The 54,661-nt window shown below is 43.3% G+C and overlaps 1 protein-coding gene across 1 annotated transcript; it reads right to left on the reverse strand.

The window, feature by feature from the left end:
- Positions 1 to 982: 982 nt before the first annotated feature.
- SUSD5 (sushi domain containing 5) lies at positions 983 to 52,248 on the reverse strand. The gene is made up of 5 exons (XM_059162203.1): positions 51,783 to 52,248; positions 41,057 to 41,234; positions 37,015 to 37,133; positions 22,139 to 22,327; positions 983 to 4,872 (listed from the first exon to the last, which is right to left on the reverse strand). Exons 1-5 carry the CDS (start codon positions 52,087 to 52,089, stop codon positions 3,569 to 3,571), a joined length of 2,097 nt encoding a protein of 698 aa, XP_059018186.1. The 5' UTR covers positions 52,090 to 52,248; the 3' UTR covers positions 983 to 3,568.
- Between the last annotated feature and the right edge of the window lie 2,413 nt (positions 52,249 to 54,661).

Raw genomic sequence — 54,661 nt, forward strand, 5'->3', positions numbered from 1 at the left:
AACTCCCATCAGGCCGATGGCCATCCTCTGGAGGAGGCATTTCTTGAGCGTTTTAGCAGCCAACCTTCTGGGTGGCTGGAGTATGGGTTCCCGGGCAGAGTGAAGGGGATCTGGGTGGGGCACCACAGTGTCCATGACATTGACAAACTTGGAAGGCACGTATGGTCTCCTGGAGGTCGCATAATTAAAAGGGGACAAAAGGCAGACAGGACTGGTGCCTATGTTCTCTGAGCTGCATCTCTCCACTGATCTCTCCAGATCTCCTTCTCAGCCTGCCCTGCACCCCAGCTGTCGACATTCCCTGGGCTCCCTCACCTTCTGACTTTGGGTTGCCACTGGGACGAGGTGGCGAGAGATTGCAGGGTAAACCCTGCTTCCTTCAGGCCACCGTTGGACAGTGGCTGTGCTTTCCTTGAGGCCAGAGGTTTTGTCCTGAAGAGTTGTTCCTGTCATCATGCTCTCCTCCAGTCCCCTAAGAGCCCTCCAGCACTCCTGGATGTTTCTGTTAACCCTGCCCATGCTTTTATGACTGGTCTCCCCGTCTGACTCTCTTGAATCATCCCTTTAAGTGTCCAATCAGGAGAAGGAGGGTAAGCCACTCTGGGCTCTCTGCCCTGGACACCCCTGCACACCCAACCTACACACCCTGTTAAATGTGGAGTTTGAGTCTGTAGGCCTGGGGTGGGGCCTGGGATTCTGCATTTCTAGGAAGCTCCCAGGAACCACACTGAGCGTCTGTCCAGGCCTTCCTGTTGTAGTGAAGGGCTTGGTTTCCTGGTTAAGTGAGGAAGAGGAAGGGGGGGGCAGGAGGAGGGGCAAGAGCTGTGAGGAGGTCCTTGAAAGCCTGCTGCAAGAGGGTGGAGACTCCAAGAGGGTGGTCTTAGAGCAAATAATGGAGACATGGATTTCAAGATTACTAGAGAACATTTTTCTTTTTAAACCATCATGATGTAAGCCAAATATAAAATAAATTTAGCAACCGTTTGTGGGAAATAATTATTTATTTTAAAGATCTCAGAAGCTTTGTGTTAATGGACCATCCAAACCTCGATTTTCATGAACATTCAATGGTTACCAGTTTCAAGACAGGCATGCTGACCTGTAACTTAAATTTACTAATGTTTTTATCATCCTTTTCCATATGCATTTTTAGATCCTAGAACATTAATCTAGATGATAGAGAATCCATAAAAACTTAGAAACGGACGTGTTGGGTTTGTTTTCATGTAGTTCTTGTCTACAGAATAATACACTTCCATGTACTAATGTATCTGTAATAGATTTATTAATACATTGGTATTACCATTACCTATTTTTGTGTTGGTATTAAGTCAGTGTTCTTGGGTTATTACATAATAATAGTCAAATAACACAATCCCAATGCTGAGATGGAGGTTATTTTATCTAGTTAAAAATAGAAAAGTTATCTTGTCATAGATTAGAAAAGAATCTAATTTATAAATATCTACAGTCTCTGGCGTCTACTGGGCCGTGTTTTGCTTTGGCTGCATGCAGAAAGTGTTTCTGTCCTGTTCTAGACTTCACCTGACACAGAGGTAGTCTGTCCCGTAGTTTCAGGCCTTCCTTCCACCCTAGTAGTAGGGGACTAGGGTCTTTGAGTTTGCAGCACTGCCTTTATAGCTACTTAGCCTATCATTTTTCCAAAGCTTGCACCAGAAAGAGGTGGCAGGGTGGAAAGCATGTTATGCGAATTCCTTTTCCCTTAGGTCAAACACCACCACCAACTTTTCAATTGTAAAGATCAGGATTTCTCTCATGCCCCATACAACCACATAGACACTTAGTGCCTCCAAATCAAGGTACAGGCTTCATCACTTTTCACCACTGAAGACTCTTTCTAAGAAAGTGATTCATGTTGTAAAAAGATAATGTGTTTCGTTTCTGTGCCAATGCACCTGAGCCCACTGGAGACAGCAGCGTCCAAGACTGCTGCAGGTGCATGCAGTGATGCCTGGCTTCTGGGCGAGGCCAGCCAGGGCGGTTACTCATCGTCTGTGCCTCTAGAGCCTCCACTGGCTCAAAGCTCACAACTGATAGGGCAAAGCAACGGTTCCCAAACTTGAGTGTGCTTTAGGATCACCTGGAGGGCTCCGCACAGCATACCCCCGCCCCCACGTCTTCTGCTGGGGGCTGAGTTGAGACCGCAGGTCTGAGGCTTGTGCTCTGAGAACCCCTGTCATAAACGTGCTGAGTCATCCCAAGATGATGTGGATACTATGACGTGGGTTGTTCAACAGCCAGGAGGAGTCCATCCTGGGCTCATGATGATCCCATGATGCTCCCGATTGCCACAACAGAGCGCAGAGAGTCCACACAGAGCATTTCCTGTTCCTTTTTAATTCCTCTGCTTTCCCATCAGATAGGTACCCATACTTGATATCGCAGTCCTCGGCCCTCTTAAAACAGTATTTTCCTCCCATCTTATTTCGGTACAGTATTTTCCTCCCTCTTACTTGGGTTCAGAGAAATGGTTAATCCTGAGAGAGGAAGCCAAGAACTGAGTTTGGTTAGTTCTACAAAAAATTCTGACAGTCTTAGGCACAGTCTGGTCAGACAGTTAGACCACTGCTTCCAAGAAGAAATGGTGCTTACTTGTACAAAACTAACCATTTATTAATTTTTCCTCTTATTTTAAAAAAGATTTGTCTATTCATTTGGGAGAGAGAGAAAGAGAGCATGTGCTTATTTACTCATGTGAGAGGGAGAGAGAGAAAATGCTCAGGCAGACCCCATGCTGAGCACAGAACCCGACACGGGGTTCTATCCCAGGACCTAGGGGTCATGACCTGAGCCGAAATCAAGAGCTGGTGCCTAACCGATGAAGACACTCAGGGGCCCCAAAACTAATCACGTGCTTTAAAAAAAAAAGGTCTGCCCTGTAAGATGGAGGGAACGAAGTGGATGTGTCTTGCCACTCCCTTCACTTCCCTCTCCCTGCAACAAAGCATCAGTCCTAAATTCTCTCAGATTTTTTTTTTTCCTCCCTCCAATTTCAACAATTAAAAAGAAACCAAAAGCTTCTAGACTCTGTCCTGGTTCTTGGCTCATTTGCCCTCACAAAGTCACAACATTAAAAGGCAATAATCCATTATTTTTTCTATGCCCCACGTCCAGTGATTAAAAATCTCTACCCTAAATAACACTGCTCTCAAGTGCTCAGTTTATCACACTTTTTCTAAAAATTTTGGTCATGGAGTGATTCATCTTTTTTTCTTAAAACAAGGGAAAGAAGACAAGAGCATGATGAAGTAAGAGGTGAGTTTTGAACTCACACTGGAATTGGGGCCTGAGCACAGGTCTGGGATCAGCACAGTACATTCCAGGAGATTTGGTTAAGTAGATACTGATGCGTGTGATGATGCCACCAAAGCCTACTTGTCCTACCAGGTGCCTCCAGAGACACTTCTCAGCCTTCAGAACAAGGACCTCAGAAAAAAAAGAGATGGGTCCTAACCCACCTGTTTCATGCTCTAGTGAAGTATCAGTGAGACGTGGCACAGTTTCCTTTCCTCCTAAGTGGCTTTGGGAGAGCCTGCTCTGAAGGTGGCTAGACCTTCTCCATCTCAATCTGCTGGTGGTAGTGCCGAGCCTGCCGCTGGCCAACATTCAGCTTGTACACAGAGCTCTTGTGTTGGCACTTATGGTGGCCCCACACGGCCCCCACGCCTGCCAGGAGCAGCAGCAGACATAGGACAGTGACAATGGTGGCAATGACAGGGCCCCTGCTGAGGCTGGGACACCCATCCCCTACACATGATTCCACAGTTGGAAGAAGCTCCTCGCTTGCACCTGGGCCGGGGCTTTCCTGTCCCAAGAAGTCCTCAGACAGTAGGTATGGGAAACTATCCTGGACCTCAGGAGCAATGGTTTCTCCTGGAGTCTGGCTGGCTGCCATGACAGTTGAGGGACTGTGATTTGGCAACTGTTGGACAGCAGTTGTCACTGTCCCCAGGGTAGAGCTGGGGAGTTCATAGGGTAGTGTGGCCATGGGAGACGTCTCTGTGGCAAAGCTCCAAGGAACAGTTGACTGGTACCTGGTCAAGTCACCATCTCCCATGCTGGGATTCTCAGTTTCAGACACATTTCGGCGTCTGAGAGCCAAAGCTTCTACATCTAGTGTTTGAGATGGACGAACTGAACTATGGGTCATGTCCTCACTTGGTGTGATGGAGGTACTCCTGGGGTTCTTAACTTCGACAGGAATGGGCTGATTAAGAGTAACTGGAACTCTTTCTTCCAGCCCTACTGACCCATCTCCCTTGTCCCCATCTTCCTCATCCTCCTCCTCTTCTGCCTCTATCTTCCTCCAAGCCCCATCCGTCACAGGGTAACCATCTAACCAGGACTCATCACTGCTGCTCACCATTGGGTCCCCGGTCTTGCTGTCAGTCCTGCCCAGAAATGGTCCTGAGGGACCATGAGTGCTGCTATAGATCACCTTGGCTTCAGGTTCACCCGGAGCTGCTGTTAGGCTACTATGGTTGTCTCTAGCCAGAAGCTGCTTTTTGGAGCCATCATTCATCTCCTTCTGCAGCCCAGGCTTGTGAAAATTCTCAGCAGGAAACCAGAACAAGTACTTCTGGTTTAGTTGGGGTCCTGGAGAGTCTGTGGGGACACTGCTTCCCACGATGGACAAGCCTGTAGTTGGCACAAAGGCTGTATCCTGGGCTATGCTTTCTCTCCCCACAGAAATGGAGACCAGACGGTCCTGTTTTGAAACCTCCTCAGGGGCCTCTCCTGGACTTCTGTCTTCTTCTGCCTCTGTCCGGGAATCCTCCATGAGCTCTCTAAAGGACATGGATCTGTCATCTGGGAAATTATCCTCATAGTCAATATGTGCCTCAGCCACATCTGGAAGGGGAGAAGGAAAAATTTCATTAGGTCCAAGGTTACAGAGCCAGGAGAGTAGAACACAAGAAAAGGAAATAAAAAGGATAAGGACTGTTCTAGTCCATCTGTTCTAGATGAAATAAAGCTGTCATTCACAGATGCTATGACTGTGTATCACAAACAAACCCAAAGACTCTAAACTATAAACTGTTGCAATTGATACATGGGTTTATCAAGGACATGGGGTTTATTGTCAATGTAAAATACCAACTGTATTTCTGTATACCAGCAATATACAGCAACAAAAATTTTTTAAAAACACCATTTGCCATAGCATTAGAAAAACCAAACACCTAGGAAAAAAGCTAACAAAAGATGTGCAAGACTTGAATGTAGAGTGGTATGGAATATTGCCAAGCAAAACTAAAGACCTCACTAAATGAAGGGATATAAAATGGTTAAGCTGTCAACTCCATCCAAATTGATCTCTCCAGACTTAATACAACCATAATAAAAATCTCAGGCATTGACAAGCTGATGCTAAAACTTATGATAATGCAAAGACCCAAGATCTCTTGAAATCTACAAAATTTCAAGATTTACTCTAAAACTGGAATACTTTTTAAGACCATGGTATTGGGGTGCTTGGGTGGCTCAGTTGGTTAAGCAACTGCCTTTGGCTCAGGTCATGATCCCGGAGTCCCGGAATCCAGTCCCGCATTGGGCTCCGGGCTCCATGGGGAGTCTGCTTCTCCCTCTGACCTTCTCCCCTCTCATGCTTCCTCTTACTGGCTCTCTCTCAAATAAATAAGTAAAAATCTTAAATAAATAAATAAATAAATAAGACCATGGTATTGGCCCAAGGATAGATAATTGGATTATGTTAACTTTAGGAACTTGTAAACTCATGAAAAGAGTTAAAATGCAAGCCACAGACTTGAAGATATTTGTGACACATACGATTTTCAAGGGATTCCTATCCAGAATTCATAAAGAACTCCTCCTACAAGTCAATACTAAGTAGGCAGATAAGCCATATCTGGCAAGATACTTGAATTGGCGCATAACAAAAAAGACACCTAAGTAGTCATTAAAAATGTGTACAGATGCCCAACCTTATTAGTAATAGAGATATGCTAACTACAGGCATAAAAGTATGCCATTCCATAGCACCACAACAGCTAAAAGTAAGCAGACTTACAATATCTAGTGTTAAGTGATGATATCTAGTGTTTGGGCATCAAAGGACATGCACATGAATGTTCCTAATAACCCAAACCTGGAAACAATTCAAATGTCTATAAACTGCAAAACTGATATAAATCATAGCATATTTGTAAAAGGAAAATCTGTACATCAATGAAAATGAACCGACCATTACTTCTGACAAGGACTTAGATGAATCTCACAGTCAAAATGTGGAGGAAAAGAAGCCAGGCACAAAAGAACACACTTTGTGTGATTCAATTTACATAAAGTACAAAATAGTGCAAAAATAGTCAAAGCTAATCTATGACATTAAAAGTCAGGTTGGTGGATGGAGAGAAGGGGTAAAGACTAAGTCTGGGGACACGCAGGGCTTTGGGGATACTGGCAACATTCTACTTGACCGGTGTAGTGTTTCTTTTCTGATAATTAATTCATCTGTTCCCTTATGATTCTGTTGGTATGTTAGGTAAAAACATATCTTTTAAAACACGATTTTCTCTTTGTAAGACTTCATGAGATTATGCTATGAAATATTTTAAATCCAGCCAAGTAAGAATGAACAAAAGGCCCCATAGATAGGGGACCAGAATGTTAGGACAGCAGGTCAGGAAGGCTCAAGGAGCTGTGTCCTCGGAAGAGAGCAGCCCACTGGGCTTTTCCTACTCTCAGTGATCTTTGAAAGTCAAGTCCTAATGGAAGTCATAGTTATTAAAACAGAAAGGCTCCCTATGACACTGCAGTATAGTAAGAAGTATATGTTTAGTCTTTGTCCCTGTCCTGGCAGGTTCCTGGCAGCTCCTAAAACCCTTGGAATTTCCTAAGCAACAGGGGTGAGATCACATCTTTTGTTATTCATAAGGAGCTCCTTTCAACCTTACCTGACTTTATGCTAATGAAGTCACCCCTAGATGACGTCTGGATGGTGGCTGGTTGCCAGAGGAACCAACCAATCAGAGCGTGGGAAATTGAGGCCCCAGCCTCTGACCTCTGAGGAGGGGTAAGTGGGTGGAGTCCATCACCAATGGCCCTTATTGAATCAATCAGTTGTGCCTAAATAATGAAACCTCCACAAAACCCCTAAACTACTGGGTGCAAAGAGCTTCTAGGTTGGTGAATGTATCCACATCCTGGGAGGGTAGCTCAACACAATTTCATGGGGACAGAAGCTCCTGTACTTGGGATCCTTCCAGACCTTGCCCTTTATATCTCTACCTCTAGTTATTCGTCTGTATTCTTTATAATATCCTCTATAATAATTGGTAAAGGTGAGTAAAGGACTTTCCTAAGTTCCGTGAGCCTTTCTAGCAAAGCAATACACCTGAGAGGATAGGCATGAGAATCCCCAATTTATAACTTTTTGGTCAGAAATACAGGAGGCTCAGGATGGAGGATTGGTGTCTGGAGTGGGATCAGTCTTGTGGGACAGAGCCCCTAACCTGTGGGGCTCACTAACTCTGAGCAGTTAATGTTAGCATTGAATTACATTGTAGGACACCCAGCTGGTGTCCAGAGACTTGGAGAATTGGTTGTTGGTGTGAGAAGTGTTCTATGGGAAGAAATAGATCTTAGTAGTCTTCACTCTTCACTCTGGAACTTGGAAAGCACAAATGCAAAGAGCTTCAAAACCAAGGTCTAGATAAAGTGCTGAGGTGTCATGTGGTACATTCCTGGGCTCTGAAAGTGGTTTAGTGGGCATATGGCTTATTTCTTACAAGACTCCGTATTTTGCTTTCTGAATGCAAGTTATAAATAAATTTTAAAAGTCCTTTCTGATCTCCTAAAATTTAAGCCCATGCACTTTGTGTCTTCAGTAAAAAATGCAAAAACAGTGGATAGCAAACAAACATCTCTGATAAATGTAAAATGCATGTCATGTTTTATGCTTAGAAAAAGATAGCCGAGGGGCTCCTGGCTGGCTCAGTTGTTAGGCCACACAACTCTTGATTTCAGGGTTGTGAGTTTGAGCCCGACTTTGGGTGTAGAGATTAAAATCAGGAAGGAAAGAAGGGAGGAAGGAAGGAATGGCCTAGTAATTACTTCAGGGGGCCCTTCTAGCCCATGATGTCCTGTTCACAGTCCCCAGACAAAAGCAGAGCCATGCTTAGGAGCATCACAGAATTCCAGCACAGGTCCCCAGGGTTTGGGTGGGTGGCCCCCTACACACTCATTGCTATGTCATCATGTCTCATTCTCCACGGCACTGCCGTTCCAAGTACTGCCGTCACCTATTCCAACATTCAGCAAACGTCCCCGAGTGCCCACTCTCCATCTGACACTGCGAGGGCTCTGGGTCACTGAGAAACAGGACAAGCAGTCCCAGCCCTTGTGGAACATACAGAATGGAATTCCATGGTCCTAAGACCTACCAGCTTGAGTCACAATGTGTTTGTATGCACAAATTCTCACCCATCCTGCTGAATAAAGACTAGTTTTGGTACTTAAGTGCCGTCTTTTCTTAAAAACACAACAAAATGAAATAAAGGCCACTACAGCACAACTTTTCTCTAAAATAAGCACCAAGTCATACTGAATCCAGCTGGTCATTTAAGAAGGCCATTACTTACTCTCTGACCTTAATGTGGTTATACTGTTGGCTTGAATATGTGTGTGCTGATGGCCTGCAGTAGGGTGATCACAAGAATGGCCACAATTCTCCACTCTTTCCTGCATCGAGTCCTTTTGCAATGTGACTGTGCAACTCTTCCCTTCAAGAAGCGGTGTCTCTTTTTCCTGCTCTCAAATTGGGACTGGCTTGTCACTTGCTTTGGCCCACAGAATAAAGTCAAAGTCTCATATGCTCGCTCTTTCTTTCTCTGCATCCGCCAGCTGCCATGTGAGTGAGCCTAGGACAGCCTACTGAAGGGTAAGAGGCCATGTGGAGGAGAGGCAAACTGTTCCAACTAAAGACCTCATAAACCGATCAGCTTCATCAACCTGGGGGAGGACCACATGCACGTGAGTGAGCCTGGTCAAAGGCAGAAGAATAAGAACAAGCCAGGTAAGCCCAGCCCAGACAGCTTACACAGAAAATTGTACCCAAATAAATGAGTGTTGTTTATGCCATTGTATTTTGGGGGGTGGTTTATATGCAGAGAAAACTGACATGCTAGCCCTGAGCTGGCTCGAGGACAGGGACCAAGTCACTGTATCCCTACAGCTGAACTATAGGTGTTCTTATAGGTATTTTTGAATGAGTGAAAGATTAACTGGCACTGGGAGAAACAGGAAGGAACACCTTCTCAGCTCCCAAGACTCTCCTGATCCCTGCCTCAAAATGGCTCAGAGCTAAGTTCTAGTGCCAGGAACACAGGGCTCAGAACACAAGAGGACTTTGGGCTCATTTCCAGTCTCTGAGGAGTTAATGACATATAACATAGACTCTTAGAACACCCCTGAAAGATGCCACCCTTGAAGTGCTACTTGAATACAGACATACACATGGGAGAGCAACACATACACATACTCACCTTTCACACGCAGGTGAGCATGACTCAATGCACAGCCTGGCCCACGAGAACACCTGTTCCCCTCCCAACCCTTCTGTGCTGCCCCTGCACCCACCATTGTGAAAGGATGCCCCAGGAGAACTCCCTCCCCACTGCTAGCAGATTCATTGTTGTGAAGCAGGGAAGCGAGCTCACTCCACCACAATTTACCCTAATGCAAAGAAACTTGGCATTTCACACATCTTACAGGTCATCTTTGCCTCAAATCTGCTGTATCCATCTTGTTTTTATTTTAAAAAACCAGACTGTCTTTTATGGCATTGCAGAAAAAAATTAATATGTTTGCAAAACAATATACATACATCAGTTGTCTCCCAAGTGGGGGATGAATACCCCTGTGTCCTCAGCTAGAACACATCCCCCTTTCACGATGGGGAAAGGCAGGAAGCAGCTCTCTCCAAGACCATTTTTCCTCAAGAAGCTTTCCCCCACTTGAAATCACAGGCTATTACCTCATGCACGATCTGCAATGGAGGGCCTCTTACCACACATTATTTTACTAGGGAGTATTTCTTGATTGCCTCATTGTAGCCCAAGACACCAAACCATTGAGAGCCCACAAAAAGTTCTGTTTCATTCCATGGAACTTTGGTCACTTGTGGTTAAATTCGGACTCTGCGTTTATTTTCTTTCAGGTCGTCTGCTGGAGCTCATTGACCGGTGGGTTTAAGAGCTAAAGAAACCCATGTTTGCAGAGTTCTGCCAGCGTGAAAGCTGGCAGGGGGCCCACGTGAAGGCGAGTGGTGGGTGGACGTATTCTCTCATGGTCCTCACAGCCATTGCCTTACAATCCCAGCAGATGCGAGCCCTGAGGTGGCCTGTGGTGAACAGAAACAAGCAATAGCCAAAAAGTGTGGCTGAGGGATACTCAGAATCTTCCAGTCCTTCAAGCTAATTGTTGCCTTGACTCATCTCTGAAACCTCCACCCGGGCTTCTTCCCTTGTCTTCTGCCCAAACCCTGATTCCATTTCCTCAGCTGCAGTTCCACACACTTGTTCTTCTGACGGCCCCTCCCTCTGCTCTGCTTTCTCTTTCTTGTCTCACTGCTCACATTCCAGACCACTTGACTATATCACCAGGGGCAGAAGCAAAGATGACCTTACCATTAAGATGGATTATATGCCAGGCTTGAAAATATCCAAATGGTGCAGCTGAAACAGTATCACGTATTTTCTTTACCCTAAACCTTTCAGAATGAGAAAACTCCACATTTTTTAAAGTACGTGTGTGTGTGCACAGACACACAACTAGGCTTGTTGAATATGAATTTTTTAAAATGTGGAAACTATATTAAACATCAAGAGAAAGTTTTTACAAACAACCACCATGCATGGAGAAGGACATAATATTTTACAACGAAACTGGTTATCAGAGGAGAAACAGAAGTTTCTGGAGCAGATGAGAGAAGGGCAGTATGATGCCACTCCTAACCTACCCTTACCCTTCAAAAACTGGACCGAGCATTCAACCCAGAGAGAAGCCAAGCAGGTGAAGAAAACCAGACCAGTAACCAGCAGGGCTGACTATTCTTTTTTTTTTTTTTTTTTTTAAGATTTTATTTATTTATTTGACAGACAGAGATCACAAGTAGGCAGAGAGGCAGGCAGAGAGAAAGGAAGGGACACAGGCTCCCTGGGGAACAGAGAGCCTGATGCGGGGCTCAATCCCAGGACCCTGGGATCATGACCTGAGCCAAAGGCAGAGGCTTTAACCCACTGAGCCACCCAGTCACCCCAGGACTTTGCCTTGTGAAGGTAAAGTAAATCTCGGCATAGGACATTTAACCTTTCTCAAGAGAGAGCAGATCCCAGATGTTTTAAAGCAAACAGATAAACAAGCAAAAGTAAAACTACCTACCCCTTCCACTGAGTTGTCCCCTTCTAGCTACCATTCCCTCTTCTGGATGAAAGGAAGATGCATGTAAAAGGCAAAGCACCTAACTTAGAAGAAAAAATGTATGGAACAGAATGAATTCCTCACAACAGCTTTATACTAATCAGAACTTAAAAAGAAAGTGAGTGCAAGAGCACAAGTTCAAAGGGGCGGTGGTAAGAGAATGTCATGCCTGGGTGGCTCAGTGGGTTAAGCCGCTGCCTTCGGCTCAGGTCATGATCTCAGGGTCCTGGGATCGAGTCCCACATCGGGCTCTCTGCTCAGCAGGGAGCCTGCTTCCCTCTCTCTCTCTCTCTGCCTGCCTCTCTGTCTACTGTGATCTCTGTCTGTCAAATAAATAAATAAAATCTTTAAAAAAAAATTAAAAAAAGAAAGAGAATGTCATGGAAAGGGTGATTTTAAACTTCAGGAATCAAATTGAGGACCGACATAACATCATGGTAGAACTAAAAAATAAACAGAAACTGCAAGGAGTAGAATAGAATTTTACAAAACCAAGAAAAAAACCTGAAGACTCATATTTAAGAGTCAATGCAAACTTGAGGCAGAATAAATTCATAAAAAATTACATGCAGGCACATCAAATTAAAACAGCTTAAAACCAAAGAGAAAAGAAAGTAACCAGTGAAAGCAGGCATATAACCTTCAAAAAAGGCCACAAATAGACTTAAAGCAACATTTAAAAAAAAAAGAAAAAGAAGAAAGCCAGAAGACACTGTGATACTTTAACATGTTAGAAGAGGGGCACAGTTTGGTGTTGCAGTTGGCTGAGCAACTGACTCTTGGTTTCGGCTCAGCTCATGATCTCAGGGTCATCATCTCAGGGTCTTGAGATCGAGTCCTGCATGGGGCTCTGCGCTCAGCACAGAGTCTGCTTGGCATTCTCTCTCCCTCTTCCTCTGTCCCTCCTGCTCATGCCTGTGCTCTCTCTCTCAAACAAATAAAGCTTTAAAACAAAAAAGTGTTAAAAGAAAAGAACTGCCAACTTAGAATTCTTGCTCTGTGAAAATTTCTTTGCTGAAAGTCCCAAGATGTAGGAAAGAAAGAACAATGAAGCAGGTAAATATGGGGTGTGAGTTCAAGCCCTGTGTTAGGCTCTACACTGGGTGTGGAGCCTAATTTTTTAAAAAAGTAAAGAAGGAGATAAAAAGATCAGAAATTAATAAAATAAAAACCAAACATACAATAATCAATGTAGCCAAAATTTGTTCTTGGAAAAGAACTACTGATTGATAGATCAAAACATTAATAAGTCCCTAGCAAGATGATTTCAGAAACACTTAGAGAGAACACAAATGAAAACATCAGGAATAGAAAGAAGCATCACCACAGATCTTTCAGATGTTGTCAAAAAAGATAGTAACAAGATTATGGTAAATTTATGCCCCCCAAATTCTTTTTTTTAAGTTTATTTATTTATTTATTTATTTTTTAGTAATCTCTACACCGAACATGGTGTTTGAACTCATGACCCCGAGATTAAGAGTCTGCATGTTCCTCTGACCGAACCAGTCAGGTGCCCCCCACCCCCACCAAATATTCTGATGAAATAGACAACATCCTAGAAGAAGCTCTTCAAAAGTGCCACAAGAAGAGATAGAAAAATCTTATATGCCATTAATTATTAATGAAATAGAATTTCACTACACACAGAAAACTAGGCACAGGTGGCTTTGCCAATGAATTCTATCAAATATATAGGACTATAATTCCAATGTTTCATAAACTCTTCCAGAGAACAGAAAAAGAAGAAATACTTTCCAACTTATTTTATACAGCTGGTGTAATCTTGGTAACAAAACCTGGCGAGTACATGCTAAGAAAGTAGTTTTGCAGACCATTCTCACTAAAATAGATGCAAAAGCCATAAATAAAATATTGACAAATTGAAACCAGTACTATATTAGTATTGATAGACTGAATAATTAAGCATTATATTAAAAAGATAATCTATTACACCAAGCTAGGTTTATCCCAGGAACTCATGATTGGTTTATTTGAAAAAAGGAGTTTCAGGGGCACCTGGGTGCTCAGTTGCTTAAGCGTCTGACTCTTGATTTTGGCTCAGGTCATGATCTTAGGGTTGTGAGACTGAGTCCCATGTTGGGCTCCCCACTGGGCGCAGAGCTTGCTTAAGGTTCTCTCTCTCTCTCCCTCAGCTTCCTTTCATCCCTCTCCTGCCCCAACTTGCTGTCAACAAGGTAAAAACCCTTAGGAATTGGGAATATAAAGAATTTTCCTTAACCTGATTTTTAAAATATATAAAAACTGATTTGGAAAAGATTATGATCACAGCCTGCATCACAGATGAACCTTGAGGATATTGTGCTAAATGAAATAAGCCTGTCACAAAAAGAAAAATATTGTCCGATTCCACTTACATGAGGTATCTAGAGTAGTAAAATACCCAGAAACAGAAGGGAGAAGGGTTGTTGTCATGGGCTGAGGGCAGATGGTTGTGATTTAATGGGTACAGAGTTTCAGTTTTGTGAGAGGAAAATGCTCTGGAGATCTGTTTCACAACAACATGGATATACTTAATGCTACTGAACTGTATACTTAAAAGTGGCCAAGGTGGTAAACTTTGTGTTCTGTATTTTTCATCACAATTTTTTAAAGGACTGGATTAATAATTAGACTATGTTAAAATTCTTTTCATCAAAGATACTATGGAGAAAGTGAAAATGCAACTTACCTAGCAGAAGATATGAAAATTTCTGGTATCTAGACTCCTATAAAGATCTCTGACAAATCAATATGAAATAAATGGACAATCCAGTACAAAAATGAGTGAGAGGGGCACCTGGGTGGCTCAGTCATTAAGCGTCTGCCTTCCGCTCACATCATGATCCCAGGGTCCTGGGATTGAGCCCCACATTGGGCTCCCTGCTTGTTGGAAAGCCTGCTTCTCCCTTTCCCATTCCCTCTGCTTGTGTTCCCTTTCTTGCTGTCTCTCTGTGTCAAATAAATAAATAAATCTTTTAAAAAAAGAGGAAAGAAAAATGAGTGAGAGAAATGAACAGACACTTCATAAATGAGATATTCAATAGCCAATAAACATACTGATAAGGTGCTCAATGCATTAATAATAGGGGAAATTAAAATTAAGTGTTATTATACCTATATATTGGAATGCTTAAAGTCAAGAAGACTGACAATACCAACTATTGGTGAGGATATAGGGCTCCTGGGGCCCTCATACTCTGTTGCTGGGAGCATAACTTGGTAAAACCATTTTGACAACTAGTTAGGCATTATCCACGAAAGTTGAACATATCCATACCCTTTGACTCTGCAATTTAACTCCTGTATGGTTAAGAGGAACACATGCCACACAGACACCAAAAGACCTGCACAAGAATGTCCTTATAATAGCCCCAAACTTGAAACAACAAAAATATTCATCAACAGTAGAATGGAATATTCCACAGCAAGGAAGAAGAATGAACTTCAGTTTCACGGAACAGCATGGGTGTATCTCACACACATGATGTTGGACAGAGGAAGTCATACCCAAGAGTATAGCCTTTATGATTCTACTGAAATAAAATTTAAACAGGGAAAACAGAGTTCATGGTCTTGGAAGTCTGGATATTCTTAGGAAGACAATGACTGGAAGGTGATGCTCGGAGTGTTTTATATAATTCAATAATATTACACATTGTTAAGCTGCCCCTCAATCGTAAAACAGTAAGTATCCCTTCTTCCTAGGATGGTTATACTTTGAAATATTTCAAGAAAAAATTGTTTGATGTTATGCATGTGTCACTTACATCAAGCTGTAAGCCAGCTGCTGCTAAAAATTCCAATTAAGAATTCACAGTCCTCCCCCCCAAAAAAAGAATTCACAGTCCAGAGAATGGGAAGTTAGCATTCTCATCGGGAAACTCACCTCTGGCTGTGCCTGCTACGAATACTTCTATTATCTGTACCTTGCGCAAAGCCACTGATATGCTCAATAGTGCCCCAAATATCTGAAATGACTATTGGCAAAATTAGTGGCATATTAACTACAATGATACATATGAGAAATGGGCTCTGATTCATAAAATGCAAGTTATTTATGAATGGGGATTGGCTAAGGATACTTTGGAGGCACTTCTCATCCTTACATGGACAGGATAACTCCAGTGTAGACCTTGATTGTGAGACTTAACCCTCAAATGATCTCATCTGGGACTAACATGTTATGCACGGGAATGATGGGAGTGGCACCCTTCTGTGCACTGGGTGCAACTCTCCAGCTCAAGGCCAAGACGCCCAGCTCCTCTCAGCCCGGGAGCACTGAGAACAGGAACTCTACCCTTTGCATACCCTGCACACAGCATGGTGCTTGGCACACAGCAGACACTCCAGAAATGTTTGTTGAGCAAACAGACGAGTGAGAGAAGAGACAAATGAGTGACTGGTAGAGACCATTTTGATAAAGCTTGATTCGGTCTGGAAGTCCATCAAGCTGGGCATTATTTGATTTGTGACCATAGCAAAGAAGAGTAAGGGAGCTCTGAGTTCCAGTACTGGAATGTCTGCTAAGTCCCTTTTCCTGTATAACCAAGCCAAGAACTTCATTAAATATGTCATGCAGTCAAAATCACCTAGAATGTGGGGAGTCTGTGAGCCATGTTCTCTTGCCACCCCTTGTTTTGCAGGAAACACTGGCCTCATACAGAGTTAGAGCCAAGGGTTTGGGAAAGGTCAGCACACTGTGGCTGTATGGGCGGGTGGGGGGGGCTCCCTTGACTGGATCCTTACAATCAGTGTGATAGCATGAGTTCATGTGTATGTGTGCATGCGTGTATGGACACATGTGTGCATGTGCGTGTGTGTGCAAGCGGGAAAAGCCCAGCTCTGTACCTGCTGAAGTGCTAGTTCTCTCAGCCTGCCTCAGCTGTGTCTACACTCCCCGTAATCATCCAGCCCTCCTTCTTGCCCCCTCCCCTGGGGTCACATGGTCAGGGGTGTCTATCCTCTTGGAGGGCTGGGAGGTTGAGACTGTTTTTAGGGTACAGGTGACCAGAGAGAAAACAAAGTCTTGAAGGTGGACATGAAAACAAACCTAGTGTGGAAGTCTACTGCATACACATGGAGTGAACAAAGCATCAGGATGTTTCTGTAATTAGGGCAACAACCAATTATAGTTAGATATTGAGAGCTTGGAGCAGAAACCAAGAAGATGTGTGGATTCAGACAGGAGGATGGAGAGCTAAAGGGGCAGAGACCAAAGCTAGAGAGATACCAACACACAGAGGAAAAAAGTGGCTATCAAATAAGTCCTCACCTACTGAAGTTAATGATCAAGGACAAAGTCACCATGCTTAGATGAGAGACCTCACTACCACCACTTGAGGCTGGATCTTAATTGCAATGAACACACAACCTAGGCAGCATGTGAGCAAGGCATCCTCCCGCACCCCCTCAATACCCCCTTCCCTGCCACTAACCCATGTATATGTGCCCCCATGGGTTCATTCATGCTCATCATTACGAATTTTAAATTTCAGCAAGCTCATTCAGCCAGTCCCCACCTTACTAATGGATTAAAGAACAAACAACAAACAAAAAACCGGGATTGATGGTTTAATAAGCAACTATGCTCTCCACTGTGGTGGCTGCTATTGACGGCCCACTTGCGACCCCTTTCCCAGGCCAGTGCACCCATCCCCCAGCCACTGTGAGTATTGGCCCTTAACAGTTCACTGTTGTTCCCCTTCTCTGGAGAGGGCTGCCTTTGGGGGAATGGGAGCCTCGCTGGGATGCCACGCACACACCATGCCACCTAGCCTTGGCAACCAATGGAGATGGTGGAGATGGCCTCCTTGCTTCCAAGTGGGACCAACCCTGTGGCACAGTTCATGAGATTGAGCCAAGGGAGAATGCCTCTGAGGTCACATCCTCTCCTCTCCTCGCCTATCCTGCTTCCCTCCCCCAGTAAACCACATGCATCTGAACAGACTTTGCTTTTAGAGAATCTGACCCAAGATGTCCAGTCAGTCTTCAAATGTCTATACAATGCCAACTTTGAATGGAATAGTCTTCATAGTATCTGAACCTCCTAAGCCTCCAGAATCTCCAAACCAAACTCATCAGAGCCCCCAAGTTCTTTTAAGTCTTGATGTCCAAGATACTCATGCCTGGAAGCTCTCTGGGGCTGGAAAGGTCGAGAGGGGAAATAAAGGACAGGGACTCAACCAGGACCTCAGCAGAGCAGCTCCTAAGACAGCATCTACAGGCAACCTCTACCAGAGGGTTTGGAGTGGGCACCAGCAGCTCACAAGGAAATAAAAGGAAATATTCTGGGGGAAGAGTAGGGGCAAGTTTCAAGTCCTGAGGGCCTGAAGGAAGGAGGGTGACTAGCCAGATCCCAGTACAGAAGGGACAAGCACCCCCTGGACGAGTGACACAGCTATGGCCCCAGTTTCTGGCCTTCGGGACCTGAGACACTCTGCTGGGCGAGCCTAACTTCCCACTTGAGGAACAGACAAGACAGTTCTAAGTCAGAGGATGCCTTTGGTTACTTGTGGTAATAGGGGCTAGAGTCAATACCCACAAGGAAGTGAGGAAGGAGTCAGAGTCATGCACAGAGCCCCTTAGAGCCCTTAAGTGAGGGAGCCGGAATGCTCTCCTGGATCAGCACGAAGGTGGAAGGAAAAGAGCAACCCTCCTTGGGCCCTTTGATCTTTCAGGTCCTGTTCTAAGTGAGGCACCTGCAAGAGCTCTATGGGGGAACCTATGTGAAAACTGGTATCCATGCTTTCATATGAGCAAATTAAGGCTCAGGGAAGTCAAGAAAGTAGTTGGGTTTCCCCCTCTCTCCTAAGCCCTTCCACTGTCATTCACATTAACTGCAGTCTCTCCCACCTCAAAGTAACAGAGGTTACTTTGATTACAAAGCCAGCAAACAAATACAAACCCCCACGATCTCTTTGGTCCCCTGACCCTCTTCCAGCTCTAACCTATGTTTCTGCCTAGTGCTCTTCATGAGCCCCAGAGATTCAAGAATGAATTGTCTGCCCCCCCACCCTCTTCTCATCCTCGTTCATTCCTGCACTCGCGACAGTGTGGCCCAGGACCAGTCCACTCCCCGCATACGGGACTGCCAGAACCTTCTCATGCTACGAAGCCACAGCACACGTTTGTATCTTTCATTTACTTGATGTCTGCTGCCTGTCACATCATGGAGCACTTCTGCACACCTCCTTTAAAAATTTCACCTTGCTTTCTGGCTCTCCCTTCCACTGCATCATCCACTGCTTCTGTCTCCTTGGAGGCACCTGGTTTGTGGAGTTGCTTTTAGTGACAGGACAGCTTTGCTCCAGTCTGCACACACAGCACCTGGGCTACGCTGCAGGAAGGGATGTGGAGTGAGTGGCCATTCAGCCCCTCTAGGGAAGAGCTGATGTTATCCAAACCTGCCTGGTCCAACTGCAGACCGTTGTGTGCCCCACTCTCCTGAAATGACTTTTGACCAATTTGAAGCAGTTCCCTCATCAAAAAAGTAGATGTTCAGGGTGACTGGGTGGCTCAGTGGGTTAAGGCCAGTCTCTTAACCCACTGTGCAAGATGGAGTGAAATCCCTGGTGAAGATAGTCTTATAACACACCCACACACACACACACACACACACACACACACACACCCCTTATAATGACACAGCTAGTTGAAATGCTAAATCTACAGGGCAACGAAAACTGGAACAGTCTGTACACTCAGCCAAGTACAGAAACCAGAATTCCTGCCCGCCAGCTGAAAGTTCCAACCGCTCTGTCTGGCAGGGAGAAAACAAACACCACTGCAGACACACAAAACCTGCATTTAGGTCTCATTTGGCTGGGGCCTGTAAACAGCCCATGTGGCTGGTGGGTGTGGCTCCTGAGATGACCACACCCGAGCCTCACCAGAAGTAAAGGCAGCTCTTAGCAATCTTGGGGTGGCTAAGGGCCTGCTTGGAGGTGACACACTCACAAGCAGCAAGGTTGGGTCTTATGTGTGATTTTCTCCTGCAGGTGAATGATCAGTATTAGCAAGGAGCTCCTCTACCTGCCGCTAAACAACAGCAGGGTGATGATGATGAGGAAAGAGGCAGAAGATTGCTCAAACAGTGCTTCGAGTGCTTGTCCCAGACTGTGACTTCGCTTGCTAGTCTGCAACGAGGCACATAGATACACTGAGAGGATGTTTTTAGAAGCTTTCATAACCATTTGGCAGGGGAATTTTATGTCTATTTAATTCAACAAAAAATAGTATGTATGTTTGGAATATCTTTATTTTAGGTTCATATATTTTTTTAAGATTTTATTTACTTGGCAGAAAGAGAGCTTGCAAGCATGAGAAGGGGGAAGGGCAGAGAGGGAGGGAGAAGCGGACTCCCTGCTGAGCCAGGAGCCCTATGTGGGACTCCATCCCCAGGATCCTGAGATCATGACTTTAGCCCAAGGCAGATGCTTAACCAACTGAGCCACCCAGACATCCCTATTTTAGCTTTATATTAATTGATTTTTACTGTATTTTGCTAAAGTAGTTGTCTGCCAATACTAGAAAACAATTTTTAATGCTCTACAGTTCAAGAAGTTGAAATAAACAATTAAGAGATAAAAACCTGTTCATTAAAAGATCCTCCAAGAGGGGCTGCCTGGGTGGCTCAGTGGGTTAAAGCCCCTGCCTTCGGCTCAGGTCATGGTCCCAGAGTCCTGGGATCGAGCTCCGCATCAGGCTCTCTGCTCAGCAGGGAGCCTGCTTCCTCCTCCTCTCTTTCTCTGCCTGCCTCTCTGCCTACTTGTAATCTCTGTCTGTCAAATAAATAAATAAGTAAAATCTTTAAAAAAAAAAAAAAAAAAAGATCCTCCGAGAGGAGAAAGCCACAAAATGAGAGAAAATGTTTGCAACACATTATGAAGGTTTTATATAAAAAAGAAATCCTACATTATATAAATAATTCAAATCAATTAGAAAAATGAGCAAGAAACTTGAATAGACTTTTACAGAGGAAATGCTAGTGCCTCTTTAAAATGTAGTAAGAGGGATGCGTGGGTGGCTCAGTCAGTTAAGCTGCTGCCTTTGGCTCCGGGTCATGATCCCAGAATCCTGGGATCGAGTCCCACATGGGGCTCCTTGCTTGGCAGGGAGCCTCCTCTCCGCCTCTGCCTGCTTGTGTGCGCTCTCTCATCCTCTCTCTCTCTCTCTCTCTCTCTCTGACAAATAAATAAATAAATAAATAAATAAATACAATCTTAAAAAAAATAAAATAAAATGTAGTAAGTGCTCAACCAGACAAATGAATATCACAACTAAGTCATCCCAGGCTAGTCACCAGATGGGTAAACAGGTGAAAGTCTCCCAAGACCCGAAGGCTGGTAAGGATGCTGAACAATGGGAACTCTCAGGCAAGAGAGTAAAGTGGTCGGAATACTCTGGAAAACTCTCTGGCAGCATCCACTAACACTGAAGACACACCTACCCCATGAGCCACAATTTCACGCCCCGGAACCCACAAAAATAAGTTCACATGTGAACTAAATGACCTGGGTGAGCACAATCACAGTGGTATGGCTTGTGGTGGCTACCAAATGAAAATAAGCCAAAGGTCCACCAACACATTGGAAAAGTAAATGGTGCTGTCTTCACACTTAGTAAACATTAGTGACGACAACAGACCACAGCTTAGTCAACAGCGTGGATGAATCTCGAAGACAAGTTCAGCACCCTAGTCTCATCAAGGTCCCATGGGATCTGCAGGACACTCTAGGCACAGACTTCCAATAAATTCATTCACATTGTGATGTTGGAGTCGTTCCCCTCCATGGAGCCAGCCTCCGCTTGGTACCCAGATATCATGGGGGTCAGGAAGTGGTCCCTGCAGGAGTCTTGGGGTAAGAGGAGCCTTGTGAGGTCAGGGAACAATTCAGAGCCTGGCATGAAGCCATCAGGTCAAGAGTAGGGAGGCCAGGTCAGCCCATGGCTGGGGACAGTAATTTCTGCTCCTGGGAGAACCCCCAAAGGGCTGGGTGGAAGTGGGATACAGAAGCCTGTGACCCCCAGGTATACCACAATAGTGAAGTGAGGCCATCTAGGGGAACTAGATCAGGTCTCTGTCGAGGCCCACCAGCATTCTGTTCAGTCTCAACTAAATATGTCAGCTCTCATGACTGCCATGGGTTATAGGCCAGGGAACACAGCAAGACTGCAGGGCAGCAACCGGCGGCTCTTGTCAGTGGGCCCAGGCCACACTTGTCTTAGAGCATTCTCCCTGCCTCCCCCTCCTCCCCCACAACCCCCGCAGGACTGCTCCAGGGCAAGGGAGCAGGACTTCCAAGTGGACCTGCCCTGGTTTCCAAGCTGCATGCCCCAAAGAGCCAGAAGCTCTTGTCACAAGCTATAGCAAAGCCCACAAAGTCCCCATAGGGTTATGTCCAGTCACAAGATTCGCCCCTCAGGGAAGCCGGCCTGCAAGCCTGCATTCATGACAGCCTTCCCGGCGTGGTGTACCAATCTGGGGTCATTTTCACCACAAGCATTATCTCCTGGCACAGCATCTCGATCAGATTTCCAAGTTAACTTTCTAGATAAGTCAGAGTGGAGATGCTGTCAGCTCCCGGAACTCAGGGGAAAGATGTGAATGCATCTTTGAAAGGGAGGAGCACAAATGGGGTGGCTGTGCTCCCAGGGTTGGTGGGCAGCTTACCTTTTCCGCAGGCCTGCACCAAGCCGTACCACTCCCCACAGCTGTTACACAGCAGGGTGAAGGCAGTTTCGCGGTGGCCCATCACGTGGCCTGGGGCGCACACGTACAGCAGCTCATCCCCCATCTCCAGGCCCGTGCGGCCCTGCAGGATGGTGTGTGGGAACGAAGGTGGGTCTCCACATGGCTTCTCTGAGGACAAGGAGTCACAGTCAGCTTTCCCAAACCATGCAGAACTTTGGCAGCCTGGGAGAATACCAGGTTAAAAACCACTCTCCTGGGGCACTTGGGTGGCTCAGTGGGTTAAAGTCTGTTTGGGGCTTAGATCATGATCCCAGGGTCCTGGGATCGAGCCCCGCATCAGGCTCTCTGCTCAGCCGGGAGCCTGCTTCACTCCCCCCACCCCCCGCCCCTGCCTCTGCCTGCTTGTGATCTCTGTCAAATAAATACATAAATAAATAATCTTAAAAAAAAAAAAACCAAACCCACTCTCCCCTTCCCTGGGGGCTGCTTGTACCCTGAGCTGGGATCACAGGGGCTGTTTCTCCTTCACCCTTGATGTCCCCAGAGCCTGGACAAATGCCTGGTCCAAATGAGGCACTCAGAAAATAGTTGTTGAGTGAGTAATTGTGCTACAAGTGCTACGACTTTGTGCTTTGAAACTGCCAGGCAGCATTACCCTCTCATGCCTCCTTGAAGGGAGGACTCAGAAACATGTGCCTAACAGCAAGCTCCTTTTGGTCTTACTAACATAAGTGAGCAGGTACTCTTTGCTAAAAAGCTAAGAGGCTAAGAACTATCAAGCACAGCAGAAGGTGCCTCTCCCTTCCCCCACCCTCATCTCTGATGCTGACACTGTTACAGGGTTAGTCTATACAAATAATACAGACATAGGTATTGATATACACTGACGTACATACAGGCTTAGGTAGGTATAGATAGGTATAGCTCTTCTTTTTATCTTTTAAAATATTTTATCTATTATTTGAGAGAAAGAGAGAGAGAGAGAGAGAAAGCACAGAGGCAGAGGGGGAGGGAGAAGCAGACTCCGCCCTGAGCAGGGAGCCCAGGGCAGGACTTGATCCCACAACCCTGAGATCATGACCTGAGCTGAAGGCAGACGCTTAACCAAACTAAGCCACTCAGGCACCCTTATATAGGTATAGTTCTCTCTCTCTGTGTGGTTTTAACATAAATAAGATTATATCATATGTATTACTGATATCCTCTTTTAAAAGATTTTATTTATTTATTTACTTACTTATTTATCAGAGAGAGAGAGAGATTGAGCACAAGCAGGTACAGGCAGAGGGGTAAGCAGGCTCCCTGCTGAGCAGAGAGCCTGATGCAGTACTCAATCCAGAACCCTGGGATCATGACCTGAACAGAAGGCAGTGACTTAACCAACTGAGCCACACAGGCGTCCCTGATAGCTGCTTTTTAAAAAAAACCTATTGTTTTAAAGAACATTTTGAGGTCCACAGCACAACTGAGTGGGAAGTACAGAGAGTTCCTAGGTACCCGGTCCCCATACAGGCACAGTCTGCCCTATTAGCAACATCACACACCAGAGCGACTCGTCTGTCACAATCTAGGAGCCTACACTGACACCCTGTTATAACCCCAAGTCCGCAGTTTACATTTGGGTTCACTCTGTAGGTGAGTCTCATGCTTGGATCTGAAGGTGGAGAAGAGCCCCCACCAGGGTTGTGCCCTCAAGCTGGCCCTGAGAGCCACTTTTGGTGTATGGGCCCCAGCTTTCCTTTTAACCCCCCTGTTCTAGTTCTCCTGTGAGAATGTTTTGACTGGTATGTATTTTTTTACTGGAAATGAGCCTTCTAGGAATGAATGTAGACTGATTTGTGTTAAAACTTGCAAATTGCTTACAAAAAATCCAAGACTTCAGCCAGCAAGGGAGTCCCTAAGGTGAGGAGGGGAGAACCAAGCTTTCCTGTTTCCGCAGTGATGGGAGCCATGGGGTCTAGCTCATGTGAGAGACCCATGGAGTCAGAAGTCTGTGGGGCAGACCCAGACACAGAGCTGTTACGTGGAGTAACGCTTTCACTACTAGCTGAGGGAAGAGGCTGAGGGTCAGGGAGCTGTGGCCTGGGCCAAAGGTCATACTTCCAGCCTCAAGGTGCACTTGGTGCTCCTGCCGTGGTCAGAAGCAACTCCTTGGGGCGCCTGGGTGGCTCAGTGGGTTAAGCCGCTGCCTTCGGCTCAGGTCATGATCTCAGGGTCCTGGGATCGAGTCCCGCATCGGCCTCTCTGCTCAGCAGGGAGCCTGCTTCTCCATCTACTTGTGATCTCTGTCTGTCAAATAAATAAAATCTTAAAAAAAAAAAAAAAAGGAAGCAACTCCTTACTGTATCCTCTCAGAAAGAATAAATTCCTTTCAAAGTATAAATATCTTAGTGGCAAAGCTTCAAATTTCCCACCAATAAGTTTGATGTTAGCTGTAGGTTTTTTGTAGATGTTCTTTAGGCAGTTGAAGAAGTTTTCCTCTGTTTCTAGTTTGCTAAATTTTATCATGAATGGGTATTGCTGTTTCCAAATGTTTTTCTGTATCTATCAATATGATTACATGCTTTTTCTTTAGCCTGTTGATGTCATGGGTTCCATTAATTGATTTTTGAATGTTGCCCCAGCCTTGCACACCTGGGATAAGTCCTACTTGGTTCCGGTGTATAATTTTTTTTCTATATTGCTACGTTCAAATTGCTAATGTTTTGTTGAGGATTTTTACATTTATGTTTATTAGTTATTGGTCTGTAGTTTTACTTTCTTGTAATGACTTTGTCTCATTTTGGTATGAGGATAAATGCTGGCCTCATAGAATGTGTTAGGAAGTATTCCTTCTGTTTCTAACTTCTGGAAGAAATTGTTTTAACAACTGGTATAATTTCTTCCTTAAATGTTTGGTAGAATCTCTAGGGAACTTATCTGGGTCTGTTGCTCTCTGTTTGGCAAGGCTATTAATTATTGATTGAATTTCTGTCCTTACATGTTGGGCTAGAAACTAGAAGTCTGTTTTTCTCCCCTAATGTTCTAGAGCTGTTTCTAAATAAGTACTATAAATTACCTCAATATTTTGAAAGGCTATACTATAGCACATTATTTGGTCATTACATAGACATTTTGTTGATTCCAAGTTTTCACTATTTATTATAAACAATGCTACAAAATGAACTTCTCATATGTACATTTCGATACATACTTTTTAGGATAACCTTCTTGAAGTAGAATTGCTGCATCCAAGTGATGTGGTGATGCTTTTTTTTTTTTTTTTTTTCAAAAAAGAAAAGAATTTTTAATTTGAATTTCTTCTTCTGGTTTTATATTGGAAGAGAGAGCCTTTCACCTAAGAAACACATTGTTTTAAAAAAAGAAAATATGCTAAGAAAAGATGAAAATAGAAATCAGAATTCATGCTGTAAGCCACCCTGATTGGCCTGTCAGCTTGTAATTTTAGTAGCACTTTCTCAAAGAGCATCATTGCTATTCATGTTCTTCAACACAAGAGATTCTGAATGAAAAAATGGTGTGGTTGCATTTCAGGGAAGTTGGCACAGAGTGCTGTATTTAACCCAGAATCTTGACTGTGTAGCCCAGGAGATGAGTGTTTGCTTCATCTATGGAGCAAGCAGGGACAGGCAGCCATCTGAAAGCTGCCACAGATGCAAGGGGTGCCCCCCACTGAGGAGAGAGGCATCATCACTCAGTCTGAGCAGGGCATCCTGAAAGGAATGGACCAAAGTCTCCGGTGCGTGATAATGGCCTGAATTCCAGCTAGCACCTGAGAGGCAACAGCTTCCATGTCTCTCTCCATAATCCTCAGCTGGCTAGGACTCATGCTGGACATCCCAATTTTCTCCCCTCTTACCAGGACCTAATTCTGGGAAACTGGAGGCTCTTTGTCAAATAGCATCAAGGAACCAGTAAATACTGTAAGTCTCATGCAGCTCTATCTGTGGGACACAACACCAACTCCTTAGTAGGAAAACCTGAGAGCAGAGTAACTGTTCTGAGAGCAGATAAAAAGGGAAATTCAGGCCAAATTCACGCCCCAGCAGACTCACGGGATTTTCCTTCCTTTCAGTTAATTTCCAGGACGACTCTGGCTAGAAACTGACTCGGGAAAACCACAACCATACTCCCGAGAGTCTGCGTACACATACCATGTATTTCTGAATGTCCCACCAGTGCTCAAGACAGGAAACACGCTGCTTCTAGGTGGTGTGATTTCAAAAACTTCAGGACAACAGTTCTATGTGTTAACACAGCCAAGGGCATGCCAAAAACACCACTCATGTCCAGGCACAACTGGAATTAGTTCCTTTCATTAACCTTCCCATCTTAGACCTCACAGCAGGCTCTGAAAACCAGCTGGCTACAGACCTAGATCCTATTCTCTTCAGGGAAACTTGGGTCTGCACAGCCTTCACTGCTTCTTCTCAGTTATTCCGCAGGTAGAGATGGTGGTTTGTGAATTTCTTAGACCCGAAAGCTGGGTTTCAGCAATTTCAACGGAAAGAGCAATTTCTGTCATTTTCCCTTCCAAGAAAAGAGATGTTATGAAAGTTCTTATCTGTAAAATAGTATTAATAAAGGACTCATTTGCCAATCAATCCCAGCTTCTGATAACCAGTTTCCACAGAATTTAGAACTCCTATGAAAGTTAATGCTTTTCTTTTGAGAAATTTTAAGCCTACAGACCCTCATAATTCCTTTGCAAAACCAAGATGCAGACATTCTGACACAAATGCTTGATCTTTCCTTCTTCCTTTTGGTGTTATCTAAGCTACGTGAAGAAGCTGACTTTCATGCCCACCCGCACAGTTCCCTCCCACCCTAGTCACCCCGTACACAACCGGCACTGCTTTCCCTGTTCTGTCCAATTTTATTGTTAGTTCCCAGGTCTCAGTATTAGTGCTCCTCAAACTTGAATGTGATCAGAATCACCCACAGGCTTGTACCCCCGCCAACACACACACCCCTCACAGAGACTGCTGTATTTTTGAGTTTCTAACTCAATAGCAGGTCATAGTTTGGGCCCAAGAATCTGCATTTATAAGTTCCCAGGTGATGTTAATACTACTGGCCCAGGGACCCTTCTTGGAGAACTAGTGTCATAGATAAAAACCTACCCTCAAAAACGGGCAAAACTAATATACGGTGATGGGAATCAGAACAGAGATTGCCTTGGCTCTGCTGGGATGAGGAGGGGCAGAGAATCTTTGGAAAAGAACTGCAGGGAACTTTCTGGGGTAAGGGAAATGTTCCGTACCTTGACTGGGTGTTGATTACACAGGTGTGTAACTTTGTCAAAACTCATCAAACTTAAGATCTGTGCATTTTGCTGATATAAATTATGCCTCCATGAAATAATTTAAAAAATATTTCCTCTCCAGAAAATCTGCAATTTATTCAGCAAGAGGTATAAATGGGTGAAAATTATTCACAATCTCTCCCAAGGGGAACTGCATTTGACAAGGATTCATGCCTTCAGGCAGTGGTTTCCAACTTGCAGACTTTCTACGTATGGTAGAAAGTACAGTAAATGTGTGGGCAAGTTCATACGCAGTTAAATTCTGTGTCAATCACTAAATTTAAATCAATTACTGTCACATAGAATCTACACGATACTAGTTCCTGAGTTTCCCCTCATAAAAAATAATTTTTAAACATTCTAGAACAAAATGATATAATGTCTGGCATTTGCTTTAAAATATCTCAATGGGAGAAAATCACTGGGAAAAACAGATAAAATCAAGTCGGCAAAGTACTGACTACTGAAGCTGGGTGATGGGCACATGGGGATTTGTGAAACTATTCTTGCTGCTTTTGTGTTGGTTTGAAGATTTTCTTGGTAAAATGTTTTTAAATTATCCATATCAATACTTCTTACATAAGCCAGAAAACTCGAAAAACTCACTGGGAAAAGAATACCACAGGAAAAATAAAAAGTCTCCTTGAATTTCACCAATGATAACCCTTGTTAACGTGGGTTTTGTTTTCAGTTTTGCACACGTACACACGCACTTACACAGTATTTTGCCACACGATGACGTAATTGCTTTGTTTTGTAGCTTGAGAATTTAACATTATATTTTTCCCCATCAACAAATATTTGTATTATTCATTGTTCTTTTTTAAGGATTTTGTTTATTTGTCAGAGAGAGAGAGGCAGGCAGGGGGAGAAATGGGCTCCCTGCTCAGCAGGGAGCCTGATGCAGGACTCCACCCCAGAACCCTGGGATCATGACCTGAGCTGAAGGCACACGCTCAACCGCTCAACCGACTGAGCCACCCAGGTGTCCCTGTTGTTTTTTAGAGAGGGAGAGAGGGGTGGGAGGGGATGGGCAGAGGGCGAGGGAGAGAAGGAATCTTTCTTTAAATTTTATTTTTCATTTTTATTATGTTTGGTCAGCCAACATAGAGTACATCATTGTTTTTTTTTTTTTTTTTTCCCAGAGTCCAGAGTCTCTCATGGTTTGTCTCCCTCTCTGATTACTTTGCATTCAGTTTTCCTTCCTTTCCCCTGTGGTCCAGAGAATCTTAAGCAGGCTCCATGCCCAGCACATAACCCTGAGATCATGACCTGAGCTGAAATCAAGAGTCAGACGTTTAACTGAGTGAACCAACCAGGGACCCCAGATATTTGTATTATTTGAATTTACTTATAAATGACTATATATTATTCCACTTTTAAGGCTCTACCATAATGGACTCCCCTATTGTTAGACATTAACTTAGTTTCCAATTTTCTCTAAGTAATGAACATCTTGGTGTCATACTTTTGTACTTAACCCATGCTAATTTCCTTAGAATAAAATACTCAAAGTAAAATTGATGGGTGAAAGGGCATTTGTATTTTTAAAGCTTCTGATGGGTTGTTCCAAGTTGAATATGAGGATTTAAGAGTCTATACCCCTCAGTGGTATATAAACTTGCCTGTTTCTCCTCAGTACACTGGGGACAACCATCTTTATAAACTTTGACAACTTCATGAACCTAAAAAGGTGATTTCTTATACTAAAATGCATTATCTTTGATTGGTAAAAAAGAGTTGAATATTTATTGACCATTTGTATTTCTTAAAAGTAGTTCTCTATTATGGTCTTCACCCTATCAATCTACAAGAGATCTCCATATATCAGTATACAATAATGCATTGTCTTAACTTCCCAAATTCTTTTTATTTTATTTTATTTATTTATTTGTTAGAGAGAACATGAGCACAGGCAGACAAAGTGGTAGGCAGAGGCAGAGGGAGAAGCAGGCTCCCTACCGAGCAAGGAGCCCGATGTGGGACTCGATCTCAGGACGCTAGGATCATGACCTGAGCCGAAGGCAGCCGCCCAACCAACTGAGCCACCCAGGCGTCCCTAACTCCCCAAATTCTTAAGCTATCACTTCGTACTATTAATCCACCTATCCTTCTCCCACTGACTGGAAGTCTCACGACCCACTTCGCTATAAACTTATACTTAGGGGTACCTGTGTGGCTCAGTTGGTTGAGTGGTTACCTTCGGCTCAGGTCCTGGTTCCGAGACCCTGGGATGGAGCGCAGCCTCTAGTTCCCTGTTCAGCGGGGAGCCTGCCTCTCCCTCTCCTTCTGCCTGCCATGCCCCCTGCTTGTGCTTTTTCTCTTGTCAAATGAATAAGTGAAATCTACAAAAAAATAAATAAATAAAATAAAATAAACTTAGGCACATTGGGTCCATTTTGGTGCTTCCAGGCTTTTGCATTTGTTTACATGTTTCTCTACAGTGTCAAATGATTGTTTACCATAGTTTTAAATGTATTTTGGTATCTGAGCCTTTCTTATTATTCGAGGAGTGGCAAGAAGTTAGTAAAACTGAAGCATAAAGTACAAGGGAGATAGGCAGGCACGAGTTTATGAAGGCCTTTGCAAGCCAAGGAGGAAGTCTGGAATTGTCCAGTGTAGAAGGGGGGACAACTAAAAATAGAAAATAACACAGTCCCCTTGGCATTTTAGAAGGAAAACTGTTGCAGGGTAGAGAACAGACTGAGGAAACACCCTGGAATCCTAAAGGCCAGTTAGGAGGCCATTTGAGATGTCCAGGAGAGGACAGCCCCTGAGGTGAGGTGCAGATGGCAAGAACCAGGTGGGTATGGGGGATATTGAGAAGGAAGGATTTGCAGAACTTATAATTGAAAAGTTGTGGGAGTAAAAGAGAGGATGGGACGAGGGAGGGGCTAAGCAAGTTAAGGGACTGGTGCAGGACTGGGGGAGCTTGAGGCTCTAAGAGAAACATCCATAAGCAGCTGTGTTTTTGGAATCCTGGGCTTAGTGGGGAGACCAAGGCTTAAGATAAAGATTTGAGATTAGGGACACCTAGGTGGCTCAGTTGGTTGGGCAACTGCCTTCAGCTCAGGTCATGGTCCCAGGCTCCTGGGATCCAGCCTCACATCGGGCTCCCCCTGTTCTGTAGGGAACCTGCTTTTCTCTCTGCCCCTGCCTGCCACTCCCCCTGCTTGTGCTCTCTCTCTCTCTCTGTCAAATAAATAAGTAAAGTCTTTATAGAAAAAAAAGATTTGAGATTAATGAACTTTTTTTTTTTTTTAAAGATTTTATTTATTTATTTGAGACAACGAGAGCATAGCAGGAGGAGTAGCAGAGGGAGAAGCAGGCTCCTCACTGAACAGAGAACCTGACATGGGACTCTATCCCAGCATCACGGGATCATGACTTGAGCTGAAGGAAGACACCCATCCCACTGAGCCTCCCAGATGCCCCAAATTAATGAGCATTTAGATGAAAACTGAAGCCACTGAAATGCTGAGTTAAGGGAGATGAGGGCTCAGGTGAGAACCCTAGGAGGTGAGCGGAAAATGAAGAGTTCACACAAGTCACCACTGCAGACAGACAAATATGAAGAAAAGCCAAAGGAAGTCAAGGGAAAACGTATTTCAAGGATCAAGGCATAATCAAGTCCTTAAGGCTGCAGAAACAGCAAAATGCAGACTGAGAAGTAGCCGCTGCAGTTATCCATAGCAAAGCTACCAGAAACCTTGGTGAGAACAGTTTCACTTCCTTGACTGGAGAGAAGACAGAAAGCAGTGGATGGAGAGAAATGGAGAAATGGGAAGTGAGATCATAGAGATCACATATGAAATGTAGAGGAAGTTTTGGAACTTCCTCTAAGGAAGGGGAGGAGAGAGATGGAAATGTACCTAAAGGGACATGGAGTAGCTGCTCAATGAGAATGAATTATTTTCTAAACGGTTTTGAACAGTTTCATTTGCTCTGACTCCCTAAAGGGATTCCCTCTCTTTTGAAATGTTGACACCTTTTGCTTTCCTTGTAATTCTTCCCTGCTTGATTATTCTTCCAACAGACCAGTGGCATGCTGAATACTAACAACAGGCTCTTGGTTGGGGGAGGGTCCTGTTGAAGGAAGGGGAGGGGATTGTCTTTATGTAGATAGTTAACCATGCCTGATGCAGCATACAGCAGACAAGGTCTTAGAGCAAGTGACACATAGTTCTCAATAAATTGTTAACTCTAAAAAGAGACTGGTCATTACAGATGAGCAGAAAGGTGCATGTATGAGGATGTTCAAACACGGTATTACTTATTATAACAAAACCAAAGAACTACCAAAATGTCTAATGATAAGAGAAATGTTTAATTTACATACGTTCATGCAATGGGTTGTCACAATAGCCATTAAAAAACATCCTTTGGAGCATATTCAGTGTCATGGGAAGATATATATTACTGAGTGAAAAAAACAGAATCCCAGTTTGGTGAACTAAAAACGCAGGGTAAGCAGGTCTGATGCTTAAGTACTTATCTTGGGGCGGACTGTTTATAAACGACTTTAATTTTCTTTAGATTTTTGACTATAATGACAACCTATTCATGTTTATAATTAGAGAATGTTGATTCCCTGCCCTTCATGTCTCATCCTTCGTTGGTAAAGATGAGCTGAGAGAAAGAAACTTCGGGGTGTGGAGAGGATCCTGAGTGCTGGGGGCAGGTGGTCCCGGGCCACCCGCAGTGTGGCCAGAATCCCACTGACTGTGATGAAGAGTTTTCGTTCAAGCACACTCCCTCTTGGGAGGCCGTAATCAAATCCACCAGGAATTCTGACTCATAAACAATTCAGTTGCAGAGCTGTTTCCTTCTTTTTCCTGGGCACCTCCCTATATCCATCAAGGCCTGACCTGCCTCAGTTTACTCAACAGTAAGATCATTTAAAGGCCCATCTTCCCAGATGTGGGGATTAACATCCACACAGCTAGCTCTGTTTGCTTGGGAAATGGAACTCATCTTTACTTATTTCCCATTAAGCCCCAGGCACATAGTGGGCATTTAATTCTGGTAAAAACCTTATGAGAGAGGTGTCATAAGCTCCATGTTACATTTTTAATACATTCCAGGAACTGTGTGACCCCCAAGAACCTCAAGAACGAAGTGGCCACTGGAAGCTCACATGCGTGTCGGTGCGGCCAGGCTCTGGGCTTCTCACAGCACATACAAGAAAGCCAATCACAGGCTCCCAAAAATGTGCCAATGGGTTCAGAGTGCAGCCCCAGGTCTTCTGGGTAGCAGGGAAGTGGAGAATCTGTCCAGGTTGCTGGTGCCTATAGCCCAAGGTCACAGAGACCTCACCGTTATCTGCCCCAGAGGCTAAGGACCCACTGGCATTTCTTCTCTACCTGCCCAGACACCTAGCATCCCCGGGAACTGGCTGTGCGTCAGGACTGTTTGAGCCCCAGTTTTTGGAATGGAAGACTGCAGTCTTGGGAAAGCAAGACCTGGTGAGGCCTGGGCCTGGGCGTATGGGCGGCAGAGGAGAGGGCATCATTGCTTCCTGCAGGAGGAATTATTTGGGCGGTCTTCTGCAGCCACCTCAGTCCTGCCCAGCTGCTACGCAGGCTCACAGGCATGGTCTGAGCCCAGTTCACTTCCTGAAGCCCTAGTACCATGGCCCTCCCTGAGCTAGTCTCCCCAGAACAACTGGGATCTATGCTCCTAGCCTTTGCTCCACCTGCTCTCTCTGTCTGCAGTGTCCTCTCTTCCCTTCCCTGATCATTATCCCTACGAAACCAACTCTTTCCAACTCCACTTCAACTGCCACCACCTCACCATGAGGAATCTCCCTCATGACCCTCCTAAGCACAATTCATTTCTTACCTATCTTTATATACTGTCAGCTCCTCAAGGGTGGGGATGAGTCCTCTCTCTCTCCCCTACAAGTCTGGGCACTAGACTTTGCATTACACTGGACAAGTAAACAAACAAATGGCCAAGACCAGGTTAATGCTAATAAGCTCAGAGTCTTCCACACTCCCTTGGGAGAACCTGAACTAAATCAGTTCTATCAGCTGTACAAAACATTCGATTAATGGATTCCAAGTTCCTCAAAGCAGTGAGAGAATTTCCCCCGAAGTCAATCCCGAGGCCCAGGGCCTCCTCCGGGCCGACTTGGGAACTGGCTACTCTCACAAATTCCTGACTGCTTTCAAAGAGGTGAGCATCAGCTCTCTACTTGATGACATAAAGGAAGGGAATAATTCCTTTTTAGTTTTTAAGGAAATACAGGCAACAGCAGAGTACGCAGGGCAGGGGCATCCAGTGCTAAGCAGGTGAGGTGGGCTGGTGGGAGAGGGCAGCCAGGCCCAGGGAGGAACAGCAGCATACCCGACACAGAGCCTTGGGGGTGCAACAGGGAGAAGGCAAGAGGACACATGAAGCCTCCAGACCCCATGCTGTCGACCCCACAGACAGCTGCCCAGAGGAGCAAAGCCAGAGAAACCAAGAGGAAGCAGGTTATTTCATCAGCATCCAGCTGGTTAAAGATAACTTCACTTATTAGTTTAAGTGAGATCACCACAGGGCTGGAAATTCACTGTCAGTGAATCAAAAATACTGGAAGCAAATGAGAAAAGTCTACTTTCACGATGAGCTTTATTTCAAAAGAGAAAAACAGGAAGGAAGCTGCCTGGATGTTCCACAGGCTCTGTTTTCCTTCAGGGCTCTTCATGAGGCACATGCCTGCCATTTTTGAAGTTATCACACTTCATTCTTACCATCTTGCCAGAGAGAAGCAGCTGCACAGAGCTAAGTGCCCAGGTGTCATCCAGAAAAAGTCAACCTTAGGGGATGACACTGCCCTGGCGCGAACGCTGGACCAGACCTCACCTACGGTGCCATAGAACCTCAAGGAACCTCAGCTGAGGCCGAGGCGCTACACCTTCCCTCAGCACACAAATTGCCCTTGTTGCCTGTGCTGCCAACAAAGGCTCCACTGAGGAAAAGCTACTGCTCCCTGAGGAGGGTGGAGGGCTGTGTGGGAGGGGTTGACGGGCTCTTTCAAAAGGATGAAAGGCAGTTCTCCACAGGGACAGCACTCTCTCTGAGACTCTGGGAAATCCATTCTGCTTTTCTAGAATGCTCAAGAGCAAGGAGCCCTCCCACCCTAGTCTCCCCTCATCATGCAGTCCTGAGTCCCCTTCATGACCCACCTGAAGCCTCCTCATAAATCGGGCCGGTAGGGCCAAGACTCCAGTCTTCCCCATATGAGCTCCTCCCCACTGACCTGGAGGTGAGGGGAGGCCAGACCAGGCTCAGGCAAACTACTCTGGGAGGCAGGGCTCTAGAGCACTCGATGCTAATGAGCCACATGCAGGGGCATCAGTCCTCACATAGGTTGTCAGCTGTCATGAATTGGCTTCCCTTGTTGGTTCCCATGATTCAGGGTGCTTTTGTTTTTCCTGTTGTTTTTTTAGAAGTATGGAGACCATTTTTTGCTGGAGATTTTTCATGTTTACATAATTTCAAAGTTTCAGAAAAATTGTAAGAATAAGATTCACCAATGTATTTTCATTTTGCCCATTTGCTTTACCATTTGTCTTTCTCTCTCTAGATAGATGGATGATAGAGATATCTATTTATACACAGACAAATATATGTATGCATATATACACATGTATAAATACTAGGTATATCTAACCCTGTAACTCTTTTCTGAACCATTCGAGAGTAAGTTGTAGATATGATGTCTCCTCGTCCCTAAAACCTTGGTACACATTTCCAAGAACAAAGGTATTTGCTCACAGGACTGCAGTACAGTTATTAAGTTATTCTCTAATTCATAATTCATACTCAGATTTTATCAACAATAGCTATATTTTTCTGGTCTAGGATACAATCCTCGATCACAAATTACATTTTTATTGTCAAATGTTTTTAGTCTATTTTAATCTAGAAGAGTCAGTTTGCCTTTCTTATCCTAGATATTTTTTTAAAGTCATTTTGTAAAATGTTTCTCAATTTGAGTTTGGCTCATGTTTTTTCCTGAGTAGATCCAAGTTACGCATTTTTGGCAGGAATGCCACTGAACTGAAGTTGTGTTCTTCTGATTGCTTTATATCAGAAAGCACATTATATCATTTTGGCAAAAAATTCAACTCTGGAGTCGCTGTCATGGCTTTGAGCTTGGTGCCCTACAGGACATGAAGGGATGTTTCCAACCTCTGGCTTCATGTCCTACAATTGTGGGCAAAAAGGAGCACATCCTTGCTCTGACACAACCTGTCTGAAGGCTGGTGAAGTGGAAAGCCCAGACTGTCCTGTGGCCCCCAGCATCTTAGCCAATAGCCTCCAACTCCCAGAAGCAAGGCCACCTAGCCAGCAGCTGACTGTAGACTCAGGAATGAGCTCAGCCAGCATCAGCAGAAAAACACAAACTGCTGATCCAAAAAAACAGTGGACTAAATAAATCATTGTTTTAAGCCACTACATTTTGGAGTGGTATGTTATATAGCAAAAGCTAACAGATACCCTTTGTTCACCAGGGAAGGAGAAGACTCAGAAGCCCCACGTAGTCATTGAGATCACTGAAGAAAGAAGACCATGCTCTTTTTCTTCTGGCTCTGTCCTGTCTCTCTCAGGGATCTGAAATTTTGCCTATGTTTGGGATTCAAAGGAACATCTTAACTTCCTTACGTGGTTTTGAAAAACAAACCATGGATATTGCTCTCGCCAAGCTTTACAGAGCAAAGCCATGTCATTCAGGAGCTCTACTGGACAGATATCAGAAGACTCTCATAACACACTCTTCCATAGCAATGAGCAAATGAAGCCTTTCTGGGGGAAGACCCTAGAGGAGCAGAGAAGCTTGTCACTGTTAAGTATCTAACAAGCACCAGCCAGAGCCTTGGGGTTCATCTGGCTTTCTGATTTTCCAACTCCTCTGATCCCTTCCCAGGAGATTAGGATTTGGTGACTCTACAATGCAGCCTGAGGGAAGTTCCCTTTTGGGGAAAAAAGATTTTTTCCTTGTTCATGTGCAGTCCACCATGAAGAGAGACTGGAGGGCAAGCTGCATCAGCAGCTGTAGCAAATGGCTGTCAGGGGTCTGCCCACTCTTACCTAGATACCTTTACCATTTCCATGCACAGGGGTTCCCGGTGGACATCTTTGTGTCCTTGTTGGAGGGTGGCGCTCAAGCTACTGGAACCCTTTGCCAGTACACAGCATAAACCACAAATGCCTGGGAATTTACATCTGCTGTAGCAGCCCTTAACCAATGAATGACAGGTGCAGTGGTATAAATATCCCTGCTCTCTCCCCTCTGATCAGAAAAACTAGTGACCTACACTGTCTCCAGAGATCTCCTGTAGGACTGAGCCAAGATCACCCCCACATCACCGCCAATGCAGACTTTGCAATTTTGCGACACCCCTTGCTCAACTTCCTTTCTCTGACCACTGCCCCACTGCCCTATTGGCTTTTCTTTGGAAGACTTCTTCATCTCAAGGTCTGCCTCTGGAGAATGCAACTTAAGATGGCGACCACCATGTGCACCCTCCAGAACCTTGACAAAGGCTCTGGCACTGACCTTCATCCTTAATACAAAAGGCACTGTACGTGGCACCAGGAGCTGGGTTGCTTTCAATTCTCACATCAATGGCTCTCATGATTTGCTGTTCATCACTCCCCTTGCTACACACGGTTGTCCTGAAACAAAGAAGACACTGTTAGGAGGACTAAGAATAGGAAAAAACAGTTCTTTTCTGCCATTAGTTCTGAATCAGCAGAGATTTTTTTCTGAATTAAGATCTTTGACTGAAAGCGTCAGTAGGGAAGTAGTCTCCCCCAACAAATGCCTCCAGTTAGGAAGACAAAGGTGATGCCTCAGTCAAGGCCACATATATCAGTTCAAGTTTCAGAGTAGGTTTGTTTTATTTCACAAAGTGCTGCTCTTCTTCTTAGTTCCTTTCTCTTTGAGGGGGTTTGTTTCTGTTCTTCTTCAGATTTCTTAAAATGGATCATTACTTAGCTCATAAACCTTTAGCCTTTTCTCTGTTCTAACACAAGCATCTAGATGTTTTACGTTTCCCTCTAGGTACAGCTTTAGTAGCATCTTATAAGTTTGAGTATGAAGTATCATTCAGTTCTACATACATGCTACTTATAAACAAACCATAATTTATTCTTTTCCCATGATTTATTTAGGAATGTCATTGGCAAACAGCAAATAGTAGAATTTTTAAAATCTTTGTTTTCTAAATGGAGCATCACATCTATTTTAATCTCATTTAATCACAGATCTCTTCTTGAAATCTGCCATCTCTCTATTAGTTCCGCATATTCTTTCTTTCTCTCTTTTCTTTCCCCTATTTTGATTGCTTGAATCTTTTTTGGGCATTCATTTTTTCATATTGGTCTGGAAGTTATATATCCTTTTACTATCGTTTTAGTGGTTATGACTTATTAATATTTAATATTACTTTTACCCCTTTCTCCAATAATACAACTTAAAAATTCTTAAAATATACTATGTATTAGTATACTTAAAATACTACCTAACCTACGTGCCATTTTTTAGTGTTTAGTATTATTATTACTGCTTTAAACAATTACATAATTTCATTTTACCCCCATATTTACTCTTGTCATTGATTTCTTTTTTTGCATCTCCAGCCTTCCACCTGAAATTATTTTTCTCCTGCATGAAGATTAATCTTTTGTGTTTCTTTTAGTGCAGGTCTAATATAAGGGATTTTCTCATCTTTTGTCTGTCTGAAAATGTCTTTATTTAACTTTTATTCTAAGAAGATATTCTCACTGGGTATAAAACTCTGGATTGATAATAACTTCCTTGCCACACTTTGAAACTAACATTCAGTTGTTTTGGGGCTTTCATTGTCCATTTATTATTGCTCCTTGGAAGGAACTTGTTATTACTTTTAATATTTTTCCCTTGTATTTGATTCTTACCAGTTTCACCATGATGTGCCAAGTTTGAATTTATTTGTCCTACTCAGGTTTTGTAGGGCTTCTTAAATCTGTGCCTGGATATAAGTCTCATATTGCTTTTGCTCCTTCTTTCAGAATTCCAATCACATGCATCACTTCCTTTGACCCTTCTGTATTTTCATCCTTTTTTTTCTTCTGTTCTTTATTCTGGATATTTCCTCTGAAACATCTTCTAGTTCACTAATTTCTTCTTTGGCTCTTTTTACATCAGCTGTTAGATCCATCCATTATGCTCTTAATTTGGGTTACTGTGCTTCACTTCTAGGGTTTCCATTTGGTTATTTTCATAGTTTCAGTCTTTTTCCAAAATTCTCCTTCTTGTCTTCTGAATCTTTGAACATTTGAAAAAGTTATTTGAAGTCTGCATCTACCAATACAAATATTTAGAGTTTCTACTTGTTGTCTTTATTCTGGTTGCCTTATCTCCTATGTGACTGATTATTTTATATTGGGGGACAAAACCTATATTTTATAAGATTGTTTGTGGAAATAAATTGCTAGAATAATGTTATTCCCTTCTAGAGTGGATTTTTAAATCAGTTCTGCTAGGTATCAGGAACACTGGAACTCCAGTATCATCCAGCCACATTCATGGGCTCCAGAGGATTTTAAGCTATACCGTGGCTACTATGAGGGCTTGTATGCTTCTTCCAATTTACTCTTACTCCTGGGTTATAGCCCTGTAAAGTCCCAGCCCAAACCAAAGGACTCTGCAGGCCTGCCCCACAAAACCTGAATTCAAATCTCTGTCCTAGTCCTCTGAGGCTATCTAATTTGCTACTGTTTTTCATCCATCCTTTATGGAATCTGCAAAAGCTTCTAGGAGACAATTGGTTTCCAATTTCGTGTTCACCACTTTAGGTCTCCAACCTACTCTGGATTTATGAATACACTCAACATAAATTCATGGACATACAGATCAGATCTACTATAGGTATACTATGCCATCAATTGCAAGATGCACCAGGCATTTAATTAATTGATTTTCAGTGTGGAGGGGGATGGCTGTATAGGAAATAACCACAGTGAAATGTATATACTGATGATCAGATACTTCTTGGTTCCAGAAACAATAAAATACTTTTATTTTTAGTATTAATATGTTTTATAGTAAATATATCAAACAAGTATGTTTGCTACAAAAAAATATCATCTCAGCAATGCAGAGATCTACTAATAATGTCCTAACACTTTACAGCAAACCTTTCCAAAGACTCAGTCCTGATTTGTAATGCCTGGGAGGTGGGAAGTCTGGTTCCAAACTGGCTCTTCAGAATTCCGGAAAATGCTGGTTATCTGATGCAATGATAATAACAGAGTTATCTACACCATGGAAACATTTGACTACACCATGGAAACATATGCATGCAGGACCTGTTTTTTCTGTTTAGGAACCTGGATGTAAAATGTCCAGCAGTCAGGGCCACAGTTTCAGAGTCACTGAAACGCTTTGGAGGTAGCCTAGCTGTCCTCTTTATTCAACCACTGCTTCACGTGTGGCACAACTGGAGTTGTAAGTCAGCCTGGTTGTGTGTGTTTTCTATGGTCATCTGCCAGCCCATCTTCAAGGTTATTATCAGCCAAAGTAGTTGCTGGAGTCCATTTTGCTCTTTCACATTCCTGTGGCATGAAGGAGACAGTGGAATGGCTCCTGCCTTTTCTGGGTATAACTAAAGAAGCAGTTAGCAGAACGAATGGGCAGTTTTCTCCTAGCTGGCCACAAGAATTATTTCTCCACAAGGATTCCTCGGGTCAGGAATTCAGGGCACGATGCGAATGGCTTGTCTCTGCTCTCTAGTGTCTGGTCTCAGGCATGAGCTGGGAAGACTCAAAGACTGGCAGGAACTCGACAGCTGAGGGCAGGAATCATGCCAAGGCACCCTCATTCACATTTCTGGCAGTTAATGCTGGCTATGGGCTAGACATCACTGGGGGCTGTCTGTGGGTACACCTATGTGAGGTATCTTCCTGTAGCCTGGGCTTCCTCACAGCGTGGCCCACTCAGGATAAGCAGATGTCTTACGTGACATCTCAAAAGTGACTGTCCCAGAAATCTGGGCAAAGATTTTTTCCGACCTAACCTCAGAAGTCACGTGGTCTCGCTCCTGATGTATTCTGTCAGTCAAGGTGATACTGTGCTGTCCCTGATTCAAAGGGAGAGGACACGCACCCCACTTTTCAATGGGAGTAAGGGGAAAGAATTTGTGCCCATACCACCCTCCTATTCATATGTTTGTAGATGAACAGCCACAGAGAAAGAGATAATTATACCAGTTAAGAGTCACTACCTTTGAGGTGCAGAAAAAGAGAAAAGAGAAAAAAAACTTGGTACTTGACACATATCTGTATTACTAGAAATTCTTTACAAGCATGTATTATTTTTAACTTAAAAAGGAAATTCAAAATAACAAAGGGGGGAAAACTGTGACAGAACTCCACAAAAATGTTTTTATTTGAGAACTCAAAACAAGAATGTGCTGGAAGCTACTGCCCGTTGCACTTTGCCTATCCTGGCACCTCAATAAAATAATGACTGAGCTCCCATATCAGCCCTGGTGGGGTAGTAGGGGTTGAATGGGAAGGAGAGCATCTCCCCCACTCCCTGCCCACACCGGACTTACCCCAGGGTGCCATCTGCCAGCCAGCCGGTGGTGCACACAGCAAAGGCACAGTCCTGGACCACCGTCCGCAGCTCTTCCGCAGACACCAGGTGAGCACCCCTGCTCTTGCAGGAAAGCTGAGCCACCTCCAGTTCGAGGCCCTGAGAGCCATTCTGAGACTCCAGCACAAAAAGCTTCCCTGTGTGGGGACAAGAACGAACACAGGCTTACTCCAGGATTCATGGGAGTTTAACCTCAGGCAACTTACTCTCTGGCAGACACCTGTCAGAACTGGAGTTTACCATTTGCCTGAACCTCTGAGGGCAGCAGCTATCCTATTGCACTCATCCTGGGGACTAGGTGATAACAATAACGTTGGTGGGGTTTTTGTTTTTGTTTTTGTTTTTAGTAGGCTCCATGGCCAACATGGGGCTTGAACTCAGTACCTTGAGATCAAGAGTTGCAGGTGCTACAGACTGAACCAGTGAGGCGCACCTTACTTTGGTGTTTTAATCTGTTTTTTGCTCCTGTGTTCTTTAAAAAAAAAAAAAAAAAAAAAGTTAACTCTGCTCTGCTCTGGCGTGTTTACCTGGATAAACCCTTCAAATCTTCCTTTCTACAAGCTATTTTACAAACACCATGTGGTAAGGTTCAGTGTCTTCCGTTCCCCTGAGTTGGGTCAGTTGGTGACCCAGGGCACTGATTTAAATCTCAGCTCTCTCTTCTTCTGCCTGCCTCAGCCCTAGGGTGACCCCATACACAGCTCTCCCCATTCTCTGCTCTCTGTCTTATTGTCTCAGGATACTACCAGGCCCTTCCCACAATGAGCTTCACTGTGTTTGCTGCCATTTCTCTTGAACTAGACAAGATAGCAGATGCTATGCCTGATGCACCTTGGCTTCCTGCAGCATGTGGGGATGTAGTGGACCTCAAAACACGTGTGGCAGATGAGCGCAATGGGAACATTAATTCAGGCAGAGGTGGAAGCTGAAGCTGAAAGCAAAAGAGAGCTTTAGGCAAGAAAACCACAGAGGAGGAGGGGAGCAATGCAGTCCCTAGGAGCTTCCTGTAGAGGTGATGCAGTGCCTTAGATTACCTGATCAAGTTTAAGGTGGGGACATGGGCACCTGGGTGGCTCAGTGGGTTAAAGCCTCTACCGTTGGCTCAGTTCATGACCCTGGAGTCCTGGGATCGAGCCCCGCCTCGGACTCTCTCCTGGCAGGGATCCTGCTTCCCCCCCTCTCTCTGCCTGTTTCTGCCTACTTGTGATCTCTGTCTTTCAAATAAATAAATAAAAATTAAAAAAAAAAAGATGGGATACAAACACCCAGTTAGAATGAGACACTTCTATTAGCAAAATTCTCATAATATACTGATTTTATTAGAATGAGACACTTTAACTGTTATCAACTGCAAAGTAAATATAACAAATATAACAATCCCTTAGCTTTGGAACCAAAGTTATAAGAAAAATGCAAAAATGTTTCACAATAAACATATCTGTAGGTGACTTGTCCTCCCTCAGACTTGGTACCAGGGTGCAGTACACAACCTGAGCAACTATACTGGATGACCCTGCCTGGAGAAGCATGTGCCCCAAGACACTTTTGCATTAATGGCATTTGCTTCTGGAAAAAAAATTATGAAATTTAACTGAGGTGATGATGGCCAAACCCCTAAGCAAGGAGCCTGAAAGAGAAAACCCAGGGCTCACAGGGTAGGGAATGCGATAGACCTCCTCCCCACTCCATACCATCTCATGCACACATTAATACACAAAGCTTGGACCCTGAAGGGTTAAACTCTCAGGATAAGAGTGAACAAGGATAAACAACGTTTCCTCCCCTCATTCTCAGGGGACTGTTGGAAGAGTTGTCCTGGTGCTAGGAACCCAAGTGCTAATACTCATTGGGAATTGCAGTACTAACAAAAACTGGCCTCTAAAATACTTTAAGCTGTGATTTAGCTTAAAGTGACATGATATTTACATTTATCTAGAAACCTGGTAGGAGCAAACATAAATCTTGTCTAGAGAAAAAAATACTTTCATCTTATGCTTCAGGAAATTCCATGCAAATATTTTTTCAAAGACAATGACAAGGATAGTAAAATACAACTAAGTCTGTAGGAGACAAGGCACCACTAGTAAGAAGCAGCATATATAACATTCAACAGACACTGATCCAAAGAGAAATTTGATACTGGTATTGATAGGCATAGATTATAAAACAGTGATGATTACTATACTTAAAGGAATAAAAGACAAATCTGAAAATACCTGCAAAGAATAGAAAACCATAAAAAGTGGCTTGGCTGATCCAAAAAAGAACCAGATAGGACTTCTAGAAATTAAAGATACAGTGATAAATTAAAAATGCAATGGGTGTTTTTGGCTGCATATCAGACACAATTGAACAAAGAACTTATCCTTGAAACAGAAATCAGAAGAAATCATCCAAAATGTAGTAAAGAGTTTAAAAAGATGGAAAATAATAAGATAATAAAGAGACATGGAAGAGAGAATAAGATTCCAGAAAGAAACCTTCACATTTACAGGCAACTGATTTTGAACAAGGGTGTCAAGACTATCCAATGAGAAAAGAAGAGTCTCTTAAGAAATGGGGCTGGGACAACTGTAGGGACACATGCAAAAGTGTGACATCGGACTCCTGCCTCACTCCCTACAGGTTAGCTAACTCAAAGAGAATCAAAGACCTATATGGAAGAGCTAAAACTGTAACACCTAGAAGAAAACATAGGAAATCTTTGTCATCTTGGATTATGCGGTGATTTCTTAGATAGAACAGTAAAAGCACAAACAATCAAAGAGAAAATACATAAACTGAACTTCATCAAAATTTAAAACTTTTTGCTTCAGAGGACAAAATCTATAAAGTGAAAAGACAACCCACAGAATGAAATAAAATTTCTACAAATATACATCAAATAAGAAACTTGAATATAGAAGGGGTGAAGAACTCCAACAACTCAACAACAATTAAAGAAACCAAACAACCTGACTGAAAATGGGCAAAGGACTTGAAAAGATGTTTCTCCAAAGACGTTTCACAAACTTGAAAATCGATGCACAACAGCACTAACCATTAGGGAAATGCAAATCAAAACTACAATTAAATACCACTTCATACTCATTAGGATGGCTATTAATAAAAAAAGAACAGAAAATAACAAGTATTGGCAGAATGTAGAGAAAAATTGGAACTATTATGCACTGCTGGTGGGATTATAAAATAGTTCAGCTGCTGTGGAAAATAGTATGGTGATTCCTCAAAAAACTAAATGTGGAATTACCATGTGATCCAGCAATTCTACTTCTGGGTATATGCCCAAAGAAATAAAAGGAGGCACTTGAATGATATTCGTACAAATTCCCAGCAGTAGTATTCACAATGCCTATGGGCAGAAGCAACAAAAGTGTCCATCAACAGATGAATGGATAAACAAAATGTGGTGTATATACATATATGTATGTATATATATCTGTGTATATATACATAAACATACACACAATGGAATATTAATCAGCCTTAAAAAGAAGAAATATTTGATACATTTGATACAACATGGATAAATCTTGAAGACATTATATTAAGTGAAGTAAATCAGTCAAATTACAGAGACAGAAAATAGAAAGGGAGTTTCCAGGGCTGGGGTGGGGAGGAAAGAGAACTAATGCTTAATGGGGACAGAGTTGCAGCTGGCAAAGATGAAAAAGTTCTGGAGATGAGTGGTGGTGATGGTTGTACAACAATGTGAGTATACTTAATGCCCCAGAACTGTATATTTAAGAAGGGCTAAAATGGTATTTAAAAAACGGGCAGGGATGCCTGGGTGGCTCAGTGGGTTAAAGCTTCTGCCTTCAGCTCAGGTCATGGTCCCAGGGTCCTGGGATCGAGCCCCGCATCAGGCTCTCTGCTCCGCAGGGAGCCTGCTTCCCTCCCTCTCTCTCTGCCTTCCTCTCTGACTACTTGTGATCTCTGTCTGTCAAATAAATAAAGAAAATCTTTAAAAAAAATTAAAAATTAAAAAAATTAAAAATGGGCAAAGGATCTGAACAGACACCTTTTTAAAAAAAGATTTTGTTTATTTATTTGAGAGAGACAAAGAGCACGAGCAGCAGGGGACAAAGGGGGAGGGAAAGGGAGAAGCAGTCTCCCTGCTGAGCAGGGAGACCCACAAATGGCTCCATCCCAGGACCCGGGGATCATGACCTGAGCCAAAGGCAAACACCCAACTGACTGAGCTACCCAGGCACCCCTGAACAGACATCTTTAAAGAAATGGCCAATCAGCACATGAAAAGATGTTCAACATTATTAGCCAACAGAAAAACATAAATCAAAACCATGAGATATTACTTCATGCCCACAAGGATGGCTATCATCAAAAAAACCATATTTTGACAAAAACGATGGTGAGGATGTAGAAAAAGTGGAACGTTCAAACACTGCTGGTGGAAATGTAAAAGAATGTAGCTGCTTTGGAAAACAGCCTAGAAGTTTCTCAGTTAATAGCAATTTCTCATAGAGTTATCATATGACCCAGCAATCACACTCTCAGATGAATACCCAAGAGAACTAAAAACATACTTATATAAAAACTTCTATATGAATGTTCATAGCAGAATTATGTGTAATAAATAATAAATTGAGTTCATAATTGTAAAATTGTGCTTATAACAGCCAAAAAGTAGAATCCACTCAGTGACCATCAACTGATGAATGGATCAATAAAGTACGGTATGAATATCCAAACAATGGAATGTTATTTGGCAGTGAAATGAAATGAAGTGCTGATACATGCTGCAAATGGATAAAAACATTATGCTAAGTAAAAGAAGCCAGTCACAGAAGCTCACATATTGTGTGATTCCATTTACATGAAATGTCCAAAACAGGCAAATTCAGAGACAGAAAGTAGTTGCCGAGGACTTGGGGAGTTGAGGAGAAACAAGGAGTAAATGTTAATGGATATAGGGTTTATTTGGGGGCAAAAAAAAAACTGTTCTAAAATTGTGTGTAGTGATTCATAATTCTGTGAGTATATACTAAAGACCAGTGAATCACACACTTTAAATGGGTGAATTGTACGGCATATGAATCATGTTTCAATAAAGCTGTTATTAAAAAAGACATCGCTAGAGAAGAACAGGTTCTATTATGATGATAGTTATTTCATGAGTAATATAAAATAATTTTAAACACTTAAATAACAACTCTAGACTGAAAGAAAGCAGTATTAACAAAACTACAGGGAGAACTGGAAAATCCACAGTTAAAATTAATAATTTTAAACACTATCCTCCTCAGTAATTGATAAAACAGGAAAACTTGGGAAGAATATAGAAGATTTAAGCAACAAAATTAACACACTTGATGTAAGGACCAATGCACAATACTGTATACTACAAAATACACATTCATTTTAGACACACAAAGGACATTTGTAAAATTGTTCAAATACTGAGCTGCAAGATAAATCGAAAAACTTTTAAACACTGAAATCATACAAAGCATATTTTAAAATCACAATACAAATAACCTAAAATCACTTGTTTTATTTACTGAACACTTATACAGTGTTTACTATGGGCCAGGTGTTATTCAAATTACTTGACAAATACTCATTAAATTAATCTTTATAATAACTCTGTGATGTAGGTGTTATTATCCTTATTTTTTATAAAAAAGATTTTATTTATTTCTCAGAGAGAGAGAGAGAGAGAGAATGCGCATAGGCAGGGGTAGCCACAGAGGGAAAGGGAGAATTAGGCTCTCTGCTGAGCAGGGAGGCTGATGCAGGGCTCAATCCCAGCATCCTGGGATCATGAGCTGAGCTGAAGGCAAATGCTTAACTGACTGAGCCACCCAGGCACCCCTACTCTCCCAATTTATAGTTAAGATTTAGTATTAATGATTTGTCCAAGATCACACAGCTGGGATACAAAACCAGCGTTTACATCCTTAATCGTAAGCACCAAATTATACTGCCCCTTAATAGCAAAATAATAACTAGGAAAATCCCCTTGTGCAAGGAAGTTACAAAATACACTTCTAAATAAACCATGGTTCAAAGAAGAAACCACAACTGAAATATTTTTATGTAAGTGACAAAAACTGCTAGAGAAACTAAAGTAGTATTTGAGGGACATTTAGAGTCTCAAATGCTCATATTACAAAGGTAGAATAGTTGATAACCAATGATCTAATTTTCTATCTTAAAAACACAAAAGAACATAAAATTAAAGTTTCTAAAAAAGTAGAAGGAAGAAAATAAAAATGGAACAAAAATCAATGAAATGAAAAGCAGATATACAATAGAGAAAATAAAGCAAAAATTTGCTTCTTTCTAAAGAATGATAAAATTGATAAATCCCTAGCAAAGTTAATCAAGACAAAAAATAGAGAAAATAAAATTAGCAATATCAAGAATGAAAGGGGACATCACTACAGATCCCATGGACACTGAAAAGAAAACAAGATTTTTATGTCATATATGCAGTACATTTGGACGAAAATTTAGATGAAATGGACAAATTTCATTAAAAAGCAAACTTAAAACCAACTCTAAATGAAAAAGGAAATCTGAGTATCTCTTTACCTACTTAAAGAAATTAAATTCATCATTTAGGGGCCCCTGGGTGGCTCAGTTGGTTGGGTGTCTGCATTCAGCTCAGGTCATGATCCCAGAGTCCTGGAATTGAGCTCCATGTCAAGCTCCCTGCTCAGTGGGAAGACTGCTTCTCCCTCTCCCTCTCCACTCCACCTCCACCCCTCGTTCCCTCCCTCCCTCTCTCTCTCTCCCACTCTACTCTCTAAAATAAATAAATAAAATCTTAAAAATAATAATAAATTCTTCATTTAAAATCTTCCCATGAGAAAACCCTCAAACACATATGATCTCACTATCAAACACTAAATAAAGCAAAACAACAGCTCACCTTGCAGCAATCTTTTTTTTTTTTAAGGTTGTTTTTTTTTTTTAAGATTTTATTTATTTATTTGACAGAAAACAAGTAGGCAGAGAGGCAGGCAGAGGGAGAGGGAGAAACAGGCTCTCCACAGAGCAGAGAGCCTGTCCCAGGCCCCTGGGATCATGACTCAAGCCGAAAGCAGTCGCTTAACTGACTGAGCCACCCAGGCGCCCCTTTGCAGCAATCTTTTCAGAGAACAGAAGAGGGAACAGCTTCCCAACCTATTTTAGAAATCATCATAATCCCAGGGGCACCTGAGTGGCTCTGTCAGTTAAGTATCCAACTTGCTTTTGGCTCAGGCTGTGATCTCAGGGTTGTGACATCAAGCCCCACTTTGGACTCTGCTCTCAGCATGGAGTCTGTTTGAGACTCTCTCCCTGTACTTCTCCCATGCTCACTCTCTCTAAAACAAACAAACAAACAAACAAATCTTAAAAGAAAGTCATCATGATCCTGATGGCAATACCAAGAACATTTTAAGAAATGAAAATTACAGGCCAATATATCTCATGAACACAGAGTCAATAACCCTAAATCTGTTTTTTCACTCCAGGCTCAGTTCTAGGTCATCTCTCCTCACTGTGAAACCTTTCCCTAGGATTCTATCCACAAGCATGGTTTCAAAGACCATACTTAACACAGATGACTCCCATTCTTCTCTTCAGTCCAGACCCTTTCCATTCACCCCACCCACCTTTATACCTCTACCGTCTCTCACCTGCACAACTAAAATGGCATCCTATACAGTCTCTCTATATCTAATCTTGCCCTGGTCCCATCCATTTCTCCCTACACCACAATCAGGGTGATCTTTTCAAAATGCAAATCTTATCATTCTACTACTGGAAATCATCCAGCGGCTTCCTTCCCTTTTTTGGATTAAAACACAACTTTTGTTTATGAGGACCTACCTCATTCTACCCCCTCCAATTTCCTTAGCATCATTTCAAACCACTGCCACTTTGGACTCTTGGCTCCAGCCATTCTCTTATCACATGGCCCATTTTCCCTGCTCACAGTTTTGTTTTGTTTGTATCATGATATTCTCTACCTAGACATTCATTCTTTCCCCTCAGACCCTCCTACACCAAATCCAAACTTTCTAGTACATGCTCTCACAGTATCTCTATCCTTTAATTTCATCACCTATCAGATTTGCAGCTTCACATTCCATTCATGTAATCATTTGCCTACTGACTCTCTAACCCATTGGATTTTAAGCTACCTGATAGCAAGGACCTATTTCTCCTCACCATTCTATCTCCAACAGTGAAAGTTGTACCTCGCTTACAGTAGATGCTCAATAAATTATATGTTGAATTAATGAATCCTTTCCTGTATTGCAGTTAATTTGCATCCAATTAATGTGAAAAATTTTCAGTTTCAAAAGTATTTTAAAAGTACAGTAGAAAAAAGGAAAAAACACAGATATCTTTTATATATCAAGTGCATATCTTACTAGCCAAATGTAAACTAAATATTCTTCATTTGAATTTATCTCACTGACTTATTTTTAATAGGTCAATAGAGTTTTTAAGAACTCCAAATCTCTCTTCAAATGTCTATAACACATCACAGTTTAGCTGAACCTTTCTTCTTCTTCCTTCCATTACTGTAGAACACAAATAACTAAATGTGGAAAGTGGTAGTAGTTAAACTTATATTTGGTAAAGAAAAGAATCCTTTCATAATATAGGCTCTAATTCTTGAATGGCTCTATTATAAAAGTTGGAACTCAGCAAATGGAGTTTCTTGAAAGCAAGTGTACCCATAACTGGGGTAGGGGGAGAAGGAAAGAAAGGAGAAGGGAGAAATGGAAGCATTTCTGGCAAGGAGCAACAAGAAAACAAACTCTCGTGCTGCTGTTACTCTCTCCTTCTCCAGTGATATTTCTGCCTCCATTTTTCTATGACCCACCTCAAGCCAGAGAGGTGCAAAATACTGATCCGTATTCATTTGGCATTCTATTTAAGCAGTAACAATAGGGTGAAACTCTAAAGCTTCTTTGACTGCAGAGATAATTCTTTAAAAGGAATTAAGTTGGTACAATAGTATACAATGTTCAAAAGTTAATACTAACTCCAATTTATTCTACTTACATTCTTTAAAATCAGCTTAATTTTCATGACTCTGTGTCAGGCAAAAAAAAAAATACTACAGTAAAAAATGAATATCGGATTGACTGCTAATAAATATGGGATTTTGTCTGAGGGAATAGACATTTTCAGGAGTTAAATTGTGGTGATGGCTGAACAACATAATGAATATATGAGAAACCCCTGAATTGTGAATTTTTAAATGGCAACTTTTATGTGAATTACATCTCAATTTAAAAAAATGAAGTTATTATGGGGAGCCTTCAAAGTTAAAACTGTTTTCTTCTCTAGTAATCTAAGGTTATGAAGAAATAAGACATCATCTTTAATTAGAAATAAAGAGTTTTTCAAGCTGGCACTAAGGATAAAAGTACCAAAAATTCTAAGATAATATCTGGAAGTTTTCAAGCTGGCACTAAGGACAAAAGTACCAAAAATTCTAAGATAATATCTGGAAGTTTCTTCTTTCCCTAATCACCATGCTTCTTTTTGTGGAGCCTTCTCATTTCATCGATATTGCTTACTAAAAATCAATGACGTTTAAAAATACACAAAGCTGGGGCCGTCTGGGTGGCTCAGTCCTTGTGTGCTCTGCTCAGGTCCTGATCCCCCGTTCCTGGGATAGAGCCCTCCCCCCCCCCCCATCAGACTCCCTGCTCAGGGGGGAGCCTGCTTCTCCCTCTTCCACTCCCCCTGCTTGTATTCCCTCTCTCACTGTGTTTCTGTCAAATAAATAAATAAAATCTTTTTTTAAAAAAATACACAAAGCATCCCAAAGGTGAGGGTTTTTCCTCCTTCATCAATGTAATTTGTCTCAAGCTTGGATTTTCTAGAAACTGTTCATGGATATGGAAACAGCTGGCTTCTTTTCTCTCAGATTCTCCTCCACCAAGTCAACAGGGTTTTGTTCCAAAATCAAAATACAGCTGAATTAACTTTTCAAAACTTAGCCGATATAGGCTCTTATCCTGCCAATTTAAGGGAAGTACTGAAAGCTTAATTGAGGTTCAAGAAGCAAAAAACAAACAAAAAAAGCAGGTCGATTCTTTCAACCTGCAATAATCTGTTCCTTATCTACTTCTCCAGCTTTGTGTCAAATGACATCCTCACCTTGCAGTCTCGGCCCCAGCCACTTCATCATTTATTCCATTTCCCCTGCTATTCACAGGCCCTCTGCACATGCTATTTCCTCCCCCACAAGACATTCTCTTCTCCCCTTTATCTACTTGATTCCCACTCATCTTTAAAATATTCGTGGACCTAGCCAAACAACCGAGGGAAGAATCTTCTCCGCCCTGGCACCAGGAGGACATTCAATACACGTGGAAAGTTCTACCTCTGCCGAAGAGGTTCCAGGGCACCCTAGACGTGATTTCATTGTGATAGACCTCTCATGAAGATTTTCGGAAGGCTAACTGCGGGCTGCCGGACCATCGCACAGGCTTTCTCCAGTGCCTGGAGGAAGGGTTCACAGACCGGGGTTGGGGTGGGGGACGCTGGGGCAAGCGGACACTCGGTGGGTCAGGCGAGGGACACAGGGTCGCCCGGGCGCCGCTCGCGTCGTTCCCCGCCAGGCTTGCGGGGGAGAGCACCCCAGCGACCCTCGGTTTCCCCTCCCGGACCCCACGCGCCACCCCCGGCACTCCGCGCACACTCACCATCCGCCCGCACCGAGAGGCGCGGCAGACCGAGCAGGAGCAGCGCCGCCGCCCAGAGCTGGACGCGGGGGCCGCGTCCCTCGGCAGCCATGGTCCGAGCGTCCACGCGCGGCTGGCTCGAGCGCGGGCTCCCGCGGCGGGCGCGGCTGCGCGGCCACTGCCCCTCGTGCTCCACTCGGCTGTGCGCACTGCGCTCTGCTCCGCGGGCTTCGCGCCCCGCTCGCCGGAGGGAGGAGCGTGCACAGCTCAGGGAGGCCGGGCGCCAGGAGCCGCCGCGCTGGGGCCCCTGAGCTCCCGGGGGTCTCATCCGAGGCGCCGGGGAGGCGGCTGGACCCGGCTCCGCCTTCGTGCCGGGCACCTGGAGGCCTCGGTACCAAAAGAGGCTGCGCCGGACGCCGAGCTCCCGGGGCGCCGCCGGGGCGGAGGATGAGGGCACGGAGAGGCGGGGAGAGCACAGAGCCGGCTGCAGGGAACCCCCGCCTGCCCCGGAGACCCGCGGCGAAAGGGTGACGCAGTGTGAGAGGCCGGGCTCTCCAGGAGGACCGTTCAAAACCGAATGTCTAATTCTGTCCTCTGCCTCTTGACTTTGCAGTTGGCGTCCTCCCCTAGAGCAGGAGCGTGTGTATGAAAAAGAAGACTCTAACTTGCCAGCCTCACTCTGAGGAGTGAAACGCACGCAACAGCGAGACTCCTCCGAAAAGCGTGGCATGGAAGGCCCTCACAGAGGAACATCTTCCAGACGCTTCCTTCACGACCTTTCAAGGTACGCCCTAACATTTCTCAGCACCGACAGCGCGGGTGCGGTTGTCACCGTTTTCACACCTTCCAAATCAGGGCTTCCTTGACCTTGACCCAGGCCCGAATTCTGGATTCTGTTGGTCAGGGCTGGGAACACACATTCTAAAGTGTCCCACCGAATTCTGCTGCAGGAGCCCCTGCTCTGGATTGGTTCCTTTTCCTCGCTCACCCCCGTCCTGTTCATAGCATTAGCATCATTCAGCGGGAGGAGGAGGATTTGCATTCTTCGTATGGGGAGTAATAAAGATCAGTATTGTAACTGGGGCATCCGTGACACTGTATAGTTTACAAGTCCCTTCAACCTTAACGTACTGGTCAACAGATACGTGTAGTGAGTGCCCAGATTGTGCCTGACTCTGTGGGGGGCTCCGATCTGTCAAAAAAACAAACAAACAAACAAACAGACAAAAAACAAAAAAACAAAAAAACAACCAAGCTCAAACTTAAATTATAGGTACTTAAGATGAACAAGTGATTGGTGCTAAAAGGAACAGACGCTTGTCCCCAAGACAATGAACTAGGACACAGACATTGAAAAGCTACCTACTTTCTTTTCTAAATGTAAAAACTAGAATTTGAATGCACATTGGTTTACTACGGGTGTCATTTTCAACTCATATATTTTTGAAAAGATAATCTCCTCTCCTTGTTCCAAATGTCAATGACAAGGCTATTATTAGTGGTTAATTCCTTTGTGAAATAAAACTTTTCTTTTAGGGGCTCCTGGGTGACTCAATCCATTAATAAAGTGTCAGACTTCTCATTTCAGTTCAGGTCATGATCTTAGGGGTTGTGAGATTGAGCCCTAGGGCTCTGTGCTGAGGATGGAGCTGCCTTAAGATTCTCTCTCTCTCTCTGTCTCTTTCTCTGCCCCTGCCCCTTTCCCTTAAAACACACACACACACACACACACACACACACACACAAAACTGTGCTTGTAAAATAAAAATGTTCTGGGGCATTAAATGCAGTGAGACCTGACCATCATTCACATGTAAGTGTAAATCAATTTATTTAGCTACTTCTCTTCTAACAGCTAGCTGGTAACCTAAGGAGTGAGACTTCACATGTCTGAGTGGGAGGGGACGTTTTAAAGCCTGATTATTGCTCAGAATGGAGGGGAGGGAGGCACCTGCTGGAGCTACTAACTGAATCTCTCAGTATCTGTGCCACTAATGTGTTTAGAATAGTCAATTGACTATTACTGTCTAATCCTAATAACATTTTAAAGTTTGTCACTTTTCAGATCTGTCTTGGCTTGTCCTAATTTGGGGAGATGGTATGCTCTAAAGGTTTGGTGCAGCCGATTTAGAAAACTCTTTGATACTTTCCTATACAGTTAAATGTACATCTCTCCTGTGACAAAGAATTCCACCTCTAGATATATATCCAAAAGAAATAAAACTTATATCCACAGAAAGATATGTACACAAATTTTACAGCAGCTTTAGTCACAATTAAAATTGGAAGCAACCCAAACATCATCAACAGATGAACAGAAAAACCATATCATATTCACACAATGGACTGTTATTTAGTAATCAAAAGAATGAAATACTCGTATACTCGATAATGTGGTTGCTGAGTGAATTATACTTTATGATTCCATTCATAAGAAGCTCAAGAGGGGCAAAACTAATCTGTGGTGACAATAAATAACATGATTGCCTTTGACAAGGCAGGAACACAAAGGAAATTCTGACCTAATGGAAACAGTCTATATCCTGATGAGGATGGTGGTCACATGAATGTACACATTTGTTAAACCTCACTAAACTGTACACTTAAAATCTGTGTGTTCTCTTGAATGTTGTTTATACCTCAATAACAAATACTTCAAAATTCACCCCTATGAATTTAGTAGGTTCTATTAAACCTACTTAGGTTTAATAGAAGGAAGCTTAATAAAAGGACCACGTACAGAGATGTGGGCACGGTTGAGAGAACCAATAAGAAATGGCAGAGGTCTTGACCATCAACAGTCGGAAGCCATCACAACTCTGAGGTCTATGGGTAGGAAGGGAGGTTGAGGTGTTACCAAAACTCAGCAAGAGCCATGGCCATGGAAGAGGTTGCCTGAA

Source organism: Mustela lutreola, chromosome 2, assembly GCF_030435805.1.
Source record: "Mustela lutreola isolate mMusLut2 chromosome 2, mMusLut2.pri, whole genome shotgun sequence".
Lineage (NCBI taxonomy): Eukaryota > Metazoa > Chordata > Mammalia > Carnivora > Mustelidae > Mustela > Mustela lutreola.

Bases quoted from the DNA above. Each gene is read 5' to 3' on its own strand.
- SUSD5 (XM_059162203.1), bottom strand. From the start codon at position 52,089: ATGAGACCCCCGGGAGCTCAGGGGCCCCAGCGCGGCGGCTCCTGGCGC. The intron at 41,235-51,782 runs GTGAGTGTGCGC...GTCCCCACACAG, and splicing joins CCTCTCGGTGCGGGCGGATG to GGAAGCTTTTTGTGCTGGAG. The intron at 22,328-37,014 runs GTCAGTGCCAGA...CCTTGTCCTCAG, and splicing joins CTTTTGTATTAAGGATGAAG to AGAAGCCATGTGGAGACCCA.